The 71651-nt window shown below is 48.2% G+C and overlaps 2 protein-coding genes across 3 annotated transcripts; both read right to left on the bottom strand.

The window, feature by feature from the left end:
• Nucleotides 1-15172: 15172 nt before the first annotated feature.
• LOC137324105 (stathmin-4-like) lies at nucleotides 15173-29521 on the bottom strand. 2 transcript variants are annotated; one of them, XM_067988247.1, is made up of 6 exons: nucleotides 29452-29521; nucleotides 22425-22511; nucleotides 21495-21590; nucleotides 20069-20274; nucleotides 18906-19097; nucleotides 15173-16014 (listed from the first exon to the last, which is right to left on the bottom strand). In XM_067988247.1, exons 2-6 carry the CDS (start codon nucleotides 22435-22437, stop codon nucleotides 15988-15990), a joined length of 534 nt encoding a protein of 177 aa, XP_067844348.1. In that variant the 5' UTR covers nucleotides 22438-22511; nucleotides 29452-29521; the 3' UTR covers nucleotides 15173-15987. The 2 variants fall into 2 exon arrangements, with proteins under 2 accessions (XP_067844348.1, XP_067844347.1); XM_067988246.1 differs by having other exon boundaries at nucleotides 15173-16019; nucleotides 29452-29519.
• A 3517-nt stretch (nucleotides 29522-33038) lies between these two features.
• LOC137324330 (zinc-binding protein A33-like) lies at nucleotides 33039-55262 on the bottom strand. Its single transcript, XM_067988488.1, has 6 exons — nucleotides 54564-55262; nucleotides 47916-48011; nucleotides 41535-41768; nucleotides 39766-39788; nucleotides 38421-38536; nucleotides 33039-35197 (listed from the first exon to the last, which is right to left on the bottom strand). The coding sequence occupies exons 1-6, from the start codon at nucleotides 54975-54977 to the stop codon at nucleotides 34650-34652; spliced, it is 1431 nt and encodes a 476-aa protein (XP_067844589.1). The 5' UTR covers nucleotides 54978-55262; the 3' UTR covers nucleotides 33039-34649.
• Between the last annotated feature and the right edge of the window lie 16389 nt (nucleotides 55263-71651).

The following is a 71651-nucleotide window of genomic DNA, read 5'->3' as shown; positions in this document are numbered from 1 at the left end:
AAACTGTAGCTCCCTATATATCCTCAAACTGTAGCTCCCTATATATCCTCAAACTCTGCTCACTATATGTCCTCAAACTCTGCTCCCTATATATCCTCAAACTGTAGCTCCCTATATATCCTCAAACTCTGCTCACTATATGTCCTCAAACTCTGCTCCCTATATATCCTCAAACTCTGCTCACTATATGTCCTCAAACTCTGCTCACTATATGTCCTCAAACTCTGCTCACTATATGTCCTCAAACTCTGCTCCCTATATATCCTCAAATTATGCTCCCGATGTATCCTCAACCTGTAGCTCCCTGTGCTTGGTTTGACGTCTCATCTGAAAGACGGCACCTCTGACAGTGTAGCTCTGCCTCAGTACTGCACTGGAATGTCGGCCTAGATTTTTTGCTCAAGTCCTTGGAGTGGGGCTTGAACCCACCAGCTTCTGACTCAGCAACAGTACGACCTCTCCAGATCTGGACTCCAGCCCCCTGTCAGTGTGGCCTGGATTCCCGGTGTTTCTCACTGGAACCACGCACAGCAGGTTGTCATTCGCTGTCACTGGGAACGTTGCATCTCGAACTGGATCTGAGAGTCAGTGATATCTCACAGTGTATCTGATGTGGTTTTCAGCCTTGTTTGAAAATGTCAGCCTGTTATCTCTGCTCCTTTTGATTCCTCCCACACCTGTTGTCAATGTGTGGGTCGGGCAGGGCACTGGCAATATCACATACTACTTCCTAGAGGTCAAGAAATTGAATGAATTTTCAAAAGTGTATTAGATTGTGAGTAAATCAAAAGCTCTCCAGTAAACAGAGCCTTTCCTGTGCTGGAATCCCCAGTTGATAGACTCTAATAGAGTCACAGGCTACGATATCACATTCTTTATAATCACCTCACTGTCATGATTATTTGACCTCTGAGAGGGTGCAGAGGAAATTTACTAGAATGGTACCAGGGATGAGGGAATTCAGTTATGTGGAGAGACTAGAGAAGCTGGGATTGTTCTCCTTAGAACAGAGAAGGTTAAGGGGAGATTTGATAGAGGTGCTCAAAATAATGAGGGGTTTTGATAGAGTAAATAAGGAGAAACTGTTTCCAGTGGCAGGAGGGTCGGTAACCAGAGGACACAGATTTAAGGTAATTGGCAAAAGAGCCAGAGGGGAGATGAGGAGAATTTTTTTTATGCAGCGAGTTGTTCTGATCTGGAATTCACTGCCTGAAAGGGCGGTGGAAGCAGATTCAATAATAACTTTCAAAAGGGAATTGGATGAATACTTGAAAAGCAAAATTTACAGGGCTAAGGGGAAAGAGCAGGGGAATGGGTCTAATTGGATAGCTATTTCAAAGAGCCGGCACAGGCATGATGGGCCAACTGGCCTCCTATGTTGTATCATTCTATGATTTTATATTTTATTATTTCCTTAATTATTGTGCACTGCAGTAGTGGTTATGTTAAGGGACCAGTAATCCAGAGAACGTGAGTTCAAATCCCACCGTGGCAGTTTGAGAATTTGAATTCAACAACAACAACTTGCATTTATATAGCACCTTTAACATAGTAAAATGTCCCAAGGTGCTTCTTAGGGGGGATTATCAAACAAAAATTGACACCGAGCCTCATAATGAGATATTAGAATAAGTGACCAAAAACTTGGTCAAAGAGGTAGGTTTTAAGGAGCATCTTAAAGGAGGGGAGAGAGGTAGAGAGACGGAGAGGTTTAGGGAGGGAATTCCAGAGCTTAGGGCCGAGGCAGCTGAAGGCACGGCCGCCAATGGTGGTGTGATTAAAATCGGGGATGCGTAAGAGACCAGAATTGGAGGATCGCAGAGATCTCGGAGGGTTGTAGGGCTGGAGGAGGTTACAGAGATAAGGAGAGGTGAGGCCACGGAGGGATTTGAAAACAAGGATGAGAATTTTAAAATCAAGGCGTTCCCGGACTGGAATCCAGTGTAGGTCAGCGAACACGGGGGGGTGATGGGAGAACGGGACTTGATGCGAGTTAGGATACGGGCAGCAGAGTTAAAAAAATCCGGATATATAATGCTGATATCAGTAAAAGTGACCATGAAGCTGTCGGATTGTTGTAAAAACCCAACTGGTTCATTAATGTCCTTTAGGGAAGGAAACCTGCCGTCCTTACCCGGTTTCAGCCTATATGTGACTCCAGTCCCACACCAATGTGGTTGACTCTTAACTGCCCTCTGAAGTACCCTAAGAAGTCACTCAGTTGTATCAAAGTGTTACACTCCCCACCAACAGCACTGTGGGAGAACCTTCACCGCATGGACTGCAGTGGTTCAAGAAGGCGGCCCATCACCACCTTCTCAAGGGCCATCTAGGGATGGGCAATAAATGCCGGCCTCGCCAACGACGCCCACATCCCAAGAATGAATAAGGGAAAAATATCTCTCTTGTCCGAGTATATTTTATGATAGTAAAGATTCCCATTATTATAACTTTCTGAATTGCCATCTAATCTTATTCTTGATTTCTTTCCCACTATGTTAGATGGTCCATATTCTACCCAGACAGGCTGCGAGCCCCACCAGCAATTAAACATTTCTGTAGCTGTAAATGCCTCCGTAAATAACACAGCCACCCTCCTGTTTCTGTTTTAATTGAAAGTCTCACTCTAAATGGTCTGTAATACAGTGTTTGACCTACTCAGTGCTAATGGGGATTTACTGCACCAGTCAGAAAGCACCTCTTTCACTCCTATGTTGCTGCTGAATAATTCTTTTTGCAACCCTCACTGCATTATGGTGAAGTTAACCCTCACTGCATTATGGTGAAGTTAAGCTGTAGCCTCCACTAAGAGCTGCAAATGAGGTGATGATCTTAGCCGATTCAAAGCCAGCCACACCAAATCTTATCTGCTTGAAGATTGACATCAGATGTAGGTCACACTCCCTCCCTCCGCCCTCGATCTCCTAGACTCACAACAAGGTCGAAACCTTCAAGTGGGACTGGAGACTGCTCGATTATTTCCATACAGAGTGGAGGGTTATTTAGAGTAGACTCCCACCAAGAACAGGTCATTCCGAGTCAATGAGCACCTTAAAGAGCTTGTTAAATAAAGCATATAATTGGCTCGGAATGGTGAAACTTAAAGGCAAGCTCGCTGGTGTTGAGTATTTAAAGAAGGAGAGAAGAAACACAGACACAAATCTTGCAATCCCATTTAACAAGTCAGTGAACCAGACACCCAGATAATCAACGCGAGCAGCCCCTTTGTGTAGTAGAGACAGCATTTTTACAGGAAAATTGCAGGATGAGATTTCCAAAACAAGTAAAAATCCAGCAACCCCATCAATAAAAGCAAATCTTGATTTATTCAATTACTGTAGTCAAGATGATAGGGTAAGGATGGGCACTGGTTATAGCGGTAAGGGTAGGAACTGGTTATAGCGGTAAGGGTAGGAACTGGTTATAGGATAAGGATAGAAATTGAGTGTTTGATGGGACAGTGTAGAGGGAGCTTTACTCTGTATCTAACCCGTGCTGTACCTGCCCTGGGAGTGTTTGATGGGACAGTGTAGAGGGAGCTTTACTCTGTATCTAACCCATGCTGTACCTGCCCTGGGAGTGTTTGATGGGACAGTGTAGAGGGAGCTTTACTCTGTATCTAACCCGTGCTGTACCTGCCCTGGGAGTGTTTGATGGGACAGTGTAGAGGGAGCTTTACTCTGTATCTAACCCGTGCTGTACCTGCCCTGGGAGTGTTTGATGGGACAGTGTAGAGGGAGCTTTACTCTTTATATAATACCATGCTGTACCTGCCCTGGGAGTGTTTGATGGGACAGTGTAGAGGGAGCTTTACTCTGTATCTAACCCGTGCTGTACCTGCCCTGGGAGTGTTTGGTGGGACAGTGTAGAGGGAGCTTTACTCTGTATCTAACCCTGTACCTGCCTGGGGAGTGTTTGATGGGACAGTGTAGAGGGAGCTTTACTCTGTATCTAACCCGTGCTGTACCTGCCCTGGGAGTGTTTGATGCTTTGATTAAAGATGATAGAATTGTTTCTATTCCTAGCACTGATCAGAATGCAAATTTTGCTTCCTCTGTGTTATTGCAAAGTTGGAAATACTCAAAATTACAGATCTTATTTACTGATAAAGAATCAAGATCAGCTCACAAACCGGTGCTGACTCATTGCAGAAACATTGTATGGCCATAAGCTGATTAGTTACAGATTAATTCATCCAGTCACCTCAGCACCTAATAAAGGCATAAACCTCCATAGAGACAAAGGGCATCTAAACTTTGAGTCTTAAGCACCAGTCAAACCAACCACCCACTGACTATCAATGATGGCACATAGGAACAGGAGGAGGCCATTCAGCCACTCGAGCCTGCTCCGCCATTTAATTAAATCATGGCTGATCTGTATCTCAACCCCAACGACCTATCTTGCTTCTGCAACCCTTAATATCCGTGCCCAACAAAAATCTATCAATCTCAGTTTTGAAATTTTCAATTGACCCCCAGACTCAACAGCTTTTTGGGGGAGAGTTTTCCAGATTTCCACTCCCCTTTGTGTGAAGAAGTGCTTCCCGACATCACCCCTGAACGGCCGAGCTCTAATTTTAAAGTTATGCCTCCTTGTGCTTGATTCCCCCACCAGAGGAAATGGTTTCTCTCTATCTACCCTATCAACTTGTTTAATCACCTTAAACACCTCGATTAGATCACCCCTTAATCTTCTATACTCAAGGGAATACAAGCCTAGTCTATGCAATCTGTCCTCGTAATTTAACCCTTTTATCCCCGTATCATTCTGGTGAATCTGTGCTGCACCCCCTGCAAGGCCAATATATCCTTCCAGAGATGCGGTGCCCAGAACTGTAAATGGGGTCTAACCAGTGCTCTGTACAGCTCTAACATAACTTACCCCCCTTTGTATTCCAGTCCTCTTCAGATAAAGACCAACATTCCATTGGCCTTTTTAAGTACTTTTTGTATCTGTCCACTGGCTTTTAGTGATTTCTGTACTTGGACCCCATAATCTCTCTGCTCCTCCACAGTTCCTGGCATCTCACCATTCAGAAAATACTCTGATCTCTTTCTTGGGTCCAAAGTGGATGACCTCACATTTCCCCACATTGAACTCCATCTGCCGCAGTTTTGTCCACTCACTGAATCTATTAATGTCCCTTTGCAACTTTCTGCTCCCATCGACACTATTTACTGTGCCACCTAACTTAGCGTTATCAGCAAACTTGGATATATGGCTCTCTGTTCCTTCATCAGAGTCATTGATAAATATAGTGAAAAGCTGAGGCCCCAGTACAGATCCCTGGGGGACACCAAAGTCACATCCTGCCAATTTGAGTACATGCCCATTATCCCTACTCTCTGTCTCCTATCTCCGAACCAATTCCCTCCCATGTCAATAGGTTGCCTCCAATTCCATGCGTTCTCATTTTTGTTAACAGTCTCTTATGTGGAACCTTGTCGAATGCCTTCTGGATGTCCATATAAATAATATCCATAGACACTCCCTTATCTACCACGTTAGTTACCGCCTCAAAATGTTCATCTAGATTCGTTAGACATGACTTACCCTTTACAAACCCATGCTGGCTCTCTCTGATCAGCTCATCTTTGTCCAAGTGCTCAGTCACTCTCTCCCTAATAACAGATTCTAGTAACCTCCCCACAACTGATATTAGACTAATAGGCCTAGAATTTCCTAGTTTATCTCAACCAAATACTTCTGTGAACATCTCCAACACCTGACATCATCAGCGCTGCAAATTAAATTTAACTGTAGGTCAGGGTGAGGCCTGTGCTGGGGGCCGTTGCCTGCCTGGCAGCAGACCTAAGGCCGGAGGCACCGACTGCCTAAGGTAAGTACTGAAGATCAGCTCCTGTTAAAACGGTGGTGGAGGGAGTGGGTGTATGAGGTGATGGATGAGGTGCCAATCAAGTGGGCTGCTTTGTCCTGGATGGTGTCGAGCTTCTTGAGGTTGTTGGAGCTGCACTCATCCAGGCAAGTGGAGAGTATTCCATCACACTCCTGACTTGTAGATGGTGGAAAGGCTTTGGGGAGTCAGGAGGTGAGTCACTCGCCGCAGAATACCCAGCCTCTGACCTGCTGTAGTATCCACGGCATAATTGTAGCTGGTCCAGTTGAGTTTCTAGTCAGTGGTGCCTCCCAGGATGTTGATGGTGGGGGACTCGGCGATGGTAATACCATTGAATGTCAAGGGGAGGTGGTTAGACTCTCTCTTGTTGGAGATGGTCATTGCCTGGCACATACGTGGCGCGAATGTTATTTGCCACTTATCAGCCCAAACCTGGATGTTGTCCAGGTCTTGCTGAAGATGGTTGGGCCTAGGACACTGCCCTGAGGAACTCCTGCAGCAATGTCCTGGGGCTGAGATGATTGGCCTCCAACAACCACAACCATCATCCTTTGTGTCAGGTATGACTCCAGCCACTGGAGAGTTTTCCCCCTGATTCCCATTGACCAGTTTTACTGGGACTACTTGATTCCACACTCGGTCAAATGCTGCCTTGGATGGTCTGCAGGTTGTGGCCGTGCAAGTCCTCCTTCTCAAGGTGGCTGTCCTCCTGGTAGAACCAGAGGCCACCTTGAGGGCTCAATCCCACCCTGGAGAGCAGCCTTCCTCGTCTAGCCTCCTGTGAGCTGCCCAGGGATCGCTGGCAGGACCAGTCTGCTGGGGAAATGGTGGGTCAGTGCCAACTCCTCAGGTACACGCAGACGCCTCTGATGAATCCTCTGGAAACCCTTCTTGTGCTCCTGTTTCTAGCGGGCACTCGCAGGAATGTCCATCCTACGCTGGGGGGACTTTTGAAGATTACAATGAGACACTCCCGACGACTGGTAACAGAGAAAGTGGAAAATTAGAAATAAAGCATTGGGGCACAAACCACCAGGATTTGTGAGTCAGGGAGTGGCCCCGTGTTAATTTACACAATAGTCAGAGTTTAATGAGGCTCATTGTGTGACACTGCCAGTCTAAGAAACCCAGGCGGTACATCCCTTGCATACTCTAGTGCTGGGTTTCTCTTTTGAGGTCCTACAAAATGGGCTGATGACGATGATACATCAAATAGCCAGTCCCCTCCAGCCTCGCTATTACACACAGTGACAGACAGAGGATCTAATGAAGGATTCCCCATCAACCTCACTATTACACGCAGTACAGACTGACAGAACAACACAACTACTTGCATTTATATAGCGCCTTTAACATAGTAAAATGTCTGGTGAGAAGTGGTTCTGTTCCTGTTAGTCCAGTAACAGAACCACTTCACACTGGCACAGGGTCCGGTGTGAAGTGGCTCTGCTACTGGACTAATAATCCAAAGAACGCAAGTTCAAATCCCACCATGGCTGGTTTGAGGAATTTGAATTCAGTTTAAAAACATCTGGAAATAAAAGTCTGGTATCAGTAAAAGTGACCATGAAACTGCCGGATTGTCGTAAAAACCCAACTGGTTCATTAATGTCCTTTTAGGGAAGGAAACCTGCCGTCCTTACCCGGTCTGGGCCTATATGTGACTCCTGTCCCACACCAACGTGGTTGATTCTTAACTGCCCTCTAAAGTGGTCTAGCAAGCCACTCAATTCTATCAAACTGCTTTCAGTGGTTAAAGAAGAAGGCCCACCACCATCTTTTCAGGGCAACTAGGGATGGGCAATAAATGCTGGCCTTGCCAGCGATGCCCACATCCCCAGAATTAATTTTTAAAAAATAACTTGTGGTGTTTTGGCCTTGAAAGATGTGAGAGCACCAAGGTTGATGGTTCTACACTGCCATGTGAAGGTGTGCTAGCCTGAGATGTGAGTATATACATTAGATGCCAACAGTGAGCTGTAAGTGGATGAGGGTTTGGTATGGGTAAGGAGTACATGTGGAAGAGACGACACTCTGCAGGAAACAATCTTTGGGCTCATGAGATACTTGGTACTGTTGCATGCAGTTTCCTTGCCAGATCCCATAACCTGTGCCATTTACACCTCCAATTGTCCCCAGGTCCCGCGGGTAATGTACACGGTGCTGAGTTTATTTACCACCTGCTGGCCAGAATTTCCATTTGTCCCATTGGGCTTTCTCCTTGCACAAGGGACAAGCTGCTACGGGAGGTACGAATAATCGTTCAGATGAGCTGAAGTGGTTGAAAAAGAAAGAACTTGCATTTATATAACACCTTTCACAACCTCAGGACGTCCCCAAGCACTTCACAGCCAATGAAGTATTTTGAAGTGCAGTCACTACTGTAATGTAGGAAACGTGGCAGCCAATTTGCGCACAGCAAGATCCCGCAATGGGATAAATGGCCAGATAATCTGTTTTTAGTGATCTTGGTTGAGGGATAAATATTGGCCAGGACACCGGGGAGAACTCCGCTGCTCTTCCTCGAAATAGTGCCATGGGGTCTTTTACATCCACCTGAGAGGGCAGACCGGGCCTCGGGTTAACATCTCATCCGAAAGACGGCACCTCAGACAATGCAGCATTCCCTCAGTACAGGCACTGGGAATGTCAGCCTGGATCATGTGCTCAAGCCTCTGGATTGTGATAAATATTGGATCTGCGTTTCCCAAAATGTCCTTAAAAAATTCCAAGGGGTGAATTCCCATTGGGTTCTCCCGTTTGGATGATCTCTGAACATCCTGAAAATGTGGCATAAAGCAGGGTCCTGAAATAATTTCCCGAAACTCCCTCTCGTACTGCTTTTGGGGTTTCCTTATCTCTTGCGCTAAAGGCACATAAGGTGCTCTTTAAAGGAGTTTAGTTAAAGGGGAAGGAGAGATTTTTGACCTGTCAGTGATGATGCCAGTTGTACTGTTGGATATCCTGGAGTAGAGGGCCAGTCACACCAGGCTGCTGCACTCCCTCACACGTCAGCTGGTTTTTTTTTCGCTGGAAAGCCCTCTGACTTTACCTTGTGAATCCGGTAACTTAAGTAACACGTACAACAGCAAGAAAGGAGGGAGGGGGGGGAGAGGGGGAAAACAGTCTTTGAACTGTTGTAATGGCTGAGGCAAGGCAGTGCTTCTTATGTGCTGATTTGGTTAACACTTTCTGATCAGTGGAAGTTGTGGGCTGTGGTGAAGACGAGCAGGCTGCTAGGCCCTGAATCTAGGGCAGGGCTGACACAGCATGACTTCATCCCAGGCAGCCCGGGAGATGCAGCTGTGTAGGTGGCTTTTAAGAAATGGCCGTGCTCTGCAGCTCTGTGACCCACATACAGGACTCAATGGCAGGCGAGCAATGCTCTGGACTCAGTTTCCTGGAGGGAGTGGTGGGAGTGAGCGAGTACCGACTGAAACCCATTAACTGTTGGCTTCCTAGAAAGATCAGAGCTGCGATATCACTTGAGCTTGCTCTCAGTAAATCTATCGCTTTAACCTTGCCCCAGGACTTTCTTTTCCCCATTTTGCTACCTGCTGTCTGGATTGATGCCGGGTTACAGACAAGCTGCTGTCTGAGCTCTTGTACCTCAGTCAAATGATGCGTGATGCATCTTGCACTGAGGCCCTGAATAGCCGTGGGATCCTCCTGATCTCCCACTGAAACCACAGCGGGAGATCGGCAAAGACCTCCAGAGAAACGGCATGGGCGGCCATTCCTAGCACAGACACACATACGCTCACAGATATACACACAGATACACTCACAGACACACACACATATACACACAGATATACACACAGATACACTCACAGACACACACACATATACACTCAGATATACACACACAGATATACACACAGATGCACTCACAGACACACACACACAGACACACACACAGATACACTCACAGACACACACACATATACACACACACACACGCACACAGATATACACACAGATACACAGACACATATACACACACAGATACAGACACAGATATACATACACAGATATACACACAGATACACACACACAGACATACACATAGGTACACATACAGATAAAAACACAGATACACATAAACACTGATAAACAGACAGGTATACACACATTTACCTGCAGTTATACACACACAGTCACACACACACATATCCAGACACACACACATATACACAGACATAGATACACACACAGTCATACACACACATACTCACAGACACCACTTCCAGCCAGGACCACTGGGCAATGATTGACCCCGCGGGACTCATGCCCTCCTCCCTAGTCAAGGCCAATTGTGGTTAGTGTTACCAACCCTCCAGGATTGCCCTGGAGTCTCCAGGAATTAAAGATTAAACTCCTGGACACAGCTGTGAGAAACCTGGAAAAAAAAATCGTGTGGGTATTAAAAAAAATTGTGGTCGTTTTAAATTTTCTTTCAACAGTTTTGTTCATTTATTGTAAAAAAAATCGGAGATGGGAAAAATCGGCTGTTTGACTGACAGTTAAGGATCATCCAATCGGGGGAACTGAGTCTATTCACTTTCCGATTGGCTGGGGAAGGCGGGACTCTGAAGATGGACATGTCGGGCGACCAATGGTGGGATCATGGAGGCGGGAGGTCATGTGATGAAACCGCCAGGAAAACATCCAATCAGAGTTGGCAACCCCAAAATACAGCTCATTCACCGAGTCCATTCACTATTCTCCGAGTCCATTCATCATTCACCGAGCTCATTCAGCGAGTCCATTCACCATTCACTGAGCCCATTCACCATTCACCGAGCCCATTCACCATTCACTGAGCCCATTCACCATTCACCGAGCCCATTCACCATTCACCGAGCCCATTCACCATTCACCGAGTCCATTCACCATTCACCGAGCCCATTCACCATTCACCGAGTCCATTCACCATTCACCGAGCCCATTCACCATTCACCGAGCCCATTCACCATTCACCGAGCCCATTCACCATTCACCGAGTCCATTCACCATTCACCGAGTCCATTCACCATTCACCGAGCCCATTCACCATTCACTGAGTCCATTCACCATTCACCGAGTCTATTCACTATTCTCCGAGCCTATTCACTATTCACTGAGCCCATTCACCGAGCTCATTCACTGAGCCCATTCACCATTCACCGAGCCCATTCACCATTCACCGAGTCCATTCACCATTCACTGAGCCCATTCACCATTCACCGAGCCCATTCACCATTCACTGAGTCCATTCACCGAGCCCATTCACCATTCACCGAGTCCATTCACCATTCACCGAGCTCATTCACTGAGCCCATTCACCATTCACCGAGCCCATTCACCATTCACCGAGTCCATTTACCATTCACCGAGTCCATTCACCATTCACCGAGCTCATTCACTGAGCCCATTCACTATTCACTGAGTCCATTCACCATTCACCGAGCTCATTCACTATTCACTGAGTCCATTCACTGAGCCCATTCATCATTCACCGAGCCCATTCACCATTCACCGAGTCCATTCACTATTCTCCGAGCTCATTCACCGAGCCCATTCACCATTCACCGAGTCCATTCACCATTCACTGAGCTCATTCACCATTCACCCAGCTCATTCACCATTCACCCAGCTCATTCACCATTCACCGAGTCCATTCACCATTCACTGAGCTCATTCACCATTCACCGAGCTCATTCACCGAGTCCATTCACTATTCTCCGAGCTCATTCACTGAGTCCATTCACTATTCTCCGAGCTCATTCACTGAGCCCATTCACCATTCTCCGAGCCCATTCACCATTCACCGAGCTCATTCACTGAGCCCATTCACCATTCTCCGAGTCCATTCACCATTCACCGAGCCCATTCACTGAGCCCATTCACCATTCACCGAGCCCATTCACCATTCACCGAGTCCATTCACCATTCACCGAGTCCATACTATTCACCGAGCCCATTCACCATTCACTGAGTCCATTCACCATTCACCGAGCTCATTCACCATTCACCGAGTCCATTCACCATTCACCGAGTCCATTCACCATTCACTGAGCCCATTCACCAAGCTCATTCCCCGAGTCCATTCACCATTCACACAGTCCATTCACCATTCACTGAGTCCATTCACCATTCACTGAACTCATTCACCATTCACTGAGTCCATTCACCATTCACCCAGCTCATTCACCATTCACCGAGTCCATTCACCATTCACTGAGCTCATTCACCATTCACCGAGTCCATTCACCATTCACTGAGCTCATTCACCATTCACCGAGTCCATTCACCATTCACTGAGCTCATTCACCATTCACCGAGTCCATTCACCATTCACTGAGCTCATTCACCATTCACCGAGTCCATTCACCATTCACTGAGCCCATTCACCAAGCTCATTCCCCGAGTCCATTCACCATTCACACAGTCCATTCACCATTCACCGAGTCCATTCACCATTCACTGAGCTCATTCACCATTCACCGAGTCCATTCACCATTCACTGAGCCCATTCACCAAGCTCATTCCCCGAGTCCATTCACCATTCACTGAACTCATTCACCATTCACCCGGCTCATTCACCGAGACCATTCACCACCCACCCAGCTAACTGAGCAGAGTGGGAGTGGAACCTGTTCTGTGTAGCTCAGTTCGATACAGGGCAGAGTCATTGGGGCACGGCTTGTTAGCACTGGTTTGGCAGCCAATGGCGTGCTCAATGTGCTCCTGTTCACCCCATATTGACTAAAGTGAATAATTTTTGTCAGTTTTGCGGTCAAGATACACACAGGATTAAAACTGAGTGTCACTGACAGAAACATGGCACAGTCCTTGTGAGATAGTTGAAGGGGCGTCTTGCTGTCATTTCTATTGGCCCTGACCATCTGATCCAGTGTCCAATGCAGTCACTAGTTGGGTTCACGTGGCATCATTTAGGGACAAGGTGCTTTGTTCACAGGGAGTGAAATTGTTCAGTGGAGAGGTTGGGATTCCTCTGGCTCCTTTTGAAGGTATGTTTGTTTGGCAGCAGTATTAGGGGGGGCCACCACCAGCTTAAACCCTATCGCAGCCGGTCAGAGGTCAGCCCAGAGCCACCAGGCTTACAAAGGCCAGTCAGCAGGCTCTGTGAGGAGGGGCAGTCACACCAACTGTAAACAGCAGCGTTTAAAGGGCCGGTTCAATGAGGATTAGCACAGGAGAATGTTCTTTGTTGTTTTGACACCTCGAGAAGTGTAGCAAAGTTCTAATTCTTTGTAAAATATCCTGGGGTAGAATCTCCGTCGGAGGTTCTCCTGTTTCTCTGGGGTTCACGGAGGAGTTAGGTAAGGAGATCAGACGTTTCACCGGGTGTGAGTGCACTGACTACTTATCATTTATCTGTTAAATAAATGACTCTGATAGAGAGTGTGGGATGTGATGTATTCCAGTAATCGAGTACAGCGACTAGAGCTCTCTGTTCAATCCCAGGCTCGCTACATTTATCTGGATATTGGAGGCAGGTAAAGGCGAACTCTGGGCCATAGGGAACAGGAGGACCGCTTACGGGAGTGGGCACTGGCAGTGATCCCAAGTTAATGTCTGGGGTAAAAACTGATAGAATGAATACACACAGTGAAACTGTGAGCCCCCCCTCCCTGTGATTGTGGGCCCCCCTCCCTGTGATTGTGAGCCCCCCTCCCTGTGATTGTGAGCCCCCCTCCCTGTGATTGTGGGCCCCCCTCCCTGTGATTGTGGGCCCCCCACCCTGTGATTGTGAGCCCCCCTTCACTGTGATTGTGAGCCCTCCCCCCTCACTGTGATTGTGAGCCCCCCCCTCACTGTGATTGTGAGCCCCCCTCACTGTGATTGTGAGCCCCCACCCTGTGATTGTGAGCCCCTTCACTGTGATTGTGAGTCCCCCCTCTCACTGTGATTGTGAGCCCCCCTCTCACTGTGATTCTGAGCCCCCCTCCCTGTGATTGTGGGCCCCCCTCCCTGTGATTGTGAGCCCCCCTCCCTGTGATTGTGAGCCCCCCTCCCTGTGATTGTGAGCCCCCCTCCCTGTGATTGTGAGCCCCCCTCCCTGTGATTGTGAGCCCCCCTCCCTGTGATTGTGAGCCCCCCTCCCTGTTGTTGTGAGCCCCCCTCCCTGTGATTGTGAGCCCCCCCTCCCTGTGATTGTGGGGCCCCCTCCCTGTTGTTGTGAGCCCCCCTCCCTGTGATTCTGAGCCCCCCTCCCTGTGATTGTGAGCCCCCCTCCCTGTTATTGTGAGACCCCCTCCCTGTGATTGTGAGCCCCCCTCCCTGTGATTGTGAGACCCCCCTCTCTGTGATTGTGAGACCCCCCTCTCTGTGATTGTGAGACCCCCTCCCTGTGATTGTGAGCCCCCCTCCCTGTGATTCTGAGCCCCCCTCCCTGTGATTCTGAGCCCCCCTCCCTGTGATTGTGAGCCCCCCCTCCCTGTGATTCTGAGCCCCCCTCCCTGTGATTGTGGGCCCCCCTCCCTGTGATTGTGAGACCCCCTCTCAGTGATTCTGAGCCCCCCTCCCTGTGATTGTGGGCCCCCCTCCCTGTGATTGTGGGCCCCCCTCCCTGTGATTGTGAGACCCCCTCCCTGTGATTGTGGGCCCCCCTCCCTGTGATTGTGAGCCCCCCCTCCCTGTGATTGTGAGACCCCCTCCCTGTGATTGTGAGACCCCCTCTCTGTGATTGTGAGACCCCCTCTCTGTGATTGTGAGACCCCCTCTCTGTGATTGTGAGACCCCCCTCTCTGTGATTGTGAGACCCCCTCCCTGTGATTGTGAGACCCCCTCTCTGTGATTGTGAGACCCCCTCTCTGTGATTGTGAGACCCCCCTCTCTGTGATTGTGAGACCCCCTCTCTGTGATTGTGAGACCCCCTCTCTGTGATTGTGAGACCCCCTCTCTGTGATTGTGAGACCCCCCTCTCTGTGATTGTGAGACCCCCGCCTTTGGTTCCACGGCCGGAGGGAGGGGTGGATGCGAGCTCGGCCCAGACTCAGACCAGTTCCGACCGAACACGATTTCCATATTAAAAGGGGCCGATCGCCTGAAACAGGCGGAGAGTTTGGACACCCAATGGGACGACCTTTCAAAATGGGTGCTGGGTGCATCGCGGGGGGGTTGGGGGGCGGTGGTAACGGGGTGTGGAGGTCACGACCCCATTCTGACCCCATCACCCCCCCCCCCGCGTTAACCTTAGGCAACAGGGGGTGACAATCAGTGGAAGGGGAATTACAAACCTCGCTGTTGATCTCCTCCTCTCCGTGTGGGAGCGAGACACAATATAGACCCAGAGTCCGCAACACCAGACAAGACTTTATTCAGATCAAGTAACAGTTCTGAGCAGGCAGTGAAGCTGGAGTTAGGGAACGACCCGTTCCATTTACACGCTAAATGCCAGCGAGCAAAGCCTCTCCTATCAGAGCAGTACCGAGGGAGCGCTGTGGGTGTGTCGGAGGGGGTACAGGTGTGTCGGAGCATCAGAAGATGGGTGTTGGTGCGTCGCAGGGTGTGTGAGTGCGCGGAGGGTGGGTGTGGGCGCGTCGCAGGGTGGGTGTTGGTGTGGGGCAGGGTGTCTGTGTGGGTGTGTCGTGGGCGTCTGGAGGGTGTGTGTTGATATGTACAAAGTGAGGGTGCAGATCTCCAGTTCTGACTGGCCAACGTTACAGAATTTGCGTATGGGACGGGTGTAGTTTCAGATATCGGACCTGCTGCATTGACTTGTTAATCTGAGCTCTCGCTGTGAGCACAGAGATGAATTTAAAGAGCTGAATTGATTTTTCACAAGTCTGGGCGCAATTTGTGCTTTTTCATAGATTGGATTTTTTTTTAAAAAGATGTAAATTGGATGCAGTAACGTATAAAAAAAAATCACCTTCCAACCATCACTGCATCATTTATCACAACTCAGAGCGAGCAGATTACAGAGCGAGCACGGGGAATGGGATTTACATTTGCTTTTATTTCCCCAGCTGACACTTGGGGTGATTTGCTCTCTCAGACAGGCTGTGTTGTTTGTTCTGATTAAATATTTACAAATAAACCCTTGGTGGGATCCTCAGACGGGAGTGAGTCCAAGTCCAGCGTCACTCTATCGCGATGCCTCGACTATCAGTCTTTTATTTTTTCGCACCTCCTCTGCAAGCCTGTCCTAGAATTAAATAACCAGCTATTAGATAGTCAATAAACGGTAGTGGAAATGTAGGGGAGGGCATTAAACAGGAAATTAGAGACGCATACAAGAAGGGTACAACTATAATCATGGGTGACTTTAATTTACATATAGATTGGTCAAACCAAATTAGCAATAATACTGTGGGGGAGGAATTCCTGGAGTGTGTACGTGATGGTTTTCTAGACCAATACGTTGAGGAACCAACTAGAGAACAGGCGATCCTAGACTGGGTATTGTTCAATGAGAAAGGATTAATTAACAATCTTGTTGTGCGGGGTCCCTTAGGGAAGAGCGACCATAACATGATAGAATTCCTCATTAAGATGGAGAGCGAAGTAGTTGAATCCGAAACTAGGGTCCTGAATCTAAATAAAGGCAATTATGAAAGTATGAGGTGTGAGTTGACTATGATAGATTGGGGAACTTTACTAAAAGGGATGACGGTGGATAGGCAATGGCTAATATTTAAAGAACGTGTGCAGGAATTACAACAATTATTCATTCCTGTCTGGCGCAAAAATAAAACAGGAAAGGTGGCTCAACTGTGGCTTACAAAAGAAATTAGAGATAGTATTAGATCCAAAGAGGAGACATATAAAATTGCCAGAAAAAGCAGCAAGCCTGAGGATTGAGAGCAGTTCAGAATTCAGCAAAGGAGGACAAAGAGATTGATTAAGAGGGAAAAAATAGAGCATGAGAGTAAACTAGCAGGGAACATAAAAACTGACTGTAAAAGCTTCTATAAATATGTCAAGAGAAAAAGATTAGTGAAGACAAATGTAGGCCCCTTACAGTCAGAAATGGGGGAAATTATAATGGGGAACAAAGAAATGGCAGAACAATTAAACAAATACTTTGGTTCTGTCTTCACAAAGGAGGACACAAATAACCTCCCAGAAATGTTAGGGAACCAAGGGTCCAGTGAGAGGGAGGAACTGACGGAAACCAGTATTAGTAAAAAAAATAGTAGTAGGGAAATTAATGGGGCTAAAGACTGACAAATCCCCAGGGCCTGATAATCCACATCCCAGAGTACTAAAGGAAGTGGCCCTGGAAATAGTGGATGCATTGGTGATCATCTTCCAAAATTCTATAGACTCTGGAACAGTTCCTACAGATTGGAGGGTGGCAAATGTAACCCCACTATTTAAAAAAGGAGAGAGAGAAAAAACAGGGAATTACAGACCAGTTAGCCTAACATCAGTAGTGGGGAAAATGCTAGAGTCTATTATAAAGGATGTGATAACAGAACACTTGGAAGGCATTAATGGGATTGGACAAAGTCAGCGTGGGTTTATGAAAGGGAAATCATGCTTAACAAATCTACTGGAGTTTTTTGAGGAGGTAACTAGTAGAATAGATAGGGGAGAACCAGTGGATGTGGTGTATTTGGATTTTCAGAAGGCTTTTGATAAGGTCCCACACAGGAGGTTAGTGTGCAAAATTAAAGCACATGGGATTGGGGGGAATATACTGGCATGGATTGAGAATTGGTTGACAGACAGGAAGCAGAGAGTAGGAATAAATGGGTCTTTTTCCGGGTGGCAGGCAGTGACTAGTGGGGTACCGCAGGGATCAGTGCTTGGGCCCCAGCTATTCACAATATATATCAATGATTTCGATGAGGGAACTGAATGTAACATTTCCAAGTTTGCAGACGACACAAAGCTGGGGTGGAATGTGAGCTGTGAGGAGGATGCAAAGAGGCTCCAATGTGATTTAGACAAGTTGGGTGAGTGGGCAAGAACATGGCAGATGCAGTGTAACATGGATAAATGTGAGGTTATCCACTTTGGTTGTAAAAACAGAAAGGCAGATTATTATCTGAATGGTGATAGATTGGGAAAAGGGGAGGTGCAATGAGACCTGGGTGTCCTTGTACACCAGTCGCTGAAAGTGAGCATTCAGGTGCAGCAAGCAGTTAGGAAGGCGAATGGTATGTTGGCCTTCATTGCAAGAGGATTTGAGTACAGGAGCAGGGATGTCTTACTGCAGTTATACAGGGCCTTGGTGAGACCACATCTGGAATATTGTGTGCAGTTTTGGTCTCCTTATCTGAGGAAGGATGTCCTTGTCATGGAGGGAGTGCAACGAAGATTTACCAGATTGGGAGAGGGGAGGGAGGGAGTTGGCAGGGGGAGGGAGAGAGACTGGGAGAGAGAGAGTGGGGGGGAGAGACAGTTGGTGGAGGGAGGGAGAGTCTGGGGATGGGGAGAGAGACAGTCAGAGGGAGAGGGAGAGTTGGGGGTGGTGGTGAAGAGAGACAGACTTTCTCCCCCCCACCCTCAGACTCTTTCCCTCCCCCCACACCCAGACCCTCTCCCTCCCCCCCACCCCCAGACTCCCTCCTTCCCTCCCCCCTGACTCTCTCCCTCCCCCCCCCCCCAAGACTCTCTCCCCCCCCACCCCCAGACTCCCCTATCCCTCCTCCCCCAGACTCTCTCCCTCCTTCCCCCCCCCGGATTCTCTTCCCCACCCCCACTCTCTGGAGGACCTTGGTTGTGTCCGAGCCGGCCGGTCTCGCTCCCCCGGGACCGGTGAGCTGTCCGAGCCGGCCGGTCTCGCTCCCCCGGGACCGGTGAACTGCCTCTCGGGCCGTGACTGGCCCCCGACGTTAGCCAGTAATAAGCGAACGAGGCGGGCAGACTAATTTGCCACGATTGTGCCGCCGGTCTCATTGGGCGCAAGCATCGTGCACAGCAACGGGATCGATCCCACTCTGGGCAGGGTCCAATTTCTCGGCCGGATTCTCTGAATCTGAAGTCTGACTCTTCTGAACAAGAAGGCAAGAAGTTGAGGGATTAATGGGGAAAACTACCCTCAAATGAATCCGGACAGGAAAGCAGAACTGGAACATCTCACCTTCTCCTGGAGACGCTCCAGAATGGCTGCCAGGTAAGCCTCCCTGTTCTCCTTCTGGATCTCCATTTTCTGCTCCAGTTTCTCCTTGGCCATCTTAATGAAGTTGTTGTTTTCCTCGATGGCTTTCTGGATCACTTCTCGTTCGTGCTCCCGCTTTTCTGCCAGGTGCTTCAGTAACTCTGTCTCCTGATACTGAAACAGGACATTTCATGTGCCATTAAAAATGGAGACAGCAAGGGTTTGACCATCTCCCAGAGAGACTGAGACTGAGTCAGTGTCCAGATATCTCCCTGAGGGAGTGAGACCCCAGTCAGTGTCCAGATATCTCCCAGAGAGACTGAGACCCCAGTCAGCGTCCAGATATCTCCCAGAGAGAGTGAGACCCCAGTCAGGGTCCTGATATCTCCCTGAGGGAGTGAGACCCCAGTCAGTGTCCAGATATCTCCCAGAGAGACTGAGACCCCAGTCAGTGTCCAGGTATCTTGCTGAGAGACAGAGACCCTAGTCAGTGTCCAGATAGCCCCTGAGGGAGTGAGACCCCAGTCAGTGTCCAGATATCTCCCTGAGGGAGTGAGACCCCAGTCAGTGTCCAGATATCCCCATGAGGGAGTGAGACCCCAGTCAGTGTCCAGATATCTCCCTGAGGGAGTGAGACCCCAGTCAGTGTCCAGATATCTCCCTGAGAGACGGAGACCCCAGTCAGTGTCCAGGTATCTCCCTGAGGGAGTGAGACCCCAGTCAGTGTCCAGATATCTCCCTGAGAGACTGAGACCCCAGTCAGTGTCCTGATATCTCCCTGAGGGAGTGAGACTCCAGTCAGTGTCCAGATATCTTGCTGAGAGACACCAGTCAGTGTCCGGATATCTCCCTGAGGGAGTGAGATCCCAGTCAGTGTCCAGGTATCTCCCTGAAGGAGTGAGACCGCAGTCAGTGTCCAGATATCTCCCTGAGGGAGTGAGACTCCAGTCAGTGTCCGGGTATCTTGCTGAGAGACCCCAGTCAGTGTCCGGGTATCTCGCTGAGAGACCCCAGTCAGTGTCCGGGTATCTCGCTGAGAGACCCCAGTCAGTGTCCGGGTATCTCGCTGAGAGACCCCAGGCAGTGTCCGGGTATCTCGCTGATGGTTTGGTTTGCCAGTATTTCAGGTTGACCCAGGTTCGTACCTTCCGCCTCTCTTCAGCTGCCTCCAGTTTCTTCTGGATCTCCTCCAGGGACGGATCTCGCTTCTTTGGAAAAGCAGCATGGAATTCCGGGACTCCCTCAAAGGATGGTGGTTTGAGGATCACTTCGAATGATAGGCCAGATGCTCTCTTGTTCAACTCCTTCACCTCCATGTCAGATATAAAGCACCAGTTCAGGTCAACGGGATCTGAAAGGAAAGGATCCAGATGATAGTGTGAGTTACATTGGAACATTGAACAGGAGGAGGCCATCCAGCCACTCGTGCAGGTTCTGACATTCAATTGGATCATGGCTGATCTTTATCTTCACTCCATTTCCCCACCTTTGCTCCATATCCCTAGTCACCCTTACCCAACAAAAATCTATCCATCTCAGTCTTGAAAATTTCGACTGACCCCCGGCATCAACTGCCTTTTGGGGAGAGAGCTCCAGATTTCCACTACCCTTTGTTAAAAAGTGATTCCTGATTTCACTCCTGAACGGCCGAGCTCTAATTTTAAGATTGTCTCCTCTTGTTCTGGATTCCCCCACCAATGGAAATAGTTTCTCTCAATCTACTATATCAAATACCTCAATTAAACACCTCAATTAAATCACCCCTCAACCTTCTAAACTCAGGGGAATACAAGCCTAGTCTTTGCAACCTGTTCTCGTAATTTAACCCTTTTAGCTCTGGTATCATTCTGGTGAATCTGCTCTGCACCCCCTCCAAGGCCAATATATCCTACCTGAGGTGCAGTGCCCAGAACTGAACCCAGTCTCTCCGCATGGGGTCACATTAGCCTTTTTGATTATTTTTTGTGCCTGTGCACTAGCTTTTAGTGGTTTCTTTACATGAACTCCCAAATTCCTTTGCTCCTCCACAGTTCCTAGCCTCTCACCATTTAGAAAATATTCCAATTTGTCTTTCTCAGATCCAAAAGTGGATGGCCTCACACTCCCCCACATTGAATTCCATCTACCACTGCTTTGTCCACTCACTGAATTGATCAATGTCCCTATGCAACTTCTTGTTCCCATCTACACAGCTAACTGTCCCTCGTAACTTAGTGTAATCAATAAACTTGGATATACAACTCTCTATTCTTTCATCCAAGTCATTGATAAATATGGTGAAAGATGCTGTGCGAGGCTTCGTCACAATAAACCAAACTCGCACGCAGAAAACTGAGGTGACTGAGAGACATTTATCGGTTACATTTTAAAAATCGGAGTTCACTTCCATTATGAATTCCTGTATCCACATTTAGAATGAAAATTTCCTGTGTAAACGGATCACGCTGCCATGACACCCTCCAAACACGGCGGTGCTGTTTTACCTCAGTTCCTCAGCCTGTGCTGCAGACTTTGCTCGCTGACCGCAGAGTCCGCACTCTGTTCACAACACACGGTGCTCCAATCACTCACCGTCAAATTTGTAGACAGTTTTGTTGCGTGGCTCAGGGTTGAAGCAGGAGCAGAGCAGGTTGAAGAGAGGCAGTTCCTTCATCTTCTGTTTGTAGGCTGAAAGTGAAAGGAGATACAGCAGTCAGAAAAAGAGCAGGGTGTGTGGTGGGGTCCTCACCCCCACTCACTGAGACACCTGACTGTTATAACATTCTATTGAAGCATTCCGAAAGATTTAATGTTAACCTGTGACCTATAGTTATAGGCCCCATACTAAAGGGACACTGACTGTTACAAGGTTGATTATTGCACTGTCAGTGCTGGGACTGGGCATATTATAGGCCCTATTACAGCAGAGTCCGTGCTGGGATTGGGCATATTACAGGCCCTATTACAGCAGAGTCCATGCTGGGACTGGGCATATTACAGGCCCTATTACAGCAGAGTCCGTGCTGGGATTGGGCATATTACAGGCCCTATTACAGCAGAGTCCGTGCTGGGACTGGGCATATTACAGGCCCTATTACAGCAGAGTCCGTGCTGGGACTGGGCATATTACAGGCCCTATTACAGCAGAGTCCGTGCTGGGACTGGGCATATTACAGGTCCTATTACAGCAGAGTCCATGCTGGGTCTGGGCATATTACAGGCCCTATTACAACAGAGTCCACGCTGGGACTGGGCATATTACAGGCCCTATTACAGCAGAGTCCGTGCTGGGACTGGGCATATTACAGGCCCTATTACAGCAGAGTCCGTGCTGGGTCTTTGGATTGTGCACACATTAAGAATGATCCTTTCAAATCATGATTAGGTATCCAAAATGGCAGCCCTTTCCTGTTTCTGCTCCCACACTGTGTCTTTAACTGGAATGAGCTATGCAAGTCCAGTTAAAATAAAGGTGCATTCCCTGCGGTAAGATGGCAATGCGATGGACAGGCTGTTACGTACCAGATAGTGACATGGTGACTGGAATAGTGAGTGCGACCTTCACCCAGAATCAGTGAACAACGGAAGACGGGAGCTCAACCAAAACGTCTGGAGAAAAAGAGAAGAGAAAATGAACAGACGCTGAGGATAAACCACAGAGCGCCAGATCCACGAGCACTCAGTCTCATACTCCACCTGCAAATAGATCTAGGAAATCCTGCTAATCTGAGCCGAAGAGAGGAAAATTAATATCCTCAATTCATGTAGAGCTGGAGCACTGACAACACACAGACTGAATGATGTGGGCAGTGTAGAGGATTAGTGCTTGCTCAGCACCAGATATCACAGGCTGTTACTGCAGAGTGTGTTTGGGAAGCTTTACTCTTCCTCTGTTACTGCTTGTTGGTCACCTGCTAAAATGGTGCGTAACACGGTTGAAAATGCCGGAATTTAGCATCATGGTAACACCAGCACAGTGCATGGAGAGGGAGGGAGTCTGCCATTGTCGCCAGCTCAACCAATAACGAGCAGCTCCAACATGGCAAAGGTCAACAGTCACTCTGACACGGTCAAGGTGCTGCTCGCAACCACTGGACTGAAGCCTAGGAGCTGCACTAAGATACGTTCCGCCTGATAAACTCGTCCCACAATTCCAAACTTTGGTGAGAGAGAAAGACTGCAAAGTTTCGCTCTGACTGGTGGTAGACGTTCGTTCAGCCAATATCCAGGTGTGCAATACATTTCCCTGGATTGTGTGTGAGGCCTTTTCTACTAAAATTAGTGCCTGTGGCTGAAATGGTGTCATCATAGTCGCACCTATGGCTAGTCAGCGATTGGACAACACGGAGTTAAAAGGTTACGATAACTTGATTCAACATTGAATGACCCACAGTGAATCCCAGGACACGGTTACTTTTACTGATAGCTGGACACTTTAGCTGAGTGACAGCAATTCCCCCACATCGTCATCCTTTAACACGGGAGGAGAGGGCACTTCATAGATCACACCCTTCACCGTCTGACTCTCTGCTGTTCCAATGCAGATTTTACCCACATTAAAACCCGCCTATTTGAATTACTAGCGAAATGATCCAACTCTTTCTGAATACTAAGTGCTCTCAAACATTGCCCCATGCGGGATGGTCCTGCCTGTTCGGTGTAGCACGGAAAGGTTTGAAGGCAGCCTCCACCAGCCCAGCCAGAACCGTGGACCCGAGGTTTGCAGGATTGGTGATGGGCTGGGCTGGCGTGGGGTTTTCTGTTGTCCAGTGCCATCCTGTGGTCACATTCATATCACAGGACAGGCTCAGCTTGTGACAGTACAATCCCAATCCTCATGTTTGATGGTTTCTTTCTTTAAAATGTCCCTGCTGTAATGTGAAGCCGCCTACACACACAGTGCTAATGTTAGGCTGGCCTTTGGCTGTCAGCGAGAGGTTTCCACAAAGTAAAATACAAGGGCCGGGTAAATAAAAGTTTCTTTATTAGGATGAGGGGTCCATTTCCTGTTGTCCTCCTCAATTTTCACATTCTGTGGTCACAGAAATCCCCAGGCCGGTGGGGCGGGGGCGGGGGGTGGTTTATCACACAATGTCTGCCCAGGGAGGGGGGCAGAAAAATGGGGAAAACCCCTAGGCCCATAGTCCACCAGCCCATTCGTGTGTGGACTTAATCTAATCCAATACAAAGGAGGGGAATTCGTCACACGATCGGGACATTGGTTGGTTCATGGTGTTTACCGTGGCGGGGGGTGGGTGTTTACTGTGGGTGGGGGGTTGTTTTCTGGGTGGGGGGGTGGGTGTTTACTGTGGGTGGGGGGGCGTTGTTTACCGGAGCGAGGGGGGGTGGTGTCTGGCTGTTTTACACCCGCCCGATATTCCCATTCACTTCAGGGGACCGACTCTCAGGCAGGGTGTGAAACAGGCTGCAGACTCACCATCACCCAGTTTACTCCGTCACCAAAGACCACGACACCAAGTTAGGAGACACAGGAAGTAGTGTAGATGGGAGCAGGAAATTGCAAAATGACATAAACGGATTCAGTGAGTGGGCAAAACTGCGGCAGATGGAGTTCAACACGGGGAAATGTGAGATCATCCACTTTGGACCCACGAAAGGTAGATCAGAGTATTTTCTGAATGGTGAGAAGCCGGGAACTGTGGAGGAGCAGAGAGATTATGGGGTCCAAGTACAGAAATCACTAAAAGCCAGTGGACAGGTACAAAAAATAATTTAAAAGGCTAATGGAATATTGGCCTTTATCTCAAGAGGGCTGAAATACAAAGTGGGGGAGGAGAGTTATGTTCCAGTTATATAAAGCTCTGGTTAGACCCCACCTGGAGACTGGGTTCAGTCCTGGGCATCGCACCTCAGGAAGGATATATTGGCCTTGGAGGGGGTGCGGGTTAACCAGAATAATACCGGGGCTGAAAGGGTTAAATTATGAGGACAGGTTGCAAAGACTAAGTTTGTATTCCCTTGAGTTTAGAAGATTGAGGGGTGAAACGATCGATGTATTTAAGATGTTAAAAGATATGATAGGGTAGATAGAGAAACTATTTCCTCTGGTGGGAGAATCAAGAACAAGGGGAATAATCTTAAAATTAGAGCCAGGCCATTCAGGGGTGACATCAGGAATCAATTCTTCACACAAAGGGGAGTGGAAATCTGGAACTCTCTCCCCCAAAAGGCTGTTGAGGCTGGGGATCAATTGTAAATTTCAAGACTGAGATTGACGATTTTTGTTGGGTTTGGGTATCGAGGGTCACAGAGCAAAGGAGGGTAAATAGAATTAAGGTGCAGATCAGCCATGATCTGATTGAATGATGGAACAGGCTCGAGGAGCTGAATGGCCTTATGTTCCAATTTCAGCCCCATTGGTTCTTGTAAATTCACAGGAGCTTTCATTTCCCTCAAGGGGGCAGGGAGTGAAGGAGTGAGGGACGGGGAGCGAGGGAGGGGCGGGGAGTGAGGAAGGGGCCTCCCCATCTTGCTCTTGGTCTGGGCTCCCCGAGATGCAGCAATCCCCAGCTCTCTCCTTGCTTTTCAGCGTAAACTTGTTCTCCAACACCGCCGCTCAAACACGACCCTCCAGTAGGAGTAGCAGTGCCCCTCTCAACCCTCAGGGCTCCGTCATTCTGCTCGGTTTATGCACCGCTGCTCAGCTACACAGGAGGTTGGCCTCCATTTTAATTGCCGGGAGCCATTTTGGGAAGGAGTGATTCTCTAAATGGATTTAGGAAACACAAAACATAGCCCGCCTCCTCTAACCAGCCATATTGAGATTTATGTGTCTTTCCTTCCTTTAGATTCATCCCCCAACAGGGCACTTACCAGACCACAGGCAAGAGAGCAGATGGGCAATGTTTTTCTAGGCCTCTCTGACCAGCGGGTAGGAGCTGGTGATGGGGGAGATTCTGTGGCCCCTGGTTTATGCCTCCTTTTCCCTTGGGAAACCCGGAATCTCCGGATAGAGGAACCTGCCCTGTAGCCCCTGTGGTGCTGAAGGGAATCCGTTCTCCCCTAATCTACGCAGGCCCTTAGCTTACGCTGTGGCCTCGCAACCAATTGTTCCTCCCATCATCCATCCAGCCTTTTAATCACACTCCATTCTGTCTCCTCGTCACTAATCCCACTGGGAAGATAATCCCAGCACAGACAGAACCCTGGAACAAAATCACTGACTACGAGGCCAAGTCAGGAATATTGAAAAATCTTGCAGCACAAAGGCAAATTCACCACAGAGCTTCAAAAATAAAACCTGGGATGATCTGTACGGTAACAGGCTTGGAAGGTGATCGGTATTTTTCATCGGCTGTCTTGCTGGAATATAATTCATGAAGAAAAATTAAAGATAGTTCTTTCAAAATGCAGGAGTGACAGTAACCTTCTCCCCAAAGAGACTGGATTGAAAAACATTCTGACGCTCGGTGCTGAAACTGAACGTAATCATTCCCAATATACCGGACACCATTTTATGATGATCATACTGTAAGTTAGTTACTACCAGAGAACTGAGTCATATAAAACTCAAGGAATGGCAACAATGGAATATAACACACTGGGAGCAGCAGTCAGTGAGCACTCTGATCTTTCACCTTCGGCTCCAGCCTGGACAAGTCTCCGGTCTACACACTGAATTGAATGATACACATCTCGATTACAGCTCTAGTGTGTGACTGCTCATAAATCAGAGGAAATTCATTAAATTCTCCAGCCCCATCCAAGGCTTCAAAGATAGAAAGTTAAATGGTGGAAAAAGAGATGTCACAGGGGCTGTACGGGAATTCTCCTGAGATTGGGGCAGAACAGGTCAGCTGTGCATTGAACCTATAATGTTTCGGGGAGCGTTTGATGGGACAGTGTAGAGGGAGCTTTACTCTATCTAACCCGTGCTGTACCTGCCCTGGGAGTGTTTGATGGGACAGTGTAGAGGGACTTTACTTTGTATCTAACCCGTGCTGTACCTGCCCTGAGAGTGTTTGATGGGACAGTGTAGAGGGAGCTTTACTCTGTATCTAACCCGTGCTGTACCTGCCCTGGGAGTGTTTGATGGGACAGTGTAGAGGGAGCTTTACTCTTTATCTAACCCGTGCTGTACCTGCCCTGGGAGTGTTTGATGGGACAGTGTAGAGGGAGCTTTACTCTTTATCTAACCCGTGCTGTACCTGCCCTGGGAGTGTTTGATGGGACAGTGTAGAGGGAGCTTTACTCTGTATCTAACCCGTGCTGTACCTGTCCTGGGAGTGTTTGATGGGACAGTGTAGAGGGAGCTTTACTCTGTATCTAACCCATGCTGTACCTGTCCTGGGAGTGTTTGATGGGACAGTGTAGAGGGAGCTTTACTCTGTATCTAACCCGTGCTGTCCCTGCCCTGGGAGTGTTTGATGGGACAGTGTAGAGGGAGCTTTACTCTGTATCTAACCCATGGTGTACCTGCCCTGGGAGTGTTTGATGGGACAGTGTAGAGGGAGCTTTACTCTGTATCTAACCCGTGCTGTACCTGCCCTGGGAGTGTTTGATGGGACAGTGTAGAGGGAGCTTTACTCTGTATCTAACCCGTGCTGTACCTGCCCTGGGAGTGTTTGATGGGACAGTGTAGAGGGAGCTTTACTCTGTATCTAACCCGTGCTGTACCTGCCCTGGGAGTGTTTGATGGGACAGTGTAGAGGGAGCTTTACTCTGTATCTAACCTGTGCTGTACCTGCTCTGGGAGTGTTTGATGCTGAACACTGTGGTCCACTGCACTGATGTCCCCGAACATACGAAATTCATGGACAGGAAAAGACCTGCTGGTCCATCAGCCCTGCCCCATTCCACAAAGCCCGGCCCATTGTAGCTAAACATTTCTTCCCTCCCCCGACCTCCCACCCATCCCCACAGCCGTGTCATCTGCTGGCAGAGGCAAAAAAAGAGCAGAAAGTTAACTGAAGAATTATTTCAATTAGGGGAACAAGACCATGTGAGGAGATCAGAAAATCACCATCTTAGAGGAATACAAAATGGACTGATTGGCTGGGTACAGATAAACTCATAATGACCAAGAGACAAGACCTTGGAAGAGGGCGGTGCCTGGAATGAATAACTGGAATCCTGTTGTGGAGATGCCGGTGATGGACTGGGGTTAACAATTGTAAACAATTTTACAACACCAAGTTATAGTCCAACGATTTTATTTTTAATCCCACAAGCTTTCGGGTGTTTTCCCTTCCACACCGCCTGAGGAAGGGGAAAGCCCCCGAAAGCTTGTGGGATTAAAAATAAAATCGTTGGACTATAACTTGGTGTTGTAAAATTGTTTACAATTGGAATCCTGTTGGTAGACAATAACACCCTCTCTCTGATGTCAAGCTGCCTGCACTCCAGCTCACCGTGTGTTGGAGACACGGTTTATATTATAATGAATCAATGGCTGTGCAGAAAGGAGTTAAATATTGCAGCCCAGCCTTGTGATTAAGGCAACAGGCAAACCGACCAACTGGATCAGATCCTCCCGTTGTCATGGTGATTCAACACTGTAGAACTGAGTGTAACATGGTCCAATCCTAATCATTTCCGAGCTCGGTGGTATCTCAGAGCTGAGGCATCAATAGTTAAATGAGATGTCAGAGGATGGGAGGCTCAGGTCCAGGAGTTAACACGAGGCAGGAATCAGACGGGGGGAAGAGAAACATTTTTTTTAAAAATTGTCTTTGCTGTACGTCAGACACAGACACAGAGACACGAGCAGACAGACAGAGACACAGACACAGAGACACAGGCAGACAGAGACACAGACACAGAGACACAGGCAGACAGAGACACAGACACAGAGACACGAGCAGACAGAGACACAGACACAGAGACACGAGCAGACAGACAGAGACACGGGCAGACAGAGACACAGGCAGACACAGAGACACGGGCAGACAGAGACACGGGCAGACACAGACACAGAGACACGGGCAGACAGAGACACAGACAGAGACACAGAGACACGGGCAGACAGAGACAGACACACAGACGCAGGGTCAGGCTGCAGCCCACACCGTGATTCTCGTCTTGTCCTTTGTACCAAGACAGGATCCTTTTTAGAAAATTAAATGAAAGCTCCTGTTTTGTTGAAACATGCAGCTTGGAGTTTCCATTCCCCGTGTGGACGTTAATAATGGATCTCTCCAACGCCCTCTTTTCAATCCCAGCAACACCAAAAGACCCTCATTAAATTCATTCCAATCCATTAGCATTTAATACAAAAATCCAATCATTAACGGGTTTATTCATGCATTGACTTGTAATTAAAAATAATTTTCTTGCTCAGTGTATCTATCCAATCTCAATCACAAATGTTAAAACTATCCAGTATAAAAATAAATCTTCCTCAAACCACAGCCCAAAGCAGGAAAATCCAATTATATTTATTTAAAATAATCTAGAACAAGCAAGGTTATTATTATATATTAAAATATATCCAGATTTCAGGCAATAGCTGTGATGGCAAAGGCTGTTCGCATCTCACTGCAGAATTGGTGAATTCTGGTAATAATCTCCTTCCTTTTGTCTCACTTACCCCAGCCCACAGCCTCGGAAAGAGCAGAGAATCTGTCCCGTCTCGAGCAGCCGCTAACCACCCAGTCCCCACCCATGACATCACCTCTCCACCATCTGATTGGACCAGAACCAGACTGTACACCGATTGGCCAACGATAAAAAAAGAATTGGCCGTGCCAGATTAACCCTTCCAAGGCCGGTCTCTCTCGCTCTGCATCTCTCCTGTCGACATCAGAGGCATTTCAAGCAGTGTTTCACATCGGGAAATCGTACTGAACTGTCTCTCGGGCAGAGGGCAGGAGGTGTTGGAGATCAGGGTTCTTCAAGAGAAACTCCCAACTCTCAACATTAGGACACCACGAGAAAAACAAATCTCGAGCTGCCTCTCATTCTGAGTGAGTGGCCGCACTGGTCCAGACAGGTTTCTTTTTATTCGTTCATGGGATGTGGGCGTCGCTGGCGAGGCCGGCATTTATTGCCCGTCCCTAATTGCCCTTGAGAAGGTGGTGGTGAGCCGCCTTCTTGAACCACTGCAGTCAGTGAGGGGTGTTTCAGATCTACACTGGTCTAGTCTACACTGGTCTAGACTGGTCTAGCCTACATTGGTCTACACTGGTCTAGCCTACATTGGTTTCATCTACATTGGTCTAATCTACACTGGCCTAAATTACACTGGTCTAGTCTACACTGGTCTAGCCCAGTCACTGCCCTTGGTCTGGTCTACATTGGCCTCCACTGGTCTAGTCTACACTAGTCTAGTCTACACTGGTCTAGACCGGTCTAGCCTACACAGGTCTACACTGATCTAGTCTACACTGGTCTACCTGGCCTAGTCTACCCTGGCCTGGTCTACACTGGTCTGGTCTACCCTGGTCTAGTCTACACTGGCCTAGTCTACACTGGTCTACCCTGGTCTAGTCTACACTGGTCTACCCTGATCTAATCTACACTGGTCTAGTCTACACTGGTCTCGTCTACACTGGCTTGGTCTACCCTGATCTAATCTACACTGGTCTGGTCTACACTGGTCTGGTCGACATTGGTCTGGTCTACACTGGTCTGGTCGACATTGGTCTGGTCTACACTGGTCTGGTCGACATTGGTCTACACTGAGCCCAGCTGGGCTGTCGGTTGGGGTGTTGAAATTGGCCTCAGTGCCCCTGGGTGCAGGAAGACATAATTGCCCAGTACGGATTAGTCATTCAGCCCTGCAAGGTGGGGGGTGGGGGCAAGTGTAGGATCAGCTCAGCACTGCCCCCTCTATCTGTGTTTGGACAGTTTGTTACCAATCATTGTGTCGCCTCCCATGTGTAGACTGTGGACTTGTGTCAGGTAATGGATGGTGAGGTCATTCTCGGAGTGAGTCAGAATCTTCAGGGCAGGAAACTAAGTGGGAGAATTACTATCGTATTCCTCACTAAAAATCACTGCCCTGGGAGTCAATCACTGTCCTGGGGTCAATCACTCCCCTGGGGTCCAGTCACTGCCCTGGGGCCCAGTCACTGCCCTGGGGTCCAGTCACTGTCCTGGGGTCAATCACTCCCCTGGGGTCCAGTCACTGCCCTGGGGTCCAGTCACTGCCCTGGGGTCAATCACTGCCCTGGGGTCCAGTCACTGCCCTGGGGTCCAGTCACTGCCCTGGGGTCCAGTCACTGCCCTGGGACCCAATCACTGCCCTGGGGTCAATCACTGTCCTGGGGTCAATCACTCCCCTGGGGTCCAGTCACTGCCCTGGGGCCCAGTCACTGCCCTGGGGTCCAGTCACTGTCCTGGGGTCAATCACTCCCCTGGGGTCCAGTCACTGCCCTGGGGTCCAGTCACTGCCCTGGGGTCAATCACTGCCCTGGGGTCCAGTCACTGCCCTGGGGTCCAGTCACTGCCCTGGGGTCCAGTCACTGCCCTGGGGTCCAGTCACTGCCCTGGGGTCAATCACTCCCCTGGGGTCCAGTCACTGCCCTGCGGTCCAGTCACTGCCCTGGGGTCAATCACTGCCCTGGGGTCCAGTCACTGCCCTGCGGTCCAGTCACTGCCCTGGGGTCCAGTCACTGCCCTGGGGTCCAGTCACTGCCCTGGGGTCCAGTCACTCCCCTGGGGTCCAGTCACTGCCCTGGGGTCAATCACTGCCCTGGGGCCCAGTCACTGCCCTGGGGTCAATCACTGCCCTGGGGTCCAGTCACTGCCCTGGGGTCAGGTGACCATGTCAAGCCAGTCCGTCACCTACACTGGGGTCAATTTGAACTCTGGCTGCCCGGTGTAACCGTGTTGGTCGCAGCCTGAAAATGGGGACTGGTTACACCATCGGGGTCAGGGCCTTTAGACAGGCGGCCGGATAGCCCGCCTGTTTCAGGCGAGAGGCCACATTTTGTACACAGATCGGGGTCCTTAGACGCACTAACGACCCTGATCGCAATGTCGAGGTACAAATCGGCGGGGCTTGTGCACTCTAAGCTCCGGCTGCTTGTGACGGCGTTGTGGTCTAACCCGATGGTCCTTAAAGGGGCCTCTGGAGGTCGCTGAAAGAATGGCCCGAACCCTATTTCCATCTTTTATCCGTGTGGAGTCCAGAAGGAGGAGAATGTCTGACCAGTCTCCAGCCCAGTGCCCGGGAGCTGACCGATTGCCCACCCCTCCCCAGAGTGTAAATACGTGTGTGTGTGTGACCCTCACTCTGTATGTCTCTCTGTATTTCCGTGTGTATGTCTTTGTGTGTATCTCTATGTGTCTATCCATGTGTCTGTATATCTGTTTATATATGTGTGTGTCTGCGTATGTGTTTTTCTCTGTCTCTCTGTCTCTGTGTGTGTGTGTATCTATGTCCCTCTGTGTATGAGTGTTTGTGTATATTTCTGTGTGTCTTTTTGCATGCGTGTGTGCGTGTGCCTGTCTGTGTGCGTGCCTGTGTGTGTTAGTGTGTGTGTGTTAGTCTGTGTGTGTTTGTTAATGTGTGTGTGTGTGTGTCAGTGTATGTGTGTCAGTGTGTGTGTGTCAATGTGTCTGTGTGTGTGTCTGTGTCAGTGTCTGGGTGTCTGTGTCAGTGTCTGGGTGTCTGTGTCAGTGTGTGCGTGTGTGTCTATGTGTGCCTGTGTGTCTGTGTCTGTGTCAGTGTGTGCGTGTGTCAGTATGTGTGTGTGTGTCAGTATGTGTGTGTGTCTGTGTCAGTATGTGTGTGTGCGTCAGTATGTGTGTGTGTCTGTGTCAGTGTGTGCGTGTGTGCGTGTGTGTCAGTCTGCGTGTGTGTCTGTGTCTGTGTGTCAGTGTGTGTGTCAGTGTGTGTGTGTGTGTGTCAGTGTGTGCGTGTGTGTCAGTCTGCGTGTGTGTCTGTGTCTGTGTGTCAGTGTGTGTGTCAGTGTGTGTGTGTGTGTGTCAGTGTGTGTCCTGATTTCAAGGCTCCTGACTCTGGCTCTGTTAATGAGGGTGTGTGATGCTGCTCACTGCCTGACTGAGGCTGGTACTTGCAGACATCTGTCGGGCAGTGGGCCTGAATACTGATTAGGGGTTTGCAGTAAATTTCAGCAATCAGCCTTTTACCATCATTGATCAATTCTTTGGACAGCTGCAGACTCGTTCCTGGGCAACGAGAAAAGTAAGAACACAAGGAAATATTTTATAATAAAATTTATTCACCAGCCAAAGTCCTCCAATCTGAATTGTAAATGCTCTGATTAACAACAACTTGCATTTATATAGCACCTTAACACAGTAAAACATCCCAAGCTGCTTCACAGGAACGTAAATCAGACAAAAATTGACACCGAGCCCCACAAGGGTTGGTCAAACAGGGAGGTTTTAAGGAGCGTCTTAGAGGAGAGAGAGAGAGGCGGAAAGGTTTAGGGAGGGAATTCCAGAGTTTAGGGCCCAGGCAGCTGAAACTAGAGAAAGATGGGAGTTCAGGGCGAGGGCAGGGGGGAACCTGGTTGGAGATTCGGCTAAGGGAGGGGAGGGGAGCGGCAGAAGCAGCTGATCGGATGGTCTCAACCTTACTGACAAAATGTCCATGAGCTCCTCGCACTTGTTGTTGGAGGTGAGGGTGGAGGGGTCAGGGGAGAGGGGGTTAAGAAGACGGTTTGTAGTGGAGAAGAGAAACTGGGGGTTATCTTTGCATTCCAGGATGATCCTGGAATAGTGAGCAGTTTTGGCAGAAGAGAGCAGGACCCCGTTCACACTCTCAGACCCCGTAACACGTCCAGTTTCTAGGATTGCTGAGTTAAACATGATCTCTTATCATAACGTTTATCATTACACGCAATGATTTGACCCTGTAATTTAAAAACCTCAAGGCACTTCACAAATAGAGTGAAGTAAAGGAAATAGACCCCAAGTGAGAGAAGGAGAGATTAGCAGAGGTCACCAAAAGCTTGATCAGAAAGAGTTTTAAGGCGATTTATAAAAGGTGAAGAGTGAAGCAGGGGATGTGCAGGAATTTAGTCAAAGGAATGAAGCATGTCTGAATAGTCAGAGAGCTGGAGATGGTTGTAGAGATGGGATGGGGTGAAGGTGTAGATTGAATTATAGAGGACAAGGATTTTAAATGTAATCCTTTGGGACACTGCGGGTCAGCGAGGATTGGGTGAGCAGTGTGGTACAGGATATGGCCATCAGAGTTTTGGTTAAGTTGGTGGGAGGCCAGCGAGGGAGACCATTGCAACAATTGAGTCTGGAGGTGGCGAAGGCCTGGATAAGGGTGAGCCCACATGTAGGAACCACCCAACTTCCATTCTTCCTGCTCAGAATCACGGGCCAGACTAACATTCCAAGAATCCGTGGTACAGAGACCAGTACTTCCTGCAATGCTCTGATCTGCTACACCATCACCCCTGTATACTTTATCTCTGCTATCGAAAGGAAGGGTGAGGAAGGACAGAGAGTGAGATGGGAAAGAATGAAAGGCTCGGGTGGAGAAAGCAATTGAGGGGAGAGACTCGAGGAGGAGAGAAACTGAGGACGAGAGAGAGATTGAGGGGGAGGTAGAGATTGAGGGCGAGAGATTGAGGGGGATAGAAAGACTGGGGGGAGAGAGGAGAGACTGAGAGTGAGGGGAAGAGTGGCTGAGGATAGAGAAAGTGGGGAGAGATGACTGTGGAACACTGTGTGGAATTAGATGCAACCTGACCCCTGCAAGTGTCATTGTCGGAGGAGTTTCATTATGTCAAGAGTTGTTTGAGTGAAACTGCTGAAACATTTGCCGACAGCCTTTCATTGTGTGCGGGGTTGATGGTATTAATCCTGTATGGCCACCTTGCGAGGATAGATTTTCATTGCTGGAAGATTATTAGCGTCTAGGACTAAGTACGGACAGAAGTAGGGATAAAGCTTCTCACTGAACGTGTCCGTGAAAGTGTAGAGAAGGGCCATGTTTTCAAGGTTATAAAAGGACACCTTTCCACCTTTGTAATCCAGGCAAACTCGGATGATGTTGGGACTAATATTCAGGTCTGTGCGCCAGGGGGATGTACATGCGTAATATTCATTGCCATCCATCAATCCAATGGCCCAGAAACCATTCACTGGGTCAACTTTAATGATTCCTTTCCTTCTGATGGAATTTCTGGCTACTCCTAAACACCAGCCGGTCTGTCCCCTCACATCCACATCCCAATGATGCCTCCCCGAGGTGAATCCCTCCGATCCCAGCACAGAAACACACGAGTCAAACCTCTCTGGGTTGTCTGGCAGCTGTTGCTTGGTTAGACTATATCCCATAATAGTCAGGTCCTGAGACAGGGAGAGCCAAGGAGCCGCTGTATTCGGATCGAGAGTCACAGAGGCTGAAGAGATGGGAAATGACAAGTTAAATATGAGCAATTCAATCATAGAATGATCCAGCACAGTAGGAGGCCATGTGGCCCATCGTGCCTGTGCTGGCTCTTTGAAAGAGCTATCCAATTAGTCCCCCTCCCCTGCTCTTTCCCCAGAGCCCTGCAAATTTTTCCCCTTCAAGTATTTATCCAATTCCCTTTTGAAAGTTATTATTGAATCTGCCTCCACCGCCCTTTCAGGCAGCGCATTCCAGATCATCACAACTCGCTGCATAAAAAAATTTAACCTCCCCTCTGGTTCTTTTGCCGATCACCTTAAATCTGTGTCCTCTGGTTACCGACCCTCCTGCCAATGGAAACAGTTTCTCCTTATTTACTCAATCAAAACCCTTCCTGATTTTGAACACCTCTGTTAAATCCCCCTCAAATCTTCTCTGCTCTAAGGAGAACAATCCCAGCTTCTCCAGTCTCTCCACATAACTGAAGTCCCTCATCCCTGGGACCATTCTAGTAAATCTCCTCTGCACCCTCTCCAAGGCCTTGACATCCTTCCTAAAGTGCGGTGCCCAGAATTGTACCCAATACTCCAGCTAGGGCTGAACCAGTGATTTATAAAGGTTTAGCCTAACTTTACGGGGATGGGGTGGGGGAGGGGGGTTGGGGAGGAGGAGGAGTGAGGTTGTAGCAGCTGGGAAACCAGGAAATGTGGGTAATCCGGAGGACCTGCCGAATTTAACGGCATGACCTCATTTAGTGTTTTTTTTCTCTGTCCCCGGCCAGCGGCCAGATTGAGAGGCTGCCTGGCTGCAGGGCGGGAAGCCTGCGGTACCAGGACACAGCCGGGGAGCGGAGAAGGAGGGAGGGATCATGGAGGCCGGTGGGGGGGGGGGCGGTGAGGAAAGAGAGATCGGAGGTCGGGGAAAATTGGAAAGGCCTTGGAGAGATCATGGATGGAAGGTCGGGGGGTGAGACCGTGGGTTGGGAGTTCGATCACGGAGAGCGGGGTCTTAAAGGAGGAGAGAGAGGTAGAAAGGCAGAGGGTTTTAGGGAGGGAACTCCAGCTTAGAGCTTAGACAGCTGAAGGCACGGCCGCCAATGGTGGAGCGAAGGAAATCAGGGTGATGGACAAGAGGCCAGAATTGGAGGAGCGCAGAGATCTCGGAGGGTTGTAGGGGCTGGAGGAGGTTACAGAGGTAGGGAGGGACGAGGCTATGGAGGGATTTGAAAACAAGGATGAGAATTTTTAAATCGAGGCGTTCTCGGACTGGGAGCCAATGTAGGTCAGCGAGCACAGGGGGTGATGGGAGAACGGGACTTGGTGCGAGTTAGGATACGGGGAGCAGAGTTTTGGATGAGCTCAAGTTTATGGAGGGTGGAAGATGGGAGACCGGCCAGGAGGGCATTGGAATAGTTGAGTCTGGAGGTAACAAAGGCCTGGATGAGGGTTTCAGCAGCAGATGAGCTGAGGCAGAGGCGGAGACTAGCAATGTTACGGAGGTGAAAGTAGGCGGTGTGATGGAGAGGATATGGGGTCGGGAGCTCAGCTCAGGGTCAGATAGGAGGCCGAGGTTGCGAACAGTCTGGTTCAGCCTCAGACAGTGGCCAGGCGAATATCCGGACATCAAATTGGGGGGTGTAGTTAATACTGAGGAGGACTGTGACAAAATACAGGAAGACATTAATAAACTTGCAGAATGGACGTTGTACGGGGCCTTGGTGAGACCACATCTGGAGTATTGTGTGCAGTTTTGGTCTCCTTATCTGAGGAAGGATGTCCTTGCTATGGAGGGAGTGCAACGAAGGTTTACCAGACTGATTCCTGGGATGGCAGGACTGACCTATGAGGAGAGATTGGGTCGACTAGGCCTATATTCACTAGAGTTTAGAAGAATGAGAGGTGATCTCATCGAAACATATAAAATTCTAACAGGACTAGACAGACTAGATGCAGGGAGGATGTTCCCGATGGCTGGGGAGTCCAGAACCAGGGGTCACAGTCTCAGGATACGGGGTATGCCATTTAGAACCGAGATGAGGAGAAATTTCTTCACTCAGAGGGTGGTGAACCTGTGGAATTCTCTACCACAGAAGGCAGTGGAGGCCAAGTCATTAGATGTATTCAAGAAGGAGATAGATATATTTCTTAATGCTAAAAGGATCAAGGGATATGGGGAAAAAGCGGGAACAGGGTACTGAGTTAGACGATCAGCCATGATCACTTTGAATGGCGGAGCAGGCCCGAAGGGCCGAATGGCCTACTCTTGCTCCTATTTTCTATGTTTCTATGTAATTGGCAAATGAATTTCAATATAGATAAGTGTGAGGTGGTGTATTTTGGTAGGAAGAATAAGGAGGCCACACACTGCTTGGATAATAAGAGTCTAAATGGGATAGAGGAGCAAAGGGATCATGGGGAACAGATACACAAATCACTAAAAGTAGCAACACAGGTTAATAAGGCCATAAAAAAGGCAAATCAAGCACTAGGGTTCATTTTTAGAGGGATAGAATTAAAAAGCAGAGAAGTTATGTTAAACTTGTATAGAACCTTGGTTAGACCACAGGAGTATTGTGAACAGTTCTGGTCTCCATATTATAGAAAGGATATAGAGGCACTGGAGAAGGTGCAAAAAAGATTTACTAGGATGATACCAAAACTGAGAGGATATCCTTATCAGGAAAGATTGAACAGGCTGGGACTCTTTTCTCTAGAAAAGAAAAGACTGAGGGGTGACCTGATAGAGGTCTTTAAGATAATGAAAGGGTTTGATAGGGTAGACATAGAGAAAATGTTTCCACTTGTGGGGGAGACTAGAACTCGGGGTCATAAATATAAAATAGTCGCTAATAAATCTAATAGGGAATTCAGGAGAAACTTCCATACCCAGAGAGTGGTGAGAATGTGGAACTCGCTCCCACAAGGAGTAGTTGAGGTGAATAGTGTGGATGGATTTAAGGGGAAGCTCGATAAACACATGAGGGAGAAAGGAATAGAAGGATATGCTGATAGGGTGAGATGAAGAGGGGAGGGAGGAGGCTCGTGTGGAGCATATACACCGGCATAGACCAGTTGGGCCGAATGGCCTGTTTCTGTGCTATACATTCTTTGTAATAACACAACATATATTACTGGTGTATAATGCTATATATAAAATATAATAACACCCCACGTATTAGTAGTGTACAATGCTATAAATACTACATAACACATGTACAATATAATAACACACACCTGTATTGATAATGTTCAGCATCTTCTTCCAGACTTTGTACTGTAAGGACCCTACGTATTGTCCCACATTAATCACAGCAGAGACCGTCTCTGGATCTTGAGGCGAGCACTTAGCTCTGTAATGAGAATATGTCGGAGGTGTTAAACACGTTCCCTTTTGGTCTAGTTTCTCTGAGGTGTCTACAGGACATTTGAAGGTTCCTGGTGTGTAAAGTGAGGAGTTCCCAGTGAGACTGCAGCAAGCAACATGAGAACAGGAACAAGGGAAAGACCCAGCTCACTATCACCTGAATCCTTCTTCAGGATTATTTGCACATTTCCCTCCCTGGTACGAACGCCAACACCTTTGACTCCACATTATCTTGGGAACTCACCCATTCCTTTCAATTGGTTTGTTGGTGGCAATCTTTTTTTGTAAGTTAAGAAATCCACATGTGAAATAGTTACAACTTAAAAGAAGAAAGAAAGATTTGTATTTATAATGGCGCCTTTCACAAACTCAGGAACTTCCAAATCACCAGCCATTTTGCTGTAGTCCAGAGAGACAACTCTGCCTGAAAGGGGGGACCTTAGTGAGACGCTCCAGACCAACACTGACGCAGTCACTCGTTTTACAACCCACTGACAATCGTGCAGGAAAGGCCAGCCCCAAAGTCCAAAAACACTTCACAACCAATGAAATACTTTTTGAATTGTGGTCACTGTTGTAACACAGCAGCCAATTTGCTCAGCAAGGTCCCACAAACAGCAATGAGATAATGATCAGATAATCTGTTCTTAGTGATGTTGGTTGAGGGATAAATATTGGCCAGGACTCCGGGGAGAATTCCCCTGCTCTTCTTTGAAATAGTGTCATGGGATCTTTTATATCCACCTGAGAGGGCAGACAGGGCCTTGGTTTAAGATCTGGCACCTCTGACAGTGCAGCACTCCCTCAGTACTTACCCTCTGACAGTGCTGCTCTCCCTCAGTACTGCTCTAGAGTGTCAGCCTAGATTATGTGCTCAAGTCTCTGGAGTGGGGCTTGAACCCATGACCTTGACTCAGAGGGAGAGTGCTACTACTGAGCCACGGCTCATGACAGGGGCTTACTCAGGTAAACTCTACAAATATACACTCCCGGCATGGAGCTTCACCCACCTGGAGCACTCACCAGGAATTCAGACAAAAGGGTCAGCAGGTCCCACATGACCTTGTGTCCATTAGCAAAGTGTCAGGAGCAGGATGTTCAGCTGCCTGCCCTCTCAGCTAACTAACGGTAAGTGGCGTGGGAAGAAAAGAAAAAGGAAGTAGGAAAACAAGAAATGTCCAGAGAGAGAGAGGAATGGTCATGTGATGTTCATACCTTTTTCTAGTTGCTGGAAGATTCTGAAAGAAAATAAAACACATTTCTGAGTGACTGCTAATCCAATACCGAATATAATGAAGTACTTAGTAAGCTAATCAGATCTCTGTAAAATGGTGGGCTGAAAGATATACTCCCATTGGGTTATGACTGTGGTTTCAATGATTTTCAAATTAATCAATACTAGAATGGAGATGTAAATATCTCTCTTTTTAGAAGCAAACTGAGGCGAAAACACAAACTGAAGAACAAGAATGTGATTGAAAGTTCTAAGAATTAATACCAAATGTAGCCGATATTGGAATGATATCTCGGTGTTTAACCTGATTATCTTCAGGGATCAATGGGAACAATCTTCTTTAAGGTAAAGACACAGGAAATTATGGAACGAGCCAAGGTCATTTGGCTCATCAAGTTCACTTCCTACAACAAACTGTGTACAGTTTTTTTCTGCCATGGTCTCTCCCCACTGGAGGGTGGTGAATAACTACCAGTAAAATTTCAGTGACCCCTGAGGATAATTGAACGAAAACACCAGACTATCAATCTAAGCTGGACTCTCCGCGACTCACTCGGCCCAGTTGCTTTCCACAGATAATATCCACAAGGTGCCAGAAATACAGGAGCTGCTACATTCAGCAGAATGTTTGGTCATTTGATTGGTGTAACTTTATATCATACTCAATACACCAGCCCCATTTCAGAGGAGTTTATCGACATGGCATTAAGAGAACATTGTGGATTCAAGGCCCACCTCATGCCTTGAGCAAGTCTCCAGGCTGACACTCCAGTGTGGCACTGGGGCAGTGCTACATTATTGAAGTTGATGTCCTCTGGGTGATTTGTTAAACTGAGGACCTGTCTGTGTCTCACTGGTTGAGCTGAACTCTAGAAATTCCATGGCACTATTCAAAATGGAGATGGAGATGTCAGACTGGGACAGCAGGAGGTGCATCTCTGACACCTTTGGGTTGAAATTGTGCAATACAATATTAATAACAAACCCATTAAAGAGAATTTGCATTTATATAGCACCTTTCATGTCTTCAGAACATCTCAAACCACTTACAGCCAATGAGATATTTTTGAAATGTAATCACTGTTGTAATGTAGGGAAACACAACAGCTAATTTGCACACAGCAAGATCCCACAAACAGGTGATGTTGGTTGGCAGACATATATTGGCCAGGACACCAGGAGAACTCCCGTAATCTTTCTCAAATAATGCCTTGGCATCTTTCACACACGCCTGAGAGGGAAAATGGTGTCTCACCTTAACATCTCATCTGGAATATGGCACCCCTGACAGTGCAGCACTCCCTCAGTATGTACCCAGATTGCTGTAGTGGGAATTCACAGGCAAAAGTGCCACCACTGAGCCACGGCTGATACTTCACAGTGAAGAGCAGGAAGTTCTCCTGATGTCTTAGTTGACATTTCTCCCTCAACCATTACCACCAAAAACAGACCAACCAGCTGTTCATCTGAAGATTGTTTGTGGAATCTTGCTGTGTGCAAAATGATTGAAAAATATGCCTACAGAAAATGCCATCAAGGCACTTCGAAATGATTCATTGTACGTGGAACGCTTTGAAGTGTTTCTGTGGGACGTGATAAGGTTCCATATAAATCAAGTCTTGGTTTGTTTTTTTCTTCACCATTTTTGTTTTAAGTCTGTTCCGTATGCCCTCTGTTAGTTTTGCGGCCAGGTCCTCTCGTGCTGTGCTCACATTCTACATTAAACTCACTAACACCTTCTATCACTCACCAGCAGGAGGAGCACAGAGTCCTGTTCGCTGAGATCCCTCTCAATAGACTGAATGGTCGCACCCAGCGATGACATTTCCTCCGAGATTTTCTTCATTTTTTGCTTCATTAACTGAACGTGGCGTTCTTCCTCCTTTCCAAGTTCATTCACCCGAGTCTTCTCTTCATTGTGAAGAAACCAATGAAGCTTCTGAAATTCCTGTTTGATTTGTTTTTCAGTTCTCAAAGCCTGGCTCTGTCAGAAACAAAAATGATTTGAGATTAAAGGATTTGGGGGGAAAATTGGATAGGGGCCGTTTTTGGGCGTAGGTAGCGTGATGCGCTATTACCCCGTGCCCAATGACCCTGCGCAGGCAGGACGCGAGGTTCGGCCGGCCCGAGGACTTCCTGCAATCAGCGTTCCATTCCGGGCCTCGCACTTTCCACCACCAGGGGGAGCTCAATCTCTTAAAGGGAAGATGTTTGTTAGAAATCTCTTAAAGGTAGCTGGTACCTGTTATTTGCTGAAAATAACAGTCTACTGTCTGCACGGAGTCTGAATGGAGATCAGACATCGCACAAGTAAACCACAGATGCAGGTCCCATCCCTCTGTTTACACACTGATGAGTTATGTTAAAACATTGAATAAATGTTGCGCACTACTAAATCCCACATCCTCCAATCTGCACACCAGACCTCACCAATCTGCCGATCTGAGTTGGTACCAGACCTGTGAGAGTGCATGCACCAAGGTTCTCTGCTGATGCACTAGAGGCCTTGGTGTAAGAGGTGGACAGAAGGAGGGACATCCTATATCCGCGGGGGGGTGGGCAAGAGACCCTCCTGACATATGCTCAAAAGGCAGTGGGAGGCAGCGGGGGACGAAGTCAATGCCAGGCGCACAGCATCATGGACATGGATGCGGTGCAGGAAGAAGTTCAATGCTTTGACATGAGTGGTCAAGGAGAGTGAGGTCAACTGTCAGGTGGCGTCTCCGACTAACTGCTCCACACACTGCACCCCCATCACCCACATACCAACAAACTCTTTCCATCAGTACTCAACTCTTCCAACCAGGTGCTTCCTCTCACCCTTACACATTACCACTGTTACAAGCCACTCACCCACTACTCACAGGCCACACACACTAGCTATTCAACCATGACAGGCACATCACCCAGACACATGTCCCACTTTCTTGCAGGAGAAGGTGGCGCATATCAGGAGGCAGCAAGTGGCCGTGGCATTTAGCCCCTCGAGCCTGTTCCGCCATTCAGTGAGATCATGGTGGACCTGTGACCTCACTCCATATACCCACCTTAGCCCCATATCCCTCAATCCATCAATCTCAGATTCAACATTCACAATTGATCCAGCATCAACTGCCATCTGCAGAAGAGCATTCCAAACTTCTCCCACCCTTTGCGTATAGAAGCATTTCCTAACTTCACTCCTGCACGTTCTGGCTCTAAATGTTAGGCTATGTCCCCGTGTCCTAGTATTCAAGTCTAGGAGACCTCCAGAAAAAGTTACAAATGTCTCGGCAACCAGAAGCAATAATCCAGCAACTAACCTGTAAATCCTGCAAGGTCCCTTTAAATAGCGGTGGTGGGGGGTCCTCCAGGCACTCTAAGACACGGTCAGATGGTCGGGGTTAAGACTGTGCATTGAGTTGAATGTTAAGTCCCAAAATGGTGTCTGTCACTTTAAATCAGCGTTGCACACTGATTGAAGCCATTTTCTCCCCACTTTACATGATTCCAGGGTTCATTATCTGCACCAGTGCTAACTCCTAAAGCAAGATGGCGTCCAGCGCACGTCACGCTGGAAACGTGCGTGCGCATCCAAGACGCCATCTCGGATGTCGGAGAGGTCGTGTAGCGCCAAAACAACGGGCGCTACACGGTCCAATTTAGCGTCCTGAGTATTTAGCCAGTCTTTGCATACTAGACGGAATTCTCATATCACAAATCCTGTTACGATTGGGGAAGTTTTAGGTGGTGGGGTCTGTTACAATGAATCTTATATTTGGGGGATTATTGCAGTAAGGGGTGTTATATTAGGGGGAGTGCTATATTTGTGTGAGAGTTATCACTAGCAAATTACAGGCTGTTATTGGCAGGAACTGGACCTGTCACAGCTGGGTGTGTGAGTCAGACAGCAAACATGGCCAAGAAAAACACTCAACAATAACTATCATTTCATCTCTCAGATCCAAACAAGCCCGGCCCGAGGGGTGAGGAGGGGTGCAGATGACAGTCTATTGTTTCTGTTGAGGGACAGAGTGATGCTTTATGATGGACACTGCCCTCACATTGTAATCCAGATCTGACAAACAGGAGGAGTTTGTGTTTGTGATTGATTCAAAATTCTAATCAGAGAAGTAATTTAGTAGAGACAAGATATCGCTGCACATTTGGTGTTGGTGCTGAGCTAAATCTCTGGTGTAGCTGCATGAGAATGGTTGGAGGACTCTATCAGTACAAACAGGCTTCAAGACAAGAGAAATCATCTCACGCCCGGTCATTGAGACGCAGGCAGCACGTAACATTCGTGCTGCCTGGTGATTGACCTGATATGTGTGAGAAGACAGCGCGACCTGCCCTGCTGAGTGGCTGCTCACCGGCAGGAGGCCCCGATATAACGAGTGCTTAAAGGCAGGCTGCATCTCTTATTTGCAAAATATAAGATACGGGTCTGCACAGAGTCCAAACAGAGATCAGACATCGCACATGTGAAACACAGATGCAGGTCCCGTCCCCATGTTTACACACTGATGAGTTTTGTTAAAACATTGAATAAAGGTTGCGCACCACTAAATCCCACATCCTCCAATCTGCACACCAGACCTCACCAATCTGCCAATCTGAGTTGGTACCAGGCCTGAGAGAGTGCATGCACCAAGGTTCTCTGCTGATGCACTAGAGACCTTGGTGCAACAGGTGGACAGAAGGAGGGACATCCTATATCCGCGGGGAGAGGGCGGGGGGGAGGGCAAGAGGCCCTCCAGACATATGCTCAAAAGGCAGTGGGAGGCAGCGGGGGACGAAGTCAATGCCAGGCGCACAGCATCATGAGCATGGATGCAGTGCAGGAAGAATTTCAATGCTTTGTCATGAGTGGTCAAGGTGAGTGAGGTCAACTGTCAAGTAACGTCTCCCACCAACTGCACCACCCACTACACCCCCATCACCCACACACCAATAAACTCTTTCCATCAGTACTCAACTCTTCCAACCAGGAGCTTCCTCTCAGTCTTACACATTACCACTGTTTCAAGCCGCCCACCCACAACTCACAGGCCACACACACTGGCAGCTACTCAACCATGACAGGCACATCACCCAAACATCCTGCAGGACACTCACTGACACACGTCCCACTTTCTTGCAGGAGAAGGTGGCGCACAACAGGAGGCAGCAAGTGGCAGTGGCTCCATGGAACATGAACCTGCTGTCCTCGCTCAGGATGACAGCATTCCTGTCTGACCCCTGCCACTCTGCCTGTGCCCTGGCTGTTGCCTGGCAGCTAGTCGGCCTACTCCCTGTAGAGTATTGAAACTTTATCATAGGAACATAGGAAGATAGGAACAGAAATAGGCCAATTAGCCCCTCGAGCCTGTTCAGCCATTCAATGAGATCATGGTTGACCTGTGACCTTAGCCCCATATCCCTTAATGCCTTTGGTTAACAAAAATCGATCAATCTCAGATTCAAAATTCACAATTGAGCTAGCATCAACTGCCGTTTGCAGAAGAGAGTTCCAAACTTCTCCCACCCTTTGTGTGTAGAAGCGTTTCCTAACTTCACTCCTGCACGTCCTGGCTCTAGTTTTTAGGCTTTGTCCCCTAGTCCTGGTATTCAAGTGTAGGAGACCTCCAAAAACAGGTACAAATGCATCAGCAGCCAGAAGCAATAATCCAGCAACTAACCTGTAAATCCTGCATGGTCCCTTTAAATAGCCCTGGTGGCAGGGTGGGGGGTCCTCCATTCGACCTGTTGAGCTGTGCGAGGTTCAGGCAGTGCGTTGACTGGAGTGTGGAGTTCCAAAATCGCATCTGTCCCTTTAAATCAGCGTTGCACACTGATCTAATGCATGTTCTCCCTACTTTACATGCTGCCGGCGTTCGTTATCTGCACATGCACAATCGCCTTTACTAAGATGGCGTCCAGCACACGTCGTGCTAGAAGCGTGCGCGCGCATTCTGGACGCCATTTTGGGCCCTTAGGCAGCTGCGTAGTGCCTACAAAATGGGCGCTTTGCGGCCCGATTTATTGCCCGAGATGTGGTGAGTGTAACAGGCTCGGGAAGAATAGGTGACATTGGACCCATGGTTCCCAAAGCTCTCCACCACTGGGGGGTTTCCTCACCTCATATCTGGGTCTGTTGGAGATTAATTGATAGAGATTGATTGCTATAATTAGTGAACAACTCCATTATCGTTGTATCGTGTGATTACCAGGACGGTAGAAGGTGAACTAGATGGACTTTGGTCTGTTTTCCACTAGCAATTGCTTCGTTCCTACGTTATGCTGTGCACAGAGACCAGAACTACCAATAAAACAGCCTTCGAGGGAAGGAACTTCCATTCAAAGAAGCCCAGAGGTTTGAAAGGAGGCTACAAAAGTTTATCAAGCAGCAAGCTGGGGTCCCAATAAAGAACCAGAGAGAGGGTTAACTTTCTGTAACCTTTTCATGGAGAGTGGCAAGAACTCTGAAGGAAGATCACAAGATAATTATGATGACGATGGTTATTCAGCCCATCTTATTTTATCCATCCAGAATGATCCTAAAGTTCCTCCCATTGCAGCATCCAGTTTTCACCTCCATTACTTTATCTCGGAGACCATTCCTAGAATGACTGGTGTTACGTGGATCCAGATGGAGCTGGGCTTTAGACACATTAATAAGGATTGAAACTACCCTACCGCCGAGAAAATATTACAAGAGCGTTTGTTAAGATGGCTGGAAAAAAAACAACTGGATGGTCTGGTGAGATAGTGTCCTTTGATGACTCCCATTTTGGCAGGTGAGTCCTGGTGCTGGGACCTCTGCCTCCCTGCTAGGGTCTCCCTTGTCCTCGTCTTGAAGGGATACTCTTCTCCAATGGACTGTGGAGGGATTGCTAAGAATGGGGAAGAACAATTACTAACCTTGTAGGTTCTTCTTCACTCTTTGAGTCCAAGGCTCCTCAGACTGCAAACCCATCTGGCCTTCCCCTCAGGGCCCAGTAGAGAAGGTTGCTTTACTTTATCTTTTCTCTGGGATGCTTGGTGACAAAAGGAACTGAAACCTTATGGTGTGTGGTTTGCCTTTTATCGGGTGCAAGAAGAGTGGTGTGTCATGTGATGAACATTGAAAACATCCTAAAGGCACAATTTCTCTTATAATTTTTCTTCTTTGCTAACAAGATGGGACACTGGAGCAAGTCTCGGTCCAGTTCCAGCAGTGTGGAGACGATGCCTTTGATTCGAAGGATGAAGACTAAAAGGTAGGTATTCTTTCTCTATATGTGCGCTCATATATTTATTTATCTCAGTTCTCAGCACAAAATTAATTTATTGTTTAACCTATTGAGTATTATTTTCTTAATTGATTAAAGAAATGGATTAGGAGAATCACTCTTTCTTTTTTTGAAGTAATCTTTCAAATTATGTATTCATTCTGTCAGATAAATCATGTGTTCAATTATTTTTTAGTTGCGTTAATAAAATATTGATTTGTGACAGCCATAATTCATACATGTCAGTCGCAGGATAAGGGGTCGGCCATTTAGGACTGAGATGAGGAGGAATTTCTTCACTCAGAGGGTTGTGAATCTTTGGAATTCTCTACCCCAGAGGGCTGTGGATGCTGAGTCGTTGAGTATATTCAAGACTGAGATCGATAGATTTTTGGACTCTCGGGGAATCAAGGGATACGGGGATCGGGCGGGAAAGTGGAGTTGAGGTCAAAGATCAGCCATGGTCTTGTTGAATGGTGGAGCAGGCTCGAGGGGCCGAATGGCCTACTCCTGCTCCTATTTCTTATGTTCTTATGTTTATCTTCATTTCCACAAACTTAGGTGGAATCAGTATTTCTGTATTTAATATTTATCGAGTCTGCTTCGTAGCTCTTTTGTTTGTACGTGACATTTGAACTATTTCTTAGTTGAACAAGAACGTAGGGAGCTGCTTGTGACTAAGTGAAGATTGGGCCCTGTAAGGCAGCAAAACTGCAAATTCACACTCGTTTACTGAACAAAAGATTCGCATCTCAATTCGTTTACAGGGCATGGATTTGGAATTCTGATTCCGAATGGGAAAAAAATGTTTCAGGTTTAAAAAGAATTAGATTTGCCAAACCTTATCTTAATGGCACAGATTGCAAGCAGCAAATTAATCATAATATTCAGTAACTTACTTTAATGTGCTTTAAAGTTAGGTCATACTCATTTCTGACTTCACTGAATTTCTCCATCTTGGATTTTAGGGTCTTCATCAAGATCTTCAGCTCTTCCTGGAAGAATAATTGTTGAGAAACTCCGTTTAATAATGTCGTCCTCGCACAGAACAAGAGGAAGAAATTATTCAGACTGGACTAGAATAATAATGAGACAGGGATTAGGGGATTATATTAAGCGCAAAGCAGCAGGGACCAGGATCTTGTGCAGAGATTAACGGCGGCTGAGAGTGCAGGTTATTTTTTGTGTGACAACAGGATGCAGCTGCAAACTTTAACAAGGTCCAATGCCTCACGAATTTGTCTTCGTGATGCTATGAGGACATAAAAGGTCACAAATTATTGTTACTGATATTAGCAAGGGTCCCTCTGTCTGCTATTTCAATAGAGGTGCTAATGCATTTGAAATGAAAGGGTTAACACAGTCACAGATTTCCCAAACCTGATATGTGTGTTCCAAGAACAATAGTTCAAGAAGCGATGGTTAATTTCGGGTTTGAACTTGTATGTCATGTGATGCCAACCTAGAACTGGGAGCCAATGTAGGTCAGCGAGTACAGGGGGTGATGGGAGAACGGGACTTGGTGCGAGTTAGGATACGGGGGAGCAGAGTTTTGGATGAGCTCAAGTTTACGGAGGGTGGAAGATGGGAGGCCGGCCAGGAGAGCATTGGAATAGATTTCAATAACTTCAGATCAGAACCACTGCTCCCATTCTCTCGGACAGCAGGAGCTGGTAATGGTTCTGCTGTTACCATTTACAGCTTCTCTAGACCCATCTTTTGTTTCCTGACCTGTCCCATTCCCACCCTCCTCGCCTTGCACTGTCATCCCTTTTGTCATTTAATCACTGCCCTCCACCCTATCACAGACCTTCCCTTTTGTTCTTTCCTCCCTCCCCACCTTTCCCAGGCTCTGTTTCTCCACAGTTGCTGCCTGACCTGCTGAGTATTTCCAGCATTTTCTGTTTTTATTTCAGATTTCCAGCATCCGCAGTATTTTGCTTTTGAGATCATTGGACTAGCCCAGTCTGGAGATAACAAAGACATGGATGAGGGTTTCAGCAGCAGCTGAGCTGAGGCAGGGGCGGAGACGGGCGATGTTACGGAGATGGAAAAAGGCGATCTTGGTGATTGAGCAAATATGGGGTCAGAAACTCGTCTCAGGGTCAAATAGGAGGCCAATGTTGTGAACGGCTCGGTTCAGCCTCAGAAATTGACCAGGGAGAGGGATGGAGTCGGTGGCGAGGGAATGGAGTTTGTGGCCGGGACCAAATACAATAGCTTTGGTTTTCTCCACATTTAATTGGACTGGTGGAAACTGGACAGGTGGGCAATTACCTTACGCACTGGAAACCACCTGATCCCACCATTTCCGATTTTAACAGTCTGTCCAAAGCTTCCAGGGTCCTAATTCACCTACGCTAATCGGGGCCTGATAATATCTTCAGGCCCCAGGGTAGTGATTTTAAGTTGAGCACGAGCTGGGAAGCTGTGCTGGCTCTCCCGCCGTGTGAAGACCAAGGGTGGAGAGCTTCGGGGGGCTGGACAGGCCGGTCAGGTCAGTTTTTTTACTTTCCTTTGTGGGGCCAGAGGGAGCAGGAGTTTGGGCCTCCCCTGCCCTTCCCTCCCGTCACACCCCCTGGAACCTTCTTCCCCCCCACACTTACCCGAGTGCCAGTTGGTAGCCGCCGGCAGCGTGTTAATGGTGGTTAAAATCGCCGTGGGCCGGAGGGGAAAATAACCAAAACCAACAGTTCCAGCTGGAAACCCATTGGCAGCTAAAATCCCCTCATAAATACCCGAAACCTGAAGGGGGAAATTCAAATTATAAAGGCACAAAATTAGTGGTCAGTTTTTGGAGGGGATGGGATTCTGGGACATACTGGGAGGATATGCAGATCGGGTTAGATGGAGGGAGCAGGCTCGTGAGCATAAACACCAGCACAGACCAGTTGGGCCGAATGGCCTGTTTCTGTGCTGTAATTTCTATGTATTACGCACCTGGAAAATTTTGAACTGTTATATTATAAAGTGATGCATTCTGGTTAATTTTAACCACTTTTGCACTTCACACTTGATAGATTTTTAATCTCAAAAAACAGAAAAAATGGATTTTCAACAGACCTACCAGAGCATCCAACTTCCCCAAAGGTGGCCTCAACACTCAACTCTCCCATAGACAACCCCCTCAGTTAATGCTGGCACCCCTCTCCCTCAGTTAATACTGGCACCCCTCTCCCTCAGTTAATGCTGGCACCCCTCTCCCTCAGTTAATACTGGCACCCCTCTCCCTCAGTTAATGCTGGCACCCCTCTCCCTCAGTTAATACTCGTACCCCTCTCCCTCAGTTAATACTCGTACCCCTCTCCCTCAGTTAATACTGGCACCCCTCTCCCTCAGTTAATACTGACACCCCTTTCCCTCAGTTAATACTGGCACCCCTCTCCCTCAGTTAATACTCGTACCCCTCTCCCTCAGTTAATGCTGGCACCCCTCTCCCTCAGTTAATACTCGTACCCCTCTCCCTCAGTTAATACTCGTACCCCTCTCCCTCAGTTAATACTCGTACCCCTCTCCCTCAGTTAATGCTGGCACCCCTCTCCCTCAGTTAATACTGGCACCCCTCTCCCTCAGTTAATGCTGGCACCCCTCTCCCTCAGTTAATACTCGTACCCCTCTCCCTCAGTTAATACTCGTACCCCTCTCCCTCAGTTAATACTGGCACCCCTCTCCCTCAGTTAATACTGACACCCCTCTCCCTCAGTTAATACTGGCACCCCTCTCCCTCAGTTAATACTGGCACCCCTCTCCCTCAGTTAATACTCGTACCCCTCTCCCTCAGTTAATGCTGGCACCCCTCTCCCTCAGTTAATACTCGTACCCCTCTCCCTCAGTTAATACTCGTACCCCTCTCCCTCAGTTAATACTCGTACCCCTCTCCCTCAGTTAATACTGGCACCCCTCTCCCTCAGTTAATGCTGGCACCCCTCTCCCTCAGTTAATACTCGTACCCCTCTCCCTCAGTTAATGCTGACACCCCTCTCCCTCAGTTAATGCTCGTACCCCTCTCCCTCAGTTAATACTCGCACCCCTTTCCATTACTTAATGTGTAACACTGAGTCCGGGTATATTCTGTGTGACACTCCTGTGATTATTCATTGTCGGGATGTGGGTGTCGCTGGCGAGGCCGGCATTTATTGCCCATCCCTAGTTGCCCTGAGAAGGTGGTGGTGAGCTGCCTTCTTGAACCGCTGCAGTGCTGAGTTTTGATAGAACTGAGTGACTTGCTCGGCCACTTCAGAGTATAAAGGGTCAACCACGCCGGTGTGGGACTGGAGTCACGTATAGGCCCAGACCGGGTAAGGACGGCAGGTTTCCTTCCCTTAAGGACATCAGTGAACCAGTTGGGTTTTTACGACAATCCGACAGCTGCATGGTCACTTTTACTGAGACCAGATTTTTATTTCAAGATTTTTAAAAGTTTGTGTGTCATTGCTGTCTGGGTATATCATAATACCATATCATTGTGGGTACAGCACAGGAAGAGGCCATTCGGCCCATCGTGCCTGTGCCGACTCTTTGAAAGAGCTATCTGATTAGTCCCCTCCCTTGCTCTTTCTCCATAGTCCTGCAATTTTTTCCCTTCAAGTATTTATCCAATTCCCTTTTGAAAGTTATTATTGAATCTGCTTCCACCGCCCTTTCAGGCAGCGCATTCTAGATCATCACAACTCGCTGCATAAAAAAAATTTCTTCATCTCCCCTCTGGCTCTTTTGCCGATTACCTTAAATCTGTGTCCTCTGGTCACCGACCCTCCTGGAAACAGTTTCTCCTTATTTACTCTGTCAAAACCATTCATGATTTTGAACACCTCGATCAAATCTCCCCTTAACCTTCTCTGCTCTAAGGAGAACAATCCCAGCTTCTCCAGTCTCTCCACATAACTGAAGTCCCTCATCCCTGGAACCATTCTAGTAAATCTCTTCTGCACCATCTCCAAGGCCTTCACATCCTTCCTAAAGTGCGGTGCCCAGAATTGGTCACAATTCTCCAGCTGAGGCCTAACCAGTGTTTTATAAAGGTTTAGCATAATCTCCTTGCTTTTGTACTCTATGCCTCTATGCCTCTATTAATAAAGCCGAGGATCCCGTGTGCTTTTTTAACAGCCTTCTCAACTTGTCCTGCCACCTTCAAAGATTTGTGTACATTCACCCCCAGGTCTCTCTGTTCCTGCACCCCCTTTAAAATTGTACCATTTAGTTTATTTTGCCTCTCCTCATTCTTCCTACCAAAATGCATCACTTCACACTTCTCTGCATTAAATTCCATCTGCCGTGTGTCTGCCCATTTCACCAGTCTGTCTCTGTCCTCCTGAAGCCTGTTACTATCCTTCACATTGTTTACTACATTTCCGAATTTCGTGTCATCTGCAAACTTTGAAATTAATCCCAGGGGTTTTAATTTTGCTAACAAGTCTATTATGTGGCACTTCATCAAATGCCTTTTGAAAGTCCATGTACACAACATCAACCGCACTACCCTCATCAACCCTCTCCGTTACTTCTTAGCTGTGTGTAAAGTAGGGAGAACATGCATTAGATCAGTGTGCAACTCTGATTTAAAGGGACAGATGCGATTTTGGAACTCCACACTCCAGCCAACGCACTGCCTGATCCTCGCACAGCTCAACAGGTCGAATGGAGGACACCCCACCCTGCCACCAGGGCTATTTTAAGGGACCATGCAGGATTTACAGGTTAGTTGCTGGATTATTGCTTCTGGCTGCTGATGCATTTGTACCTGTTTTTGGAGGTCTTCTATACTTGAATACCAGGACTAGGGGACAAAGCCGAAAAACTAGAGCCAGGTTTGACAGGAGTGAAGTTCGGAAATGCTTCTACACACAAAGGGTGGGAGAAGTTTGGAACTCTCTTCTACAAATGGCAGTTGATGCTAGCTCAATTGTGAATTTTATATCCAAGATTGACAGACTTTTGTTAACCAATGATATTAAGGGATATGGGGCTTTTTTTTATTCGTTCACGGGATGTGGGCGTTGCTGGCAAGGCCGGCATTTATTGCCCATCCCTAATTGCCCTCGAGAAGGTGGTGGTGAGCCGCCTTCTTGAACCGCTGCAGTCCGTGTGGTGAAGGTTCTCCCACAGTGCTGTTAGGAAGGGAATTCCAGGATTTTGACCCAGCGACGATGAAGGAACGGCGATATATTTCCAAGTCGGGATGGTGTGTGACTTGGAGGGGAACGTGCAGGTGGTGTTGTTCCCATGTGCCTGCTGCTCTTGTCCTTCTAGGTGGTAGAGGTCGTGGGGCTAAGGCGGGTATATGGAGTTAGGTCACAGGTCAACCATGATCTCATTGAATGGTGGACCAGGCTCGAGGAGGTAAATGGCCTCCTCCTGTTCCTATCTTCCTATAATAATACTCTACAGGGAGTAGGCCGACTAGCTGCCAGGCAACAGCCAGGGCACAGGCAGAGTGGCAGGGGTCAGACAGGAATGATGTCATCCTGAGCGAGGACAGCAGGTTCATGTTCCATGGAGCCACTGCCACTTGCTGCCTCCTGTTGTTTGCCACCTTCTCCTGCAAGAAAGTGGGACGTGTGTCAGTGAGTGTCCTGCAGGATGTTTGGGTGATGTGCCTGTCATGGTTGAATAGCTGCCAGTGTGTGTGGCCTGTGAGTTGTGGGTGGGCGGCTTGAAACAGTGGTAATGTGTGAGGGTGAGAGGAAGCACCTGGTTGGAAGAGTTGATTACTGATGGAAAGAGTTTGTTGGTGTGTGGGTGATGGGGGTGTAGTGTGTGGAGCAGTTGGTGGGAGACGTTACTTGACAGTTGACCTCACTCTCCTTGACCACTCATGTCAAAGCATTGAACTTCTTCCTGCACTGCATCCATGTCCATGATGCTGTGCGCCTGGCATTGACTTCGTCCCCCGCTGCCTCCCACTGCCTTCTGAGCATATGTCTGGAGGGTCTCTTGCCCACCCCCCCCGCCCTCCCCCCGCGGATATAGGATGTCCCTCCTTCTGTCCACCTCTTACACCAAGGTCTCTAGTGCATCAGCAGAGAACCTTGGTGCATGCTCTCTCACAGGTCTGGTACCAACTCAGATTGGCAGATTGGTGAGGTCTGGTGTGCAGATTGGAGGATGTGGGATTTAGTGGTGCACAACCTTTATTCAATGTTTTAACAAAACTCATCAGTGTGTAAACAGAGGGATGGGACCTGCATCTGTGTTTCACATGTGCGATGTCTGATCTCCGTTCAGGCTCCGTGCAAACCCGTATCTTATATTTTGCACATAAGAGGTGCAGACAGCCTTTAAGCGGTGCAGGCTGCCTTTAAGAGGTTTAAGCAACTCCCGTGATCGGGGCCCCCCTGCTGGTGAGCAGCCACTCGACAGCGCAGCTGGGCCCGGCTGCTCACAGATATCAGGAAAGTGACCAGGCAGCACGATCGTTGCTTGCTGCCTGCATCTCACGGACCGGGGCGCAGGTTAATCGCGCACGGAGACCCCTGCGCTCGGATTCGGGGGTTACCCAATATAAGCCCTGGTTTGTCTTCCCTCTCACTGACTCTGACTCACTGTACCTTGCATTCTTTCGCTGCTTCCTCCAAAGGAAGACATTTATGGTTTTCGTGCTTCCTTGAGTGCAGACAAACGACACACATCATCTCCCCGTCCTCCCGACAGAACAGCTTCAGCACCTCCTTGTGTTGACTGCAGACACGACCTGCCACTGTCTCCTCCTGATTTTTTGTAAATTCCTTGACGAATGACTCAACAATGTTCGCCAGCGTGCGATTCCACTTTAAGTCACTGGTGGAATAAGTCTCTCGGCAAACTGGACACTCACAGCTTCCCTTTCGCTTCCAGTAGCTCATCAAACACGTGCAGCAAAAGTTGTGCTGACATGGGGGAGAAACCGGGTCCTTGAAGATATCCTGACATATCGGGCACGACAACTCATCTTCCAACCAAGATATCTTTCCTCCTGCTTCCATTTCTCAAAAAATGTTACTCAAGCTAACTGGCTTCCTGTTTACAGTCTGGCCAGCTGAGAATCATTCCAACAAAAACTATTTCAGTTTCTGTTCCTGTTTCTAATTAAAAGGGGCACGGCTTTCATTGCAAAGTTTAAACAAACTCTTCTTTGATTGCAAAGACTTGTTGTGAAGCTGTTCATCTCGTCAATAAAAAACATCAGTGAAGATTGTTGTCCTCACCAGCGGGGTGGTGACCTGGCAGAGTGGGCCGCCCGTCCGTTAGAAAACCTCACCAATTTTCATTGCATTGATTTCAATGGAAAGCAAAGCAGGGCGGGTTCTGGAAAGGACGGGCGGTCCTGCCAGCAGGGAAGAAAATTTAACCCATTTATTTTGTAGAAATCAGTGGATTTTTAAAAATCCAGCCAGAATCGAGTTGTGTTGATCCAATCCACATGCTTGCCTGCTCCTGCAGCACAGGGACCTGGTCTGTCCCAATTTTCAGATGAGATCCCCTCTCCCTAATTTGAAAAGGCCACTTAGACAGGCAAGGCTCACCCAGAGAGATTGTCCTGTAGCACACATGGCCGAGGACTGGAAATCAAGCAGAGGAGCAGCTCTTGAAAGGATTAATATGAGTAAGTAGAATGGAGATGCATGAGCAAGACTGATGAGTTCGAGGTCCTGCTGCAGGTGGTGCATCAAAAGAGAGTGGCCCTAATTGGGGCTGAAGACCATCCTTCAGTAACATCACAGGGGCCAGTTGCTCCCAAGGAGGTCCCTCTAAATTCCATGCAGTTTGCCAGGTGCCTTGTACATGGCTGCAAATGAAAAAGAAGTTTGCTTGTAACAGGAGGAAGGTGACATTAAGTGTGCTTTGCACTTTTGCACACAACTCTTGTGTGACGCGTTAAGGATGGGCAAGAACCTAAGGTGGGAGCTCCCATATCCTGTGGGGGACACCATTTCAAACATTGTTTTCGGTCCCTGCACAAACTCCGTTCCCTCGCCACCGACTCCATCCCTCTCCCCGGCCACTGTCTGAGGCCGAACCAGACCGTTCACAACCTTGGCGTCCTATTTGACCCTGAGATGAGCTTGGAATCATAGAATCATAGAAAGGTTACAGGAAGGAGGCCATTTGGCCTATCTTGTCCGTGCCAGCTCTATGCAAGAGCAATCCAGCTAGTCCCACTCCCCCGCCCTTTCCCAGTAGCCCTTCAATTTTTTTTTTCCTTTCAAGTACTTATCCAGTTCCCTTTTGAAGGCCATGATTGAATCTGTCTCCACCACCCCCTCGGGCAGTGCATTCCAGATCCTAACCACTCGCTGTGTAAAAAAGTTTTTCCTCATTTCACCTTTGGTTCTTTTGCCAATCACCTTAAATCTCTGTCCTCTGGTCCTTGACCCTTCTGCCAATGGGAACAGTTTCTCTCTATCTACTCTGTCGAGACCCTTCATGATTTTGAATACCTCTATCAAATCTCCTCGCAACCATCTCTGTTCCAAGGGGAACAACCCCAGCTTCTCCAGTCTGTCCACGTAACTAAAGTCCCTCATCCCTGGAATCATTCTAGTAAATCACTTCTGCACCCTCTCTAAGGCCTTCACATCTTTCCTAAAGTGTGGTGCCCAGAACTGGACACAATAGCTTCTGACCACATATCTGCTCTATCACCAAGACCGCCTATTTCCACCTCCGTAACATCGCCCGTCTCCGCCCCTGCCTCAGCTCATCTGCTGCTGAAACCCTCATCCATACCTTTGTTGCCTCCGGACTAGACTATTCCAATGCTTTCCTGGCCGGCCTTCCATCTCCCACCCTCCATAAACGTGAGCTCATCCAAAACTCTGCTGCCCATATCCTAACTCGCACAAAGTCCCATTCGCCCATCACCCCTGTGCTCGCTGACCTATCTCTGTAACCTCCTCCACCCTTATAACCCTCCGAGATCTCTGCGCTCCTCTAACTCTGGCCTCTTGTTCATCCCTGATTTTAATCGTTCCACCATTGGCGGCCGTGCCTTCAGCTGTCTAGGCCCTAAGCTCTGGAATTCCCTCCCTAAACCTCTCCGCCTCCCTCCTTTTTTAAGATGTTCCTTAAAACTTACCTCTTTGACCAAGCTTTTGGTCGCCTGTCCTGATATCTCATGTGGCTCGGTGTCAAATTTTGTCTGATTTACGTTCCTGTGAAGCTCCTTGGGGAGGTTTCACTCCAGTAAATGCAACTTGTTGCTGTTTGTGACCATTGCGCTGTTGGACACACTCTTTCATTGTACCAGAGATACAAGCCACACTTCTCTTGTAGGTGGAGCTGGTGATTGTAACACACCAAGTAGATGTGATGGACCAAACAGATGGCCAAGACCGCCCGCTGCTGTTAGAGGGTTTCTCTGTGGAGTCAGTACCCTGGTGTCCCGACAGCTACTTCCCTCTGCTCCAGGGTTTCTTCACTTCCAAAAGTACCGCCACTTTGCTCGTGAGGAAATCCTGCCGCCCCATGCAATCCCTGTCCAACTGATGCCTTCCTTCCCTGGGGAAATGGTGAACGCGTTGCCACTTGGAAGCACTGGCCCAGGAATTTCCTGGAAAGATTTGGCGTAATTTCCTCGACTGTTTGCGCCGTTTCTGAGATATATCCGCCAGAAAACCCTCTGCAGTTCACTCACATTCCTCCGGCCCTGATGCATTAACTCATGTGAGTTTCTTGGATTTACGCGAATAATTTACTGACATAAATTTACGCCCAAAGGATTAGACACAGCACAGCCCGAAATCACCGGATATATGCCTGATTGAGATTTCTGGAGTTCCATAGCGATTTTCTTTGCGTGTTTATAAACAAAATTCTTACTGAGACCTGCACTATGCTTAACCAAAGTGCTGTCATTCTTAGTGCACATGAACCTGTGCCCCTTAACGTGCTCAGGAGGACTAAGCAGCTGGAACGGCCTTTCTGATGGACGTACTCCTGTTCTACATAATAACAAGGTGGGGCATTGTAGCTGAGTCAGAATGTGCCCACATCCATGTACATCAATTTCCAGAAGAAGGTGTGGGTGACATCCCTTCCCTCCCAAAACCAGAGGCATGGAGGCCAATTGTAGACGCCTCATTGTTAACTCAGTACAGACCACTGACCTGTGATCGACCCTTGGGCCTTGCTATTTTGCCAGGTTTGGTTATTCACTGCCTCAATGAGCTGAGTCAAAAGAGAAAGAGGCTCCCTCCTCAAAAGGAGTCCTTTATAAAGATAGAAAGAAAGAACGTGCATTTATATAGCGCCTTTCATGACCTCAGGACGTCCCAAAGTGCTTTACAGCCAATGAAGTACTTTGGCAGTGTAGTCACTGTTGTAATGTAGGGAACGCTGAATGAAAGCAAACATGGAATAGGAGGGCACCATGTCCAGCCCAAATAATATCCTTTTGTTTTGACACAAATAAAATCTATAACTTGAATCGGTTTTGGGTTTAAATTGTGCTTCGCACTTCATTGTGCTGCACTGTGAGGTGATTGGTGCACTGGCTTCTTGCCAGCATCCATTTAACACATGGCGTGTTTGCGGTCTCAGCCGGGGTCATTCCTGCAGACCCTAAATGGGAACTACAGCTGGACAAAGGCATTAAATATCCACAAACATCATGAGGGCAAAGGATGAAATTTAACATGGTGAGAGGCCTGGGTAAAACGGGTCTCTCAATCTCTGTGTCTCTCTGCTTCACTTTCTCTGTGCGGTTGAGTGAATGTCTGGCTGCTGCTTCTTTTAAACACAGACTTCAGCAGCTGTCTGACAAATCAAGCGGACAAGAAAAAGGGACTTAAAAAAAGTAAATATTCATGTGACATTTTGCCTGGAATTAAATCCGTCACTCAGTCAGTTCTGAAAGCGGATTTAGCCTGTCAGTCAAACAGGACTTTGGCCCCTCAGTCCTTCACCAACTCTGAATGCTAAACCTTTTAAAGTCCAAAACTGATTTCTGGGCCTAGAAATTGGATCGGGTGGGAATCAGGACGCCATTCCGGTGCAGCGCACGCTGCGACCGCGGCAAGAACACGGACAATTGGTCCGCCGGCCCCTTTAGCAAAGTACCGGCAAACATCGGGTGCCAGTCGTGGCTCAAGAGGCAGCTTTTTTCGGGGGGGGAGGCAGCAAGAGCGGCCAGCGAGGATCCACAAACTGTGATGGCCTCTCTGGGATGTCCTGTGGGGCTCAGCCCATCAGAGGAGGGCAGCAAATAGCAAACTGCTTTGATCTGAATTGCAAAAAGCGGTGATTTGAGGTGACGGTAGGAGGAGATTATACAGCTGACTGGTGAGAACGTACTGAACGCTAATTGGCAGGATGATTTGTGAGGCATGTCTTGTTGGAATTTGTTGCAAAACACTGAAATATTATTTAAAGTGGCAATGTTTTAAGCCCCGATTTTAACTCGGGGTAGGGAGCAGGATTGAAGGGGCTGAAGGGGGTGGTAATCCCTTTGGTGTCTCAGAGTATCCCGGGAGATTTTAACTCTCGGGCCTCATTAACACGCTCCGATACTGACTCCCGCCCGGAGCCAGGCGAATAACATCACCGCTGACAGGTGGGAGTTAAACTTCCACAGCCCCCCACCCCGAAAATGGTCCCCGACGAGGTAAGTCAGGAATGGGGGGATTGGGGAAAGTTCAGGATTTTGGGATTGGTCGGGGAGTTCAAGGAACCCTAGTGGGGCCAGGAGGAGCAGACCCTTTAAATCAAACCTACCTGCTGTGACCAGGATCCTGGCAGCTTCAAGAATCTGTCAAGAATTAGTCGAACCGTAATTAAAATGGCGTGCGCGTCCCGATGATGTCATAGGAATGCGATATTGCCATTAAATTAGGCCCCCGCTCCTCTGGGTGGGCGGCCTTCCCGTGCCTGAACTCAGGCAAGTAAAAATTGGGGCGGGAACACGGCCCAAAATCCTCCCGCCATCTTAATAGGAGTTAAAATCAGGCCTTTCGTTTCTGGGCGAAGGGTGTACAGGAAAAGCTGAGTGTCTCAGTTTGTCACACTGACGTTACGAGCAAACAACACGGTGATAACTTTGCGAAAAGTGAAGTGTTTCGATGTGAATTGTGTTTTGCTTCAAGTATTTGCTGAATGAAATAAAACAAAAATATGCAGTTTTGACCAAAAACAGTGTCTCTTTAACAAGCAACATCTGTGATCAATTCGACCTAATGAGAAACAGCATTGGAATGTTAAACTGTAAACAGTGTTTGGGTCCTGATTCCCTGTACACACTCCGATAGGACAAGGCTCTGCCCCGGGACTGACGCCTGTAAAATTTAACCTGATTCCAGACACGCTGGGGACAAAACTCAACCTCGCAGGGCTGCAAAACACGAGGTAGCGGATTGGCCTCCTCTTATACACCACGCCCAATGACAACGGAGAATCGGGCGGAGTGGATAATGGGCAGCTGATCCACGCTCCTCCGCGCACCGTACACGGGCTCCTCCGCGCAGCGTACACGGGCTCCTCCGCGCAGCGTACACGGGCTCCTCCGCGCAGCGTACACACGGGCTCCTCCGCGCACCGTACACGGGCTCCTCCGCGCAGCGTACACACGGGCTCCTCCGCGCAGCGTACACGGGCTCCTCCGCGCAGCGTACACGGGCTCCTCCGCGCAGCGTACACACGGGCTCCTCCACGCAGCGTACACGGGCTCCTCCCCTCAGCGTACACGGGCTCCTCCCCTCAGCGTACACGGGCTCCTCCGCGCAGCGTACACACGGGCTCCTCCACGCAGTGTACACGGGCTCCTCCCCTCAGCGTACACGGGCTCCTCCGTGCAGCGTACACACGGGCTCCTCCGCGCAGCGTACACGGGCTCCTCCCCTCAGCGTACACGGGCTCCTCCGCGCAGCGTACACGGGCTCCTCCCCTCAGCGTACACGGGCTCCTCCGCGCAGCGTACACGAGCTCCTCCGCGCAGCGTACACGGGCTCCTCCGCGCAGCGTACACGGGCTCCTCCGCATACCATACACACAGACCTCTGCACTCACTTTAATGAATATAAGTCCCTATCTCACCTTACGATATCAAACCTGTCTAATATTCAGTTCCCTCGGAACAAGCAATCTGTGTTCGGGGCTTGTGGCGAATCACTTGGTTGAATTGCATCATACTCTCTTTTAACATCATTATTCAGCTCTTTAAGAGGTAAGAGCTCTCTGCAATCTGCCTCAGTCGTTTCCCATCCTCCTGTTGTGAGGCTGATCTCATAGCTGGGAGCAGAGCCCAGTTGATTCCCATCACTGAGCTCTCTCCTCCTCCCTTTTACTGTTCCAGTAAAACCAGCAATAAGCTGATATGAAACACAGATCAGTCACCGTGTGCTAAACAGCATTTACTGTCAAAATGCTACCAGGTGATTAGCAAAACACACAGTGGCAATTTCCGTTCTCAGTAGGCTGATTGTGTGAAGTGAAGCAAGGTCACAGAAAGCTTAGAACCTCAAAAATCCCTGACACCCTTTATGATATCGTTCGGATGTGGAGTGTCTCAGACAGGGCAGCTGGTCCCCAACACAACCTTGGATTTTGACCCTATGTAGGTTTTGTAGAAGTCAATTATATTAATCTACATTAGAGTCATTCCATGATCCAGCATTCCCAGCGAGGAGCTGTACTGACAGCGAGTGCACTTTGGGAAATCCTGATTATGTGGCCTCTGATTTTCTGTGAATTAAAATATATGGATGGAAAGTCATGGGCTGTGTGTCCATGTTCTCCTCGGATGTGCTCCCTGTGAGTGCTGCTCCCCACAGAATCACATCAATTAGGTTTCACTGACTTGATCACCCAGCAGTTAGGAAATCAAATACTATTTTTTTTTGTCTAAGCAAACATTTTTAATGACACTGCTTTTCAAAGTCTAGATTGCAAGAGGGCTCATAACATAACTATTAAACCAGACACAGGGTCAAAGGTTTCTATTTGACACCTGGGCTCATTACATTAACCCAAATATTGGGCCTATAAAGGCACACTCCAGTTCATAAGGAACAAGGGCTCACTTACGTAAGTGACCTTTGGCACCAAGTGTGAGAGGTGTACCTGAATAAAACCCAGTCAGTTTGAAAATACCAAACCCAAATTGGATAAAAGCCAAATCTAATCTTGGTTCTACTGGCTGGTCAGCACCTTGACAGCACTCTCCACGTGACACGTAGACTAAATATTTGAAGTTCACACGACCCCACCTGTGCAGAGTAAACCCCACGGCTGGAATGGCATAATTGAAACCTATCAGGTACAGACACGGCGAGCAAGTGTGCATTGGCCGCACCCCTTCCTGGAGTTTTCAATTGTTCTCAGGATGTGGGAATTGCTGGCAAGATTGGCAATTATTGTCTATCCCCATCGATGTAACTGAATGGCTTTCTAGGTACTTCAGAGAGCAGTTAACCATGTTGGTGTGGGGCCAGACCGGGTAAGGACGGCAGGTTTCCTTCCCTAAAGGACATTGGGTTTTTTACGACAATCCGAAAGCTTCAAAGGCACTTTTACTGATACCAGCTTTTTAAAAATTGAATTCAAATCCTCAAACTGCCACAGGAGGGTATTTGAACTCATGTTCTCTGGATCACTAGTCCAGTAACAGAACCCCTACCCTGTCATACCCGTTACACGAGTCAGCCTCAAGGGCTGCTCACTCAGCACTGTAAACTCAATATAACTTCATACATTTTAAAGTAATTTATGCCAGTGTTTTCTAACCAAAACCATTGCAAGAAAAAGAACAAGCAGAGAAAGGATGCTCCAGATGGTGAAATTCCCTCTCTGAGAATGGGCCCGAGTGCAGGATTCCTGTTTTTAAAGGGGCCCCGATAGTAACACTTGCTCCTCAAGGAAAAATTCTATTAAACGGCATTTTCATGGTGGGACACTCACAATCCGAGCTCCTTTTCTTTCACATTTATGATCTGTTGAGAATTACCCCCAGACGCTGTCAGTTCCTCTCTCTCCTTTGATGTTATTATTAATTCAATTATACCACAATTCCCTGTGGCTCCACATAGGACCAATCCATCAGTCTGAGACAGATCTCAGCGCAACTCTATCTGCTTATCATCTCCGTCACACGGTAATCGGCAAACAGAACCAGAAATTCCATTTACCAAAAATAAAGGTACAAATCCATGAGATTTCTGATTTGTGAGATGAATTTTGGAAATTGTTTAATTCAGTTCCCGTCACATACATGATGACATCATAGCTAATTTGATTGTTGACAACACTCCATCCCATGTCCCTCGGTGTGTCCATCCCTCCATCCCATGTCCCTCGGTGTGTCCATCCCTCCATCTCATGTCCCTCGGTGTGTCCATCCCTCCATCTCATGTCCCTCGGTGTGTCTATCCCTCCATCTCATGTCCCTCGGTGTGTCTATCCCTCCATCTCATGTCCCTCGGTGTGTCCATCCCTCCATCTCATGTCCCTCGGTGTGTCTATCCCTCCATCTCATGTCCCTCGGTGTGTCGATCCCTCCATCTCATGTCCCTCGGTGTGTCTATCCCTCCATCTCATGTCCCTCGGTGTGTCTATCCCTCCATCTCATGTCCCTCGGTGTGTCTATCCCTCCATCCCATGTCCCTCGGTGTGTCTATCCCTCCATCTCATGTCCCTCGGTGTGTCTATCCCTCCATCTCATGTCCCTCGGTGTGTCTATCCCTCCATCCCATGTCCCTCGGTGTGTCTATCTCTCCATCCCATGTCCCTCGGTGTGTCTATCCCTCCATCCCATGTCCCTCGGTGTGTCGATCCCTCCATCTCATGTCCCTCGGTGTGTCTATCCCTCCATCTCATGTCCCTCGGTGTGTCTATCCCTCCATCTCATGTCCCTCAGTGTGTCTATCCCTCCATCCCATGTCCCTCGGTATGTCGATCCCTCCATCTCTTGTCCCTCAGTGTGTCTATCCCTCCATCTCTTGTCCCTCGGTGTGTCTATCTCTCCATCCCATGTCCCTCGGTGTGTCTATCCCTCCATCTCATGTCCCTCAGTGTGTCTATCCCTCCATCTCATGTCCCTCGGTATGTTGATCCCTCCATCTCATGTCCCTCGGTATGTCGATCCCTCCATCTCATGTCCCTCGGTATGTCGATCCCTCCATCTCATGTCCCTCGGTATGTCGATCCCTCCATCTCATGTCCCTCGGTATGTCGATCCCTCCATCTCATGTCCCTCGGTATGTCGATCCCTCCATCTCATGTCCCTCAGTGTGTCTATCCCTCCATCTCATGTCCCTCGGTATGTCGATCCCTCCATCTCTTGTCCCTCAGTGTGTCTATCTCTCCATCTCTTGTCCCTCAGTGTGTCTATCCCTCCATCTCATGTCCCTCAGTGTGTCTATCCCTCCATCTCATGTCCCTCGGTATGTTGATCCCTCCATCTCATGTCCCTCGGTATGTCGATCCCTCCATCTCATGTCCCTCGGTGTGTCGATCCCTCCATCTCATGTCCCTCGGTATGTCTATCCCTCCCTCTCCAATCTTATATCTGTCCATTTCTCTTGTATCCAGAGTGTACCAAGAGCCATGTGGAATGCAGTAGCACCAGTACTTTTATCCGATGGCTTGTCCCCATTCTGGATCAATGTGTTTTCTCACTGCTCACTGTGTCTGACTGACTGAGTCTCTGCAGTTTACCTGTGACATGACACACATTGAAAACACAAAAAGAGAGACTTCTATTTCTATATTCACTCAGGACCTCAGGCCCTCCCAAAGCACTTCACAGTCAATGAGGTACTTTTTGAAGTGTACTCACTGTGGGAATGTCAGAAATGCAACAGCCAATTTGTGCACAGCAAGATCCCACAAACAGCAAGGTGATAATGACCAGATAATCTGTTAATATACCTCACTGGCTGTAATACGCTTTGGGACGTCCCGAGACATGAAAGGCGCTGTTTAAATGCAAGTCTTTTTTTTAAAAAGTAATGTTGGTTGAGAGATAAATATTGATCAGGACACCGGGGAGAACTCCCCCTGCTCATCTTTGAAATAGTGTCATGGGATCTTTTACATCCTCCTCGGTTTAACGTCTTATCTGAAAGATGGCGCCTCCGACAGTGCAGCACTCCCTCAGTACTGACCCTCCGACAGTGCGGCGCTCCCTCAGTACTGACCCTCCGACAGTGCGGCGCTCCCTCAGTACTGACCCTCCGACAGTGCAGCGCTCCCTCAGTACTGACCCTCCGACAGTGCAGCGCTCCCTCAGTACTGACCCTCCGACAGTGCAGCGCTCCCTCAGTACTGACCCTCCGACAGTGCAGTGCTGCCTCAGTACTGACCCTCCGACAGTGCAGCGCTCCCTCAGTACTGACCCTCCGACAGTGCAACACTCCCTCAGTACTGACCCTCCGACAGTGCAGCGCTCCCTCAGTACTGACCCTCCGACAGTGCAGCGCTCCCTCAGTACTGACCCTCCGACAGTGCAGCGCTCCCTCAGTACTGACCCTCCGACAGTGCAGCGCTCCCTCAGTACTGACCCTCCGACAGTGCAGCGCTCCCTCAGTACTGACCCTCCGACAGTGCTGCACTCCCTCAGTACTGACCCTCCGACAGTGCAGCGCTCCCTCAGTACTGACCCTCCGACAGTGCTGCACTCCCTCAGTACTGACCCTCCGACAGTGCAGTGCTCCCTCAGTAATGACCCTCCGACAGTGCAGCGCTCCCTCAGTACTGACCCTCCGACAGTGCAGCGCTCCCTCAGTACTGACCCTCCGACAGTGCTGCACTCCCTCAGTACTGACCCTCCGACAGTGCTGCACTCCCTCAGTACTGACCCTCCGACAGTGCTGCACTCCCTCAGTACTGCACTGGGTGTCAGCCTGGATTTTGTGCTCAAGTCTCTGGAGTCGGGTTGCCAACTCTCCAGGATTGTCCTGGAGTCTCCAGTAATTGCTGCCATCAAACCCGGTGATAAAAATCTTACAGGCAGAAACCATTGTGTTTTTTTAGTTATAAAAATATTGGAGACGTGAAGAAAATGCTGCTTGACTGTGGGTCAAAATTCATCCAATTGGGTAAGGAAGAGTCTTTTCAATTGGCCCTGTGATGTCAGGGTGGACGTGTTGGGTGACCAATGGTGGCAGTGCAGTTGGAGGAAGAAGGTCATGTGATGAAACCTCCAGGAATACATTCAACCAGAGTTGGCAACCCCAGTCTGGAGTAGAGTTCCTGACTCAGAGTGCTGTCCGCTGAGCCATGGCTGACAGCTATGACAAATACTTAAAAAGGAAATTAGGAGATCAAGGAGGGGCCATGAAATAACACTGGCGAGCAAAATAAAGGAAAATCCTAAGATGTTTTATAAGTATATTAAGGGTAAGAGGATAACTAGGGAAAAAATAGGGCCCATTAGGGACAAAAATGGCAATCTGTGTGTGGAGCCGGCAGATGTAGGAGGGGTTCTAAATGAATTTTTTGCATCTGTTTTCACTATGGAGAAGGACGATGTAGACATAGAAATACGGCAGGGGGACTGTGATATACTCGAACATATTAACATCGAGTGGGAGGAGGTATTGGCGGTTTTAGCAGGCCTAAAAATGGATAAATCCCCAGGCCCGGACGAAATGTATCCCAGGCTACTGTGTGAGGCAAAGGAGGAGATTGCGGGGGCTCTGACACATATATTCAGAACCTCTCTGGCCACAGGGGATGTGCCAGAGGACTGGAGAACCGCTAATGTAGTACCATTATTCAAGAAGGGGAGTAGGGAAAAACCGGGGAACTACAGGCCAGTGAGCCTAACATCAGTGGTAGGAAAATTATTGGAAAAAATTCTGAAGGACAAAATTAGTCTCCACTTGGAGAAGCAAGGATTAATCAGGGATAGTCAACATGGCTTTGTCAAGGGAAGATCATGTCTGACTAATTTGATTGAATTTTTTGAGGGGGTGACTAGGCGTGTGGATGAGGGTAACGCAGTGGATGTGGTATACATGGATTTCAGTAAGGCCTTCGATAAAGTCCCCCACAGGAGACTGGTCAAGAAGGTACGAGCCCATGGAGTCCAGGGTGCCTTGGCACTTTGGATACAAAACTGGCTTAGTGGCAGAAGGCAGAGGGTGATGGTCGAAGGTTGTTTTTGTGACTGGAAGCCTGTGGCCAGTGGGGTACCACAGGGATCTGTGCTGGGGCCCTTGCTGTTTGTGGTCTACATTAACGACTTGGATATGAATGTAAAAGGTATGATCAGTAAGTTCGCTGATGATACAAAAATTGGTAGGGTGGTAAATAGCGAGGAGGATAGCCTCAGTCTGCAGGACGATATAGATGGGTTGGTCAGATGGGCGGAACAGTGGCAAATGGAATTTAACCCGGAAAAGTGCGAGGTGATGCACTTTGGAGGGACTAACAAGGCAAGGGAATACACAATGAATGGGAGGACCCTAGGCAAGACAGAGGGTCAGAGGGATCTTGGTGTGCAAGTTCACAGATCCCTGAAGGCGGCGGAACAGGTAGATAAGGTGGTAAAGAAGGCATATGGGATACTTGCCTTTATTAGCCGAGGCATAGAATATAAGAGCAAGGAGGTTATGATGGAGCTGTATAAAACACTGGTTAGGCCACAGCTGGAGTACTGTGTGCAGTTCTGGTCGCCTCACTACAGGAAGGATGTGATCGCTTTGGAGAGGGTGCAGAGGAGATTCATCAGGATGTTACCAGGGCTGGAGCGCTTCAGCTATGAAGAGAGACTGGGAAGATTGGGTTTGTTTTCCTTGGAGCAGAGGAGGCTGAGGGGGGACATGATTGAGGTGTACAAAATTATGAGGGGCATAGAGAGGATGGATACTAAGGAGCATTTTCCCTTCGTTGAGGGTTCTATAACAAGGGGACATAGATTCAAGGTAAAAGGCGGGAGGTTTAGAGGGGATTTGAGAAAGAACTTTTTCACCCAGAGGGTGGTTGGAGTCTGGAACTCACTGCCTGAGAGGGTTGTGGAGGCAGGAACCCTCACAACATTCAAGAAGCATTTGGATGAGCACTTGAAATGCCATAGCATACAAGGCTACGGACCAAATGCTGGAATATGGGATTAGATTAGACTGGGCTTGATGGCCGGCGCGGACACGATGGGCCGAAGGGCCTCTATCCGTGCTGTATAACTCTCTATAACAGGGAGACAGGACAAAGGGAGACAGGTTTAAACTGGCAAAAGACAAATTTATGGCTGAGGTTAGGAAGTTGTTGAGGCAAAGGTTGATCAAAACATGGAATGGGCTTTCAGGCAAGGCAGTTCAGGCCTGAGATCATCATTTAAGAAATAGTTAAATACTGAAAGTTCTTTCTAGACTGTAGATTCTATCTCGCTGGAGGATCTAGGACTAGTGAATTAACCTTCCTCACCGTCCTCTGCCTTGTGACTGACCAGCGTGTTTCACGGTACATTGTTAGTGTGAATCGAGCACAGTCTCGATGTTTGTACACACTGCACACAGTCAGTCACCCATCCTCCATATTTATCCACCTCCCTGGTAATAGCCTGATTCTCCCAGGGCTCTGAAGGTCAATTCTCTTGACCTTGGACTGTTGACAATTATTTGGTTCAAGAGGAATCTAATCATTGTAAATACAATCTCGTCGTCATTTGCAGGGTAAAGTGTCATTGGCCTGTGGGTGTGTTCTACCAGTGGCCAGTTAGAGGGATCAGGAGAAATTCAAAAGAAAAATATTGATATTACCAACCAATGTGCAACAACACTGTCTGACCGTCAGAAGTCAGTGTCCCTTGCGTTGTGTGAGGACTCAGACCAGGCCTCTCAAATCCCCTGCATTTGACAGGAGTCTCATGCACAATCTCCTGAGTGTAAGTGCAGTGTCGGCAATTCCTGGCAATTCCTTTGCTTTTGCTTCCTGGAGAGTGAGAAGGAACAAAAGGATGCGATGGTGAAAGCCCTCTATTAAAAAGAAAGGCTGGACGGTGGTACTGTGGCTCGTGAAGGCTCTTCCTCCATAGGAATAAACGGGTCTTTTTCCGGGTGGCAGGCAGTGACTAATGGGGTACCGCAGGGATCAGTGCTTGGGCCCCAGCTATTCACAATATATATCAATGATTTGGATGAGGGAACTAAATGTAACATTTCCAAGTTTGCAGACGACACAAAGCTGGGGTGGAATGTGAGCTGTGAGGAGGATGCAAAGAGGCCCCAATGTGATTTAGACAAGTTGGGTGAGTGGGCAAGAACATGGCAGATGCAGTATAACATGGATAAATGTGAGGTTATCCACTTTGGTTGTAAAAACAGAAATGCAGATTATTATCTGAATGGTGATAGATTGGGAAAAGGGGAGGTGCAACGAGACCTGGGTGTCCTTGTACACCAGTCGCTGAAAGCGAGCATTCAGGTGCATCAAGCAGTTAGGAAGGCGAATGGTATGTTGGCCTTCATTGCAAGAGGATTTGAGTACAGGAGCAGGGATGTCTTACTGCAGTTATACAGGGCCTTGGTGAGACCACATCTGGAGTATTGTGTACAGTTTTGGTCTCCTTATCTGAGGAAGGATGTCCTTGCCATAGAGGGAGTGCAACGAAGGTTTACCAGACTGATTCCTGGGATGGCGGGACTGACCTATGAGGAGAGACTGGGTCGACTAGGCCTAAATTCACTCGAGTTTAGAAGAATGAGAGGTGATCTCATCGCGACATATAAAATTCTAACAGGACTAGACAGACTAGATGCAGGGCAGATGTTCCCGATGGCTGGGGAGTCCAGAACCAGGGGTTACAGTCTCAGGATGTGGGGTATGCCATTTAGAACCGAGATGAGGAGAAATTTCTTCACTCAGAGGGTGGTGACCTGTGGAATTCTCTACCACAGAAGGCAGTGGAGGCCAAGTCATTAGATGTATTCAAGAAGGAGATAGATATATTTCTTAATGCTAAGGGGATGAATGGATATGGGGAAAAAGCGGGAACAGGGTACTGAGTTAGATGATCAGCCATGATCATTTTGAATGGCGGAGCAGGCCCGAAGGGCCGAATGGCCTACTCTTGCTCCTATTTTCTATGGTTCTATGATACTGTCCAGCACTTTGAAATGCCACAGATCGCTGAGCTGAGAAGAAAGAACAGGAAGTGCACAAAAGAGGAGACAGAGAAAAAGAAGAGAAAAGCAGGGAGAAACGGATAGACAAGAAGATAAGATGAAGAACTGCACCTAACTGCCCCAATGGCAAGGGATGCAGCGAGCAGCTCTGAGGCGCATTTATATTTTTGGCTTGAGAATGAAAATCTTAAACCTTGGATTTGTCTAATTGTAACATTTCTCACGTAAGAACATGGAGCAGATCATTCGCCCCCTCGAGCCTGCTCCGCCATTCAATCAGATCATGGCTGATCTTTGACCTCAACTCCATTTTCCCGCCCGATCCCCATATCCCTTGATTCCCCTAGAGCCAAAAATCTATCAATCTCAGTCTTGAATATATTCAACGGCTCAGCATCGACAGCCCTCTGGGGTAGAGAATTCCAAAGATTCACAACCCTCTGAGTGAAGAAATTCCTCCTCATCTCAGTCTTAAATGGCCGACCCCTTATCCTGAGACTATGCCCCCTAGTTCTAGACTCTCCAGCCAGGGGAAACAATCTCTCAGCATCTACCCTGTCAAGCCCTCTCATCATTTTATATGTTTCAATGAGATCACCTCTCATTCATCTAAACTCCAGAGAGTATAGGCCCATTCTACTCAATCTCTCCTCATAGGACAACCCTCTCATCCCAGGATTCAATCGAGTGAACCTTCATTGCACCGCCTCTAAGGCAAGTATATCCTTCCTTAGATAAGGAGACCAAAACTGTACGCAGTACTCCAGGTGAGGTCTCACCAAAGGTCTGTACAATTGTAAGAAGACGTCCTTACTCTTGTACTCCAACCCTCTTGCAATAAAGGCCAACATGACATTTGCCTTCCTAATTGCTTGCTGTACCTGCATACTGACTTTTTATGTTTCTTGTACTAGGACACCCAGGTCTCTCTGAACAGCAACATTTAATAGTTTATCACCATTTAAAATATATTCTGTTTTTCTATTCTTCCTACCAAAGTGAATAACCTCACATTTCCCCACATTATACTCCATCTGCCACCTTCTTGCCCACTCATTTAACCTGTCTATACCCCTTTGCAGACTCTTTGTGTCCTCCTCACAGCTTACTTTCCCACCTAGCTTTGTAACGTCAGCTAACTTTGATACATTACACTTGGTCCCTTCATCCAAAGAATTACAAAGAATGTACAGCACAGAAACAGGCCATTCGGCCCAACAGGTCCATGCCAGTGTTTATGCTCCATGTGAGCCTCCTCCCTCCCTTCTACATCTAACATATTAACACATCCTTCTATTCTTTTCTCCCTCACATGTTTGCGGGAGTGGAAACACATTCAAACAATCACTGACTTATGTCATCAAGCTGCACTATTGAGAGGCTGTTATGACAACAACCTGCATTTATATGGGGGTTAAATTGGATAACCCCCGAAAACGGGTGTGGGGATTACGGTATGCCATTAACCTGCACCCGTCGTTGTGCTGCAGGCAGCACGTTAAATTTGTGTTTCACATGATTGCTGCGTGCAGCCAGCGCTGCGTGCGGCCAGCGCTACCTGCGCTGTTCATCAGCTGCACGCATCAGCAGGGGGCCTGATAT

The sequence above is a fragment of the Heptranchias perlo genome, chromosome 8 (genome assembly GCF_035084215.1).
Source record: "Heptranchias perlo isolate sHepPer1 chromosome 8, sHepPer1.hap1, whole genome shotgun sequence".
NCBI lineage: Eukaryota > Metazoa > Chordata > Chondrichthyes > Hexanchiformes > Hexanchidae > Heptranchias > Heptranchias perlo.
The sequence above is the reverse complement of the archived record's forward strand: the minus strand, read 5'-3'. Positions and strand labels throughout refer to the sequence as shown.

Bases quoted from the DNA above. Each gene is read 5' to 3' on its own strand.
- LOC137324105 (XM_067988246.1), bottom strand. The intron at 20,275-21,494 runs GTGAGTGATTGG...CTTTCCTTTCAG, and splicing joins AACTGTCTACAAATTTGACG to ATCCCGTTGACCTGAACTGG. The intron at 19,098-20,068 runs GTACGAACCTGG...GTCCTGTTTCAG, and splicing joins CAGCTGAAGAGAGGCGGAAG to TATCAGGAGACAGAGTTACT.
- LOC137324330 (XM_067988488.1), bottom strand. From the start codon at position 54,977: ATGGAAGCAGGAGGAAAGATATCTTGGTTGGAAGATGAGTTGTCGTGC. The intron at 39,789-41,534 runs GTGAGTGATAGA...ATTTTCTTTCAG, and splicing joins ACTCTGTGCTCCTCCTGCTG to AATCTTCCAGCAACTAGAAA. The intron at 35,198-38,420 runs GTGTGTGTTATT...CCATCTCTTCAG, and splicing joins GCTGAACATTATCAATACAG to CCTCTGTGACTCTCGATCCG.